Genomic DNA, 71,426 nt, shown 5'->3' on the forward strand with positions numbered 1-71,426 from the left:
AATGACATCATCCTGGTCCTCTGTAGACCCTCTCTGCTCTCCGCATGGGGCCTACAAAAGCAACGCTCAATGCCAGCGGCCATAAATTAAGGCCAGGCAAGCCTGCGAGGACAGATACCGTTTCCATTAGAGACCAATCACAGCTCCAATAAAGGAGGCCGAGCGCTAATAAAAGCACTCTGTCGGACAGTTAAGCAGCGGGAGATCAGAGCGAGTGGCACAAATGGTCAAATCTCACCTCTGAGGAGGCCAGGAAAGGGACCCGGGCCGATACGGTTTGCTGTTTTGCAGCTCCAGGGTTGAATGGGGTGGTTCGCTGGAGGTGTTCCGATTCTGGCGTGACCGTGCATCAGGAGTTCAGTTCGGGTGAAGTTCGACTGCAACAGGTTCCACTGTGGGTTCCTTGTAGGTCAGCGAGGTTCTGATCATTAAGAGAGGACCATAATGGCAATGCATTTGACCTGCATTGATGAAGGTTCCTGGAGGCTATGAGATATTACCCAGTCCAGTGCCACTCCTGACCTCCATCAAGGATCTACAGCTTCCACACTGTTTACTTTTCAAGCGGCCACTATTTTGGTAGTCAGAGGTACTGTACAGTTAGACTTGGAGCAGCCGTTCCAGTCCAGTCCATACAGACTTCAGGTACTTTCGATTCCTCCCACGGTAAGTCAACAGGCTACTTTAAGCTGCCCCTTGGTCTCAGGGTGAGTTAGTGCTTTCGAGTTGTGTCATGAAAAGAATTATGCCCCCATTACCCCACTTCCCCTCCAATTCAACCGTATCCAGTTACTTAAAAATGTACAGTCGGCTCCTGCATACATTTACTGACCACACTTGGAGGAGCCGACTACTCACCTTCTACTGCATTGAAGCTGGCGGATACCTGGCTGGTGTCTCACTGACCAACAGATGAGAGAGGAACACCCACGTTCCACACAGATATTAACCACAGATGTCTATGATATCGTCTTGAGGAAAGGGTGAATTTTTTGCCGTTGTGCCACTCTGAGTCTGAGTCTTATGTAGCTCCATCCACAACCAGGGTGGCCTTAAGTTGTGGCATGAAATAGCTTAAGACAGCTTTAATAACACCGCTTGTTTCAATGTAGGAAAATCAAGTTGTTTATTTCCGAAAGCTTCGACGGGAGCCTGAATCGCTCCCAACGGAAATTTTAAACCTCGAATTGGAATAAACAGTGGCGTACGATTAACGAACCAAAAAAAGGCATGAATACACCTTGCGCATTGGTTGCGCCATGGGCCGACGCCTTGGTGGGTGACGAATAAATGACTTCACGGCGGCCGGCAGTCGTTATATGAGCACACTTCTGCCAGCCAGGATTGATGAAGCATCACGGCAGGAAATTTCACTTTACAGACCAGTGACAGACAAACTGGGGCTGAAGCAGTAATTAGGAAAACCAATCAAACGGTCTGGAAAGGGTTTTGATTAAATGAAGTCACTGTAAAGAACAGGTTCCACCTAAGCTGAGAGTGTAAGCACGGAAAACAAGGGATGGATTCGAGGGTTTTTTCCACCGTAAAAAGGCATTAAAGGTAAATCGCTTCTGGCATCGTGTTCCAAAAATGATTGCTTGGCCCCATGAAAGGAGACTCCTGCAATGAACCTGAAATGCAGATGTTGCAGATGTTCATTATGGAAATCATCCCACAGTACATATCTCCTCCCTTGGACAAGTACACTTTGAGAACCTTAAAATTGGAAGCCCCAGGAGCAGCGAAATGAATTTTGCTCCCCATGACAGCTTCCACTTGGTCCTCTGCCTCGGTAAGCTGTCATTCTTCTGGATAGTTTTGGTCCTCTAGGCTCCCTTTAATCATCATCCCCATCATCTTCACCTTCCCAAGGGTCGCCACGCAAAATCTTGGGCTTCCCGGCAGGTGAACGAACTTGAATCAGTTGTGTGTCGGTCCAAAGTGCCATCTTGAGGAATCACTAAGCTGCTTGGACTTCCCTCTTACAAGTTAAGGGCATTGACCTGTCCAACTGTCCCATTATCTACTCAGGGCCCAAAGCCTTGATCATAAACTACCCCCAGCTTGGATTTATACATCAGAATCGTGGTCAGCATTTGAAGCCTGAGAAAACCCAGATGCGGTTCAGCGGTGGTGCTTTTAGACTTAAAAGAATTAATGCCTGATGTAATGGAAAGAAGTGTGGATTGAAATTTCGCCCCCCTCTGGTTTAAGCCGGGCTGCTTGGGGCCGAAACGCTCTCACCGTGGCTTTCTTGGATCCACTAGATCCTGCTGGGAAATTCCAGGGGTACAGAGAAGCATAACTTGGAGCGCAATCAGAGGAACGATGCAAATCCTGGCGCTTTATCCTCCTCGTCGTTTCCAAGTATGCATTCTCTCTCTCATGATTCGGCTGTTTTTCGCTCTGGTTCCCGAACTCTCGCTCTTCATTTTTCTAAAAGCTTGAGCTGACACTCAAAGCGGGGATCGAATCCCAGAGCTTTTTCCTCCTCCTTCTCTTTAAGCACTCGTGTCTGCCGCTTCAAGTCAGTCCGAATGGTTTTAATTTGGCCCGTACCTTGTTTCATTCTGAAGCCAGGGTGGTCTCCTGCGTCTGATTTTGTTCAAATCCGTCAGTGCATTCCGAAAGGATTTGTTTTGTTCTTTTCGCCATCTGCAAAATGCTGAAGCTTTGACCTTCACTTCCATGAGTTTATGGGTCTCACAGTTTAGTCAGCGCATCAGTTTCACCCCTGGTGAGCATAAAGCAATTAAGACGTTCTTACTTTACAAATTTATTTACGTGCGTATCGGACTCTGATTGTTTTGCCACCTGCTTCCCGAACCTCTGAGTCCATCCAGAAACAGCAAAGATCCTCCGGTTCTCCGGCCTCGCTTGGCTTGCTGAGCGCTAATTGTTCTGCGCCGAACACATTGGGGATAAAATCTGTTATGGCACTCTGGTTTTTACAGCTGATTTACCGAAGTCATGCAAATGCTGGCAGGCCTCAAGGACCGCAAGCCAAGAACATCGTGCAGGGAGAATTTGTGATTGAAATAAATCCATTCCTTACCTGTCAAAAAACTGGGAAGGATTTTAGGGTATTTGCTGCTTAACCTTAGATCATAAGAGCATGTGGCTACAGTCTGTGATTGAAATCTTGGATGAATGTTATTATTTGCTTGACAAAGAAATGGGCGATGGTCTATCCTAGGGTACATTTACACAGATGAGCCACAATATTAGGCTCACTAGACCAACATAGACATGGACTGGTACCAGGCCAATACCATCTTCTGTGGATGGTCATAAAACGCATCCTGGTGGCATCGTTTCTGAGGGTAAACGATGCATTATGTGCAAATCAGCCACTACTCCAAAGCCCGATTCCTATAATGGATGGGAGTTAGCATGGGTGGTTTTTCTATGCAGCCCCATAAACTGAAGGGTTTAATGCACCTCATCAGCGGGATGATGCCAAAGCAGCCCCTCTGTTGGTGATGCCATAGCCTTAATGTCCACTGGCATCAACGGGTCTTGGCCACATAACCTTTAGCGGTTGGGACTTTATATTTTCTTAAACCAGTTTAAGATGGTGTGCTGATCTTTTGAGCTGTGGGCACATTCCAGGTTTGCCTTACAGACAACTCGCCTCACTAAACTCCTCAACCCTACCTGACCTAACGTATTCTCTTCACTTTTAAACCCAGCACTGGTCCGGCAGAATGGCACCATATAAGCACTTCATCTTTAATAAATGGAGGAGGATTTATTTAAGGAGGATCTGCACAGTGTCCTCTTCACCACGGGCGTGTGCGGCGTTCCTACATCGTGAGCTTTCAGGCACACAAGCAGGCGTCTCCACCTCAGATCCTTGCCGTATTCATCATCGAACGATCTCAGATAAGCTTAAGTTATTAAACAACATAAAACATGCCTCGTATAAAGATGGGGAAGGTTTAGAGGTTTGGACGCCAAGGAGGTCTGGAAATTTTGAGCATGTGACGCACGTGGTCGCGGAACAAAGCTGAAATTGTTTCAGATTCGCTGTTGCTCAATCATAGTCAGCACTGAAGAACGGGCGACGAAAAGCAGAGCTTCAAATATAAACCACTAAATGTGTGCTCACGTAAATAAGTAAAGGCATGCAAGCGTTCATGCATGCTGAGCTGGTCACAGTATGGCCAAAACTATGTGGACGCTCTTTTTAAGGATTTATTCATGTCTAATGGGTTTAGGGAATTAATCATCTAGAATAAATATTTCCAGCTTTTTAAAAACGGTTTGTCTAAACAGGTACAAATCCCCACAGTCACCCCAGAATCCTACAGAAAGCCTTTCCAGGAGAGTAAATGCTGGCTGTCAGTTAGATCTGAGGTGTTATTTGGTTTTGCAGCAGAACAGTAATCTAACATACAAAAGCAATAAAAAATAATTACAGTTTTTGGGTGGCCGAGTCAAAGTCCAGAGAGAGCATCCAGCTCTTCATCTTTTATTTCTTTTAACCTGTTTCTGTTTTTATTAGTTTTGTTTCTTAACTTTTTTGTTTTACACCAAAATTCCTTCTTTGTTTACAGCAGTTTTCTTCCTTTTAGGGTTTTATGTTAATCTACCAACCCACCGCCAAATCCAACCAAATCTTTTATAAAAACCCAGGACTGTTTATTATTATTTTTATTATTTTTAATAATTAAATTATTATTCATGTGTAGCCACTGTAAGGACAAATCTAGCTAACTGTACACTTACTGTTGACCATGAATGAACGTTTGCTCAAATAAAAACGTAACCTAGAATCCTACCTGAACGTACATGATAGTTCCTGTAATTAAGACAATTATCTGGTAATTAAGCCGAGGATTTTAGTTCAGCTCTGCAGCGCTGTAGGGAAGACGGTGCTCGGGGGTTCCTGCTCGTTTTCCATTACATGCATGTACTGTATGTGGTTACTGAACCCCACCGAAATAAATTCCCTTCCATAAACACGCTGACACGTTTCCATGCAAAGCTACGTCAGGTCATTATTATAAACAACAATTATTATGTAGTTACTGAGAAACTACAACATTTAAATAAATAAACACATTCACCTTAGTAGTTACAGAAATGTCTTATGAATATTTAAATAATGGAGTTCTATTAAGAGTATCAGACCCCTTTTTGGTTGCCTGATAAGGTATTTTTCATTTCTTTTTATTTTCATCAACTGATTTATTCTGGTCAGGGTTGCAGCAGGTTCTGTGCCCAGTGTTTCCCAGGAAAACAAGGCAGAAATAGCCTGGACAGACACCCGGCTGGCCAATAGCACCGCTGAGATTAGGGTTAGTGTAATTGATCTGATAGAGCCTAATACCTGATATATTTGTCACATTTAATGACTTTAAATCCTTGAACACAAAATATTACATAAATCACAACACATTTGATTATTTATAGGCGCTCAGGCTGTGAAGTGGTAAATTACACTAGTCCACTACGATTGCGATTAAGGGTTCGAATCCCCAGTGTAGCTATCATACATACAGATAGGGGAAGGGGGGTGCCGAGGCCCCACTATGGATTGGTGTCCTGTCCATGATGTGTTCTGGCATTGCATTAAGTGATTCCACACAAGCCAGACCCACCACAGCCCCGACCAGGATAAAGCAGACACGAAAAAGCATTTTATTAAACTAATAAGCCGAAGTGGGGCTGGTTTGAGTTTGAGTTTCCATATGCAAAAGTGATAAAGTCATCAGTAGGTCAAATGCTTCTGTCATGGGTGTGGTACCTTCCACAATGACCTTCAATCCACAGGTAATGAAGAGTCACTAAATGGTTTGTTGAGGGTGAAAATCATGAATCTGCTGCTTCAACACTCACCAGATTTGATTCCAGGTGAACATCAGTGGAAGATTTTGAAGTACCATCTCTATCTGCTGCTATCTGCATTGGAAAGGTTCTGGTGGTTTGTAGTGGCTCAACCGTTCTAACACAATGTTGGTTCTTTTGAAACAAGATCGTCCCCTTGTGGCCATTGTGCGTTCCTAACCCTATATGAGCCCATTTCCCTTAGCTGAAACCACACTGCCACCTTCTGGTATGGTTGCCAACATACCCAGATTGACCTGGAGAAGAGCTGGTCGAAGCCCTTTGAGAGATTGGCGTCCTGACCAGGATGTTCCTCACTAGCGTCAACGTTAGCGGTTGATAAAATGACATAAAATAAATAAATAGATAAAATATACAAAAAGATTCTGAATGCTTACATTTATTGCTCGCTAAACAACATTACAAATGCAAATTCATTCAAGTAAGCATAACGTAAAATCAGTCACATGACCCTCTAAAAACCGAGGATAGATTATTGTTAGCACCACAGATCCGAATACAAACAAAACAAAACCACATTCTGCACCAAATATGAGGAATAAAGTACAGTTTTAATACTAATCCCTGACTTAAAATAAATAACTAATGCTAGCTAACATTGATATGATCTTAAATAAACCAGGATATGGACGTGACCTTCGATGAAAAAACAACAATACTAACTAATCCATGCTAATACTGTTGTTAGCGTGCATATTTTCAGACAGGGGAAGCTTTTAAATACGTTTTAAGAGTTATTTATAACAATTAAGACCATAAAATAATGAAAAATATTGAAATATTCAGGTATAAAGTAGTTGCAACAGAATCTCCACGTGGCTTCTCTTTAATGGGTTTTTCCGGAGTCAGTTTACTCTGCTCTTGTAAAACAACTACACAAGTCTTTACGTTGGGTTTCTGAGGAAAAAAACAGCTACATATTCCAGATGAAACAAGGTCCATGAAGTTTGCTCCACTTTGAATAGACTGGAGTTTGTTATGAAGACGTCCGGGCCATTATGGCTTTTTATCCATGCTTTAGTTTCTGGAAGCCAGTCTGGTCAGGGCGGCCTTCGTTGGCTAGGCATTTTGCCGATAATCATCTACGGCATCTACTGCACATATTTCTGTACGACATTAGAGATTCTGTTCTACGCTGCTCATGTATATTTATGTTCATTACTGTAACATCATAATGGAGTATCGGCACATGCCTAGCAGTCTTCAAATGTTTGGAGCATCTCAGTCCAACGAGGTGGCGATGGTATGTCTGGCACAGAGCATTCTGGAAGGACACGTAGTGGTTCGAGGCTCTCAGCATCTCCGCTGTTTCATCCAAACTCCGTCTTCTCTTATCTGTGGATCACCTGGTTGTTCAGAAGTCCAGGAAACATCTCCTCGGATTCACCGCTCACTGATCCACCTGAGATAAGCAAAACAGATGGACGAGAGTCAGTAATGCAGACGTAAATTAACTTTTAGCATCAATAATAAGTAGACTTCTGTCCTATAGATCTAGCCGCGAAGCCACGGGGGGCAAGTTTTAACTCCTTAAGAACTTGGTGTTCTTGATGGCAACATTTCCCACCTGAAATAGCAACAAACTTTACACATTTCAGGTTAAACAACATGCTAGGTGGAGCCAACTTTGCGAAGGAACGTTGGACAGAACTTCCTGATAATGCAGGAAAAAATATTTAGAGCTTGTGTTGTCGAGCCAAGCCCCTGACATCAATCCTGAAAAATTTCAGAATTCTGTTTTATTAAAAAGACCTTTACAACCTTGGGGAGAGTTTGTCAAAAGAAATAAGTCAAGTTTGAACCACAAAGCTGCCAAAAGCAAATTATTTCCTTCCAAATATGTATTAAAGCTGTGTTTGCCAGAGTACTAATGTTAAGTATTTCTGTTTATTAGATCCAGATTTGAATTTCAGCAGGTGCTATTGGCGAACTGGGCGCTCAAACCCGAGATGAACTGGTGCCTAGTCTTTGGTATTTCTGCCTTGCACCCAGTATTTACCAGTGAACTCACAAAGACCCTGACCAAATGACAAAATAAAAGGACAAATATAATCTCACCTATATGGCAGTTGTACATCCAGATGCGATGGCCGTCGTACCGAGTCTTGCATTTCACGATGTTGTTGGTGTGATCAGACTCGGCAATCTCGTAGTTGGGGTTGATAACAATCTGAAAAAGAAAAGGTGCATTGAACTTTAAAACCTAAAACATGTACACTGGAAGCAGCATCATGCTATGGGATGCATCTCAGCGGCCAGCACAGGGAGACTTAAGAACTTATGGACAGATGAATGCAGCCAAATATGGAACATCCTTGAAGAAAACGTCCTCCAGAGCGACACAAACTCAGACTGGGGCAGGAGTCTATGTTTTACCAGGACAATGACCTGAAGCATACAGCCAAAACAACACTGGAGAAGTCTCAGTGGAAAGTCTCTGAGCGTCTTTGAGTGGCCAAGCCAAAGCCCAGACTTTAAACCCTATCAAATATCTGTGGAGAGACCTGAAGATGGAAAACTCTAAAGATGGAAAACTTCGGCATTGTGGGTAATTAGATGTACATTAATGGGTGGCCTGAAGTCACAGAATGACCGCCCACCTGAAACAAATAATCTCCAGGCTTGACGTCAGTGATGTCCACCCACTGGCAATCGATGTCGTGTCTGTAAGTGTCCCAGCACCCCACCGTGATGCCCTGCTCGCCAAAGTTGGCGCACTCGTACCTCTTCTCAATGCCTGGATAAACAACAAGACGGTTACCAAGACGGTATTCCGGTTTCCATGTAAATGATAAACAAAGTATAATTACAAACCTTCATCACACTCTGAGTCCTCAAGACAGAAACTGGCTTTGTGACCTTCTGCGACTTTCGATCCGTTCAAGCTGAGCAGATCGTAATGGGTGAAGATCTCCATGCTGTGGTAATGTCTGGAAAATCAAAGACAAAATCTCTCAAACTTGATGCAAACCCACCATAACCTCTCACCCCACTGGTAGAAAGATTGCATTTCATGTACGGGACCCCATGTGTAGTCCCAAACCTAGTAACCACTCGAATAATATAAAGCTCGCTTGACTTTGGATGGTGATTTTGGTGGATCTTGGACAATATCTGGTCATTTGGACACTTTTTTCCCAGCATACGGTGGATATTCAGTTACAGAAAAGAACAGAAACCATTATAATTTCAGGACAGCCACAGTATACATGTCTTTTGTCTCCTATACTTTTTGAACTGCCAATCAAATACCCTGCTGTGTGGTGAACGCAACTGACCGGTGGCAGTCGTGCCACACCCAGTTCTCCCTGTTGGCTTTGGGTCTGAAGTCGGACTGGCCGTTGTTGTGGATCTGGGAGGAGAAGCGCAGCAGGCGTCGGTACGAGTTGGCCGGAGTGGAGCTGGACGTGGAGGCCAGGCAGTTCTCCTCATACGCACACTGCAGCATGAACATGGGCCGGTCCTCTATGTACGTGGTCTGCTCCACCACCTGAGGGTTCAGCACCAGGTCTGGTGCAGCTGGAGACAAAGAAACCATAAACAAACGTCCAGAGCGGCAAGACACGGCCATAAAGTCACAGCTGTGTTTGGATACGTGTGGCCTGGCGCAAGGCATTATGGGAGGTGATCTTACTCTCGGAGCAGGAGACGCCGGCGGCGTAGCGAGCTCCTCCTCTGGGGCAGGTCACGTGTTGTCCGTGGTGAAGGCAGTGAGAGAGGGACATTTCAGTACCAGCACAGCGAACTCCACTCATCACTACTCCATCAGCACTCACCACCCCGGGCCAGTACCACGTTTCCTACAAACACACACACACACACAATTACTAACAAGTTTGTCACTGCACCACAAGAGGGAGCCACGTGATTGGTTTATCCATTGATGTAAGAGAATAAATATCTTTAACCTACACTGAGACCAGCAGAACGTCTTTGGAATGAATTAGAATGCCTATCAAAAAAGGCTATTTTTTTTTAGCTGTAAAGGAAATTCATATTAATGTATCAATGCCCATGGTTTGGGAATGCCAGGTGTCCACATACTTTTGCCCATTCAGTGTTTGATAGATAGATAGATTACTTTATAAATCCTAGAGGGAAAGTCAAGAAAGAAGTGTAGAGTAGATATATACATCAGAAATGACAGACGGTGGACAAAATAATGGAAACCTACCACCAATACAAAGACCCTAACAAGAAGAAGAACCCCAATTACCCTTCAGAAAGCTACAAGTCCTAAATAGTTTGCGGTGGGATGTTGGAGTTACCAGAGAACTTTCAGTTTTTTGATAATAAATCTACTTCACAGTCTGCACTTAATTGTGTGAATATAGGAGTTATAGAATATGGGCACGACATCAGGAAGAAGAGTTTAGACCATTAGGTTGATGATATTTTTGGTTATTTGTGACCATCATTGGCAAAGCAATCAGTGGAACTAAGGATCTCCACCAGAAGCTGCAAGAACCAATGGGTCGATAGCATTCATAATGGGCTTCATCCAAAAATCCATACAGATGTAGGATATATGACTTTTTATTGCCCAGGGGTCCAGATTTTGTGGAAGCCCTTCCAATTATATGGTATTATACTTTGCTGGATCTCTGTCATGATGCTCTGAAATCTCATATATCTTCATATGTCTTCACAGTTCATAACAGCTTTGAATCCACCACAAGAGGAAGCCATACTGTATCTGTTCCAATGTTCCTTCAAAAGCAGAGAAGAGCCGAGAACCGTTTTTTTCCATTTGCAGTCCGAAGGAGGAAATTCTGCCATCAGCCCTCATTATGAAGCGCCGGTCGGTCAGCGGCCGGTCATAAATTCCATCCTTGCAGATTCTGTCAAGGCTTCTGGTACATTCCTGCAAGCGTGGAATGTTTTACTGTGGACGCGTAGTTCATTGGCAGCATGTTTCATTTTTTATGTGAGGAAACATCTAGAGCTCCAGAAAGCAGCAGAAGAATCTGAAGATGGAATCGCAAGACATTCCAAACAGATACTGAAGCTAATGTGGTGATTTAAGGATGATACTCGAGCTCCGGAGATCTCGGGTCTCAAAGTTGTTGATGAAAGGTGGACGTTACATGATTAGGACGGGGTGCGGTATGGATTAGTACTATAATGCGACTGTCTAGCTAGATGTTTCAATCACACCCATTGTTTTTTTGGGGATGCATCGGAATGCCATTTGCATGTCGGGCAATCTTGTTCAACTTAAGTGCCCAACCTTACAAAACCTTTGTCTTAATGGGCATAAATTCCCACAGACACTCCAAAACTCCAGAGGCTGCAATGTGGGCGTAACTCTGTATTAATGGACATGCTGGTGAATTGGGACGTCTACATACTTTTGGCCCTAAGGTATATTCGTACCTGGAAGGCGCTGCTGGCGAAGCCGAGGCCGAGCTGTCTGCACACCACCATGGCCTCCATGGTGCCCCAACCCTCTCCACACACCGTACCCCACACCATCGATCCGTTACGATCCATCAGTACCTCCACTCGTCCCTCGAACGGGCTCCTGCCTCCCCTCAGACGAAGCTAAAGTCAGACGAAACCAAAAATTGCATGAGACACACGAGCATGTTCACTCAACACGACAACGATTAAAGGTGAATTAAGCAGAATTTTAGCTCCAGTGGAAAGCAGGTCTGGATTTAGTCTCGACTTGTTTGGTTTAGTTTTGGGTTGTTTCTTTGCAACAAAGCAAATAAAGTTGGAAACTTGAGATCAGCTGGACCTTTAGTTGGAAGGTATATGTTGAAGAACAAGATCATGGGTCTAACACAACACACCTAACCCAGAAAACTAAGATCTAGGTGTGTTGGACAGGAGACCTGTAGGTTAGCAGAGCCTTGTGAGTTACTAAACGTTGTGTGTAGGATGTTCACCCGCTGCTGGAAGCCCATGGCAGGAACGTTACAGCGAACCCCGGCGTCCTCCTCATGGCTGCATCCTTCCGAATCTTTGTCCATGTTAAAGCTACATTCAGTGATGGACTTCTCAAACCCAGTGCACTGCACCTCGTTCATGTGGACCGGCCCCATTCCTGAAAGACACCAGAGTGTAAAGTTAATGGCAGTTTTAACTGGACGTAGATGTGTAAAGGAAATTCAGTGGCCTGTCTTCCCAAACTAACCCCTTTGGGATGAATTGGAATGTCGATTACAAGCCAGGCCTACTCGTCCAACGCTGTCAATGACTTGCACAAATAACTAGACACACTTCCAAGAAGTCTCTTCCAGAAGGCCACTGTATATTAAGGTCTATGGTTTTGGAATGTCCAAAGAGACCTAGTCAGGTGTCCAGATATTTTTGGCCACACAGCGTTTGTTTGTATTGCTGAATGTATTGCCATGACAGACCGGAGCTAAACTCTGAGCATAGAGGATGAACAGCCACCACAGCACGCTTTCTGTAGCACATAATGCGCTGGTGTTTTATTAAGAGTTGCATTCTGACACATTTTGGAGGGCTACGATGTGTGAAAGCATTGTCACTAAGAGGTGACACCGGTTACCACAGTATTAGCAGTGTAGAGCGGTGAGTGAGGGTTCGTATGAAATGTACAATGATCCAACCTTGACCCAGCTGACCGCCGGACAGCGCCTCCTTGGCGGTTCCGAAGCCGAGCTCTCGACACACCACGGTGGCTGCGAGCAGGTTCCACTGATCGTCACAGATGGTTCCCCACTCGCCCTGTTTCAGCACCTCCACCCGACCCTCGCCGACCACGGCGCCGCCTCTCAGACGCACCAGGGGCTGCTGCAAAGAGTCAACGACCGACAGTCAAAGAGGTTATAAACATCCTACATCCTAAAATCTCTTCTATTACTCAACACTTGTGGTTGGGGGAGAATCCACCTCTGTGTGAGGTCTATCACTACAGCTTGTTTATCATAAGTTTATCATAAGGCAGTTGCGGAAGGATCAGCCATATCCAAGGATTCTATTTTAAACCTGATTAGAATATGTGTCATAAATCTTCCAAGGCAGGAAATCAACCATCCCTACTGTAAAATGTGGTGGTGGTAGCATCGTGTTACAAGTAGGGATGTAACAATGCACCACAAGACAGTTAAAAATCGGTTCCCATGTATAATGAATCGATATTCACTTTGAACAGCAGAGGGTGCTGGCGCTATTCACCTCGCCTGGTTGACGTCACTACAGGGTTGCCAGGTTCGGAATTTTCCAGCCAAATGTATTTATGTGAGGATACTTTCTTTATGTGTATAATTCATTTATTTATTAAATGTGGGTTTTATTTCATTTAAGTTTTTTTTACACAAAAAGGGAAATGTGCAGCATTGTTTGGCATAGTTTGTAGCTACCTCAAAAATAAAATCAATTTTTTTTAATAATTCACTTCTGCTTAACAAATATTAAACTCTTCGCTCCGCCAACTGATACAAATTGCAGGTTGTGAAAATTATTCGTGGAAAAACGGTTGAGGAACGAATTCTTCTTCAAGCCTCCGTATCTATAATTTAGATGTTTCCACAGAACTCCAGGATGTGAGCGGCTGCTCTCGCCATCCCCAACGAGTCTAAATACACACTTGGGTCAGTGAGATCATCTTTTTGGGAAACCTCCTGAATCGACGAATTCCGTCTCCATCGCCCTGTCGCATTAACGTTCATGTGATCACAGAGCTGGAGCTGAAATTGCAGGTTCGGAAACGCAACCGTTCTATACGCGGGCCGTCCAAAAATACACCAGTAAATGATACGCTGAGGGAAAATGTCCCACAGGGCCTTTCATGAGGAGGTTAGAACGTATGTCATTATGACAATTTTAGGAAGTTGATGCGGGTAGCAAGACGGTCTTTGAGTGGATCTTCTTCAGATTTCAGTTCCTAGATCTTGATCATGGTCACGTAACTCACGTTCACAGCATTTCAATGGCAGGAGTTGAGAAAGCTAACGAGTCTAAACTACCCCTAAAGTCTAAAGTCACATGTTCACCTAGAGACAGGATGAAGCGGATGCAAAGGCGGATGGCGTCTACAGCATTAACAAACGAAGCGTAGCCTGGTCATGACTGCTAGCCTTAGCTCTTAGATCTAAGTTAAATGTCTATTAGTAAATTTTGTAACTAGTAGTAAGTAATAATTATATAGATGAAAAGCTCACCTCCTGTTTGAAGACCTTGCTGTATCCAGCTTGGGGGGTCGGTGCGAAGGCTCTACCCGGGAGGCAGCTCACCACCACGGGCATCCCCTGGGCACATGTGCTGTTGGCAGCGTCTGACGTTGAGTGACCCAGGTTACAGCTGGATAGGTGGGCCTCGGTTCCTGTGCAGTTCACTGAGAAGTTCCAGTATGAGGGTGGCCTCCTGCGAGCGAACATCCTGGACAGAAGAGGGACAAAAAACAACATTTATCACGTTTCCTACATCTGGATGGATTTAGGTTTGCCAAAGGATGCCTTCGAGCCACAGTGTCTGCTAACAGCTGTTTGGTACAGCCAGGGTTCCACAGTGGAAAGGGCAGCGTTTGGTGGAGATCCAAGTTCAGTGATTGCTTTGCATGGTTTGATGGAGACCAGGTACCAGTCAAGAACCCTTCACAGCCTCTCAATTCACCAACGGCTTATTGGAGACTGTGAGTCAGATCCAACCCTCCTGCCACAAAGATCTGAAGGATTTTCTTTTTCTGAACGTCCCACCGTCCAGCTGAACGTTCCTCCTAAAAAGAGCGCCTGTTTAAACTCTGAGGTGTTGCAGGAAGCGAGACCCGAGCCACATTTGGTTTTCATTTAGCCGACGAGCGATGGAATGCCTCGTCCAAGATGGCCTGTGACAGCAACACGGACGTGCAGACTGAGGAACCTCCTGAACTGTGATTCAAACCATCAGCTCAGAAAGCCTTACGAAGACCAACCAGGAGAAGCGACCTTCCATACATTACATTAACACTAAAAATCGCCTGCACATCTGGATTAGAACATCTGATCCTGAAGTCTCTACAGGAACTCCCAGTGTTCCCAGAAACATTCCAGAGTAAGTTATTCATATTGGACTGACCATCCAGAATTCACAGCTTTTCTTTAGATTGTACTGGTCAAACCAAAACAACCCAGTTGAGACTTCTTTCCCCAGTAGACTGCAAGTGGGAGTCGTTTTTGATCTGGACGTGTGGTTGAGACAAAGCAAGACCCGTGGAGGAGCTGCCAGAGTTTATTATTGTTACGTAACGCTCCAGAGTTCCGCCCCCGCTTTCCAAAATAAAATGACTGGACTGATTGTTTATCTCGATTGTGGCAGATCTGCGTTTTGGTGGTTCCTGGACTATATTCGCCCATCCAGTCAAGGTGGCCAGAAGTATGTGGACACTGGACCAGAGGCTTGTTGGACGTTCCATTCCAAAATCATGGGCATTAATATTCCCGGCTACACCATACTCCAGTCTTTTTACAAGAATTTTACTTGATATTGGAAATTTGGATCTATTAAGTACCAGTCAACGTTCCAATTCATCCCACAGGTGTTTTACTGCAGCAGTAAAGACGCAAAATGTTGCCACTAGACTTAAAATTAGGCCAAATCAAATCAAAGCAATACTAAGCACTCAAACCCCTTTTCACAACCATGCCAACATGTGCTGGGTTACACCAAATTAAATGTATGAATTTAATACGTGGGTGCCTCACCAGAGGCTTGCTGGACGTCTCATTCCAAAACCATGGGCATTAACCACAAGAATTTACAAGAATTTAGCTTGTTTGTTGGAATTCGTATCCATTTTGCACCCATCAGTGTTCCAGTTCATCCCAAATGTGTTCAGTTGTGTTAAAGACCCTTGCCCAATCAGCTGGCACAAGGGTAAATCATCTACATTTTAGAACTGATTTGATATACTTGTTAGCAAGTCAAATCAAAGCAAGCCTAAGCACTCAATACTAATAGCAACCGTGCCAACCGGTGCCAGGTTACACCAACGACCGACCTTATTTTTGCACCATGATCGCGAGTCTATAAAACCCTGAACCGTCCTTTTTATTGTGCGCCCTGCACGCTCACCTGTACACCCGTGCGTTGTACGTCCTCATGGCCGGGAAGCCGAACATGCCGCAGATCACCCGGCTGTTCATGGGACTCCAGTTTTTATCGCAGATCTGCATCCATCTGCCACCGTCCTTCACCTCCACGTAGCCCTCGGTCACCGGGATCCGCTTCCTGTAGGAGGCCAGAATCGGCTTGATGCGCACGTCCTCCACCTGGATGGTCAAGTGCTGGACGGAAGAGAAACAGGAATGAGTGTACACTATATGGCCAAAAGTATTTGGACACCTGGCTGGGAGCTTGTTGGACATCCAATTTTAAAATGTGATCTCATCTGAGAAGCTTCTCTAAAGACTTTGAAGTGTGTCTGTGTATGGGAATTTGTGCCCAGTCAGTCAGTCAAAAGATGGCCGGGCTGATGTTGGTGTTCCAGTTCATCCCAGAGCTGTTAGGTGGGCCTGAGGTCAGGGCTCTAAGCAGGACACTGGAGTTTCCTTTAAAGGGGCACAGTCATGCTGGAACAGGAAAAGGCCTTCCCTAAACTGTTGCTGCATTTAACCTCCTTTATATAACTGATTTATTACACCAGTTAGCAACTGCTGTGGCTGAAACACATGAATCAAAAGAACAGAAGGGTGTACGTGAGCTCAAAGAGTCTAAGAGACTCCATAACTTGATGAGCTCAGCAAAAAAGCCCTAAGACATACACACACACACACACACACACACACACACACACCACCTACATCTGGAAGGAGAACGATAACTTTACTGAGGCTCAGCTACGTTTTCCAAACCACACCAGATGAAAGAAACGTGGAGCTCACATCGGATCATGTAAGCAAGACTCCGCCGAGCACCATGTAGAATAAATAACAGAAAAATGAATATAAAAGTCTGCTGGGTGGGAAAAGCAGGTGTAAGGACCCTGGTTAGTAGCCCGAGGCGCCTATACAGAAGTGGAGGAACGTGGAGATCAGCGTGTGACTCTCACGCACCAATCCATCAAAGTACGGGCGAATAAGAAGGGGTCGGTGGACTGCGCATGCGTTGGAGGAAGCACGTGTTTGGGAAATATACCTTCCTCATATGCCATCGGGGTCCCCAGCAGCAGAAGACTCATTGGCTACGATTAAATTGGGAGAAAAGGCCAATTTATGCCAAAAAAGTACATTACAGAACTGAATCAAATGGTAAGTCTAGTTCTCACTAAAGTTGTGTGCTCATTCTACATGCATTTCTTTTTCGTTCATATTTGTGGCATTAATCCAAAGTGACTTACAATTATGACTGAATTTGACCAGTTGAGGGTTAAGGGCCTGGCTAAGGGGTCCAACAGTGGCAACTTGCTGGGGCTTAAACTGGCAACCTTCTGATTATTAGTCCAGTACATTGTCCGCTGAGCCACCACTGCCCTTTTCGGTGTTGGGTGGCTGTTCATAGCCAAATTTTTTCCACAACATTCCTCAAATGCCAAATCTTATTTGGAGAACGGCAGCCGGCCTCGCTAGGAGACCTTGTAAGTGTTTCCTGGTGCCAGCCGACCCTAGTGGTGCTGCCTGCATCTGGATCAACATCAGATCTTGTACGGGTGGCTGAGAGGTGAGTCTGATCCATCAGAAGTGCTTAGAAATGCGTAGAAATGATTAAATATGGCGTCACGTTTATTTTTCTGGGGTAAAACAGAATAACTGTGTAATCCTGACTAGATCAGGTTCGATTCCCCTCCAAACACCTCCAGTGTGAGAACTTATTTCCAGAGAGAAAGAAACGTTTTTTTTTATCCCCCGAACATACGTGGCTGGTTTGGGCTCACGGTGAAGTGAGGAGGGGGGTGTTCGGCAGCTGGTGGATCGATTTGTAAGGACATGCCTGGCCGTGTCTGGTGAAAAACAGAGAGGAACATGAAGCCCCACTCAGGCACGTCGAACTGGAGAAGGAGGCAGAGGCTCAAGCGGTGAACCTCTTTCCTCCCGCTGGCCAAAGAGACAGAAACAGAGCAGAAACGAGGAGCTGAAAAATACCAGAGTAAAAGCGATAAATGTAGAAGTTCAGCTTTGATCGTGTATAAACCATATTTCTGTTTATACACATTTTGGGACATTTTGTAAAACGCACTAAAATCTAGAATCTGTGTGAAAAAAGTACAAAATAGATAGATAGATAGATAGATAGATAGATAGATAGATAGATAGATAGATAGATAGATAGATAGATAGATAGATAGATAGATAGATAGATAGATAGATAGATAGATAGATAGATAGATAGATAGATAGATAGTTGGTTGGTTAGACAGATGGATAGATAGATAGATAGATAGATAGATAGATAGATAGATAGATAGATAGATAGATAGATAGATAGATAGATAGATAGATAGATAGATAGATAGATAGATAGATAGATAGTTGGTTAGACAGATGGATGGATAGATAGATAGATAGATAGATAGATAGATAGATAGATAGATAGATAGATAGATAGATAGATAGATAGATAGATAGATAGATAGATAGATAGACAGACAGACAGACAGACGGATAGATAGATAGATAGATAGATAGATAGATAGATAGATAGATAGATAGATAGATAGACAGATGGATAGATGGATAGATGGATAGATAGATAGATAGATAGATAGATAGATAGATAGATAGATAGATAGATAGATAGATAGATAGATAGATAGTTGGTTAGACAGATAGATAGATAGATAGATAGATAGATAGATAGATAGATAGATAGATAGATAGATAGATAGATAGTTGGTTAGACAGATGGATAGATAGATATACAGACAGACAGACAGACAGACAGACAGATAGTTGGTTAGACAGATGGATAGATGATAGATAGATAGATAGATAGATAGATAGATAGATAGATAGATAGATAGATAGATAGATAGATAGATAGATAGTTAAAATAATGACAAAAACAAAGACAACACCAATGTTATCAGAGTGGCAATGAAGCTAGATTGTTTCAGCCCCCCCATGACCCTAACTAGATAAGCGGTTAAGAAAGTGAGTGAGTGTGTTGCAGAAGAAGCGTAACACCCATGATCTGTTTACACAACAGATTGTACAATTTAAGCACTTTCTTCCTGTCCTCCAGTCACTGTTTACCTTCAGTATCAACAACCGACACCGATTCTCCAGCAGAACTGAATATGTTCAGTAAAACCATTAAAACACGTATTTATCTGCAGGAAAATATCAGATTCACATAAAACATCATTACAGACGAAGTTTATGTAAAACTAATCCTGCTTTTATCTGCAGCTGAGAGTCCCGACAGGAGAATCATTACAGATGAATCCTGCTGTTCTGTTCCAACCCGTGACTCATATGTTCCCGTCCTCCCCCCTGTTCCCCGAGGGCTCCGGAAAGACTCCGACGGTCTCGCACCTTTATAATCCGTCCAGTCTGAGTTTGTGAACTGATAGCAGATCGACGGTGCAAATCGGAGACGCTTGGTTTAGGATTTCAACCCTGGAGCAGATCAGGAACTCACAACTTCATTTAATACGGTTCTTATGGATCGAATTAAAGGTGCGCTGATCAATTTTCAGTTCACTATTGCAAGTTAAAATACCTGAAGTGCAAAGCAAAACAGAAAAGCTGAAGCAATTTCATCCAAGCCAGTTCATCATGTGACTGTAAAAGCAACATATGACGCCAAACAAGAGCTTGATGGACCTCCCATGTCCAAACTCCATATTTATATGGTGTTACCCACATTTTTGCAACTAAAACAGTCTCCACTCATCTAGGACTGAGTTCTGGAGTGTCTGGAGAGCATTTGTAAGGTTGAATGAGAAGGCCTGGCTCACAGTCTGCCTTCCAATTCATCCAGAACATGTTCAACAGAGTTAAGTTTATTCATTACGGCTCTTTTGGATCGAATTAAAGGCGCTGTGATCAATTTTCAGTTAATTCTATTGCAAATCAAGTTAAAATACCTGAAGAGCATGATGGAACAGGAATGTTGAAGCTATTTGATCAAAGTCACATCTAAAAAACACCAAACATGCTGTATAAAGACGCCAAACAAGAGCTTGATAGACCTCCTTGGCCAAACTCCATATTAATATAGTGTTACCCTAATTTTTGTGACTAAAACAGTCTCCACACATCTAGGACTGAGTTCTGGAGTGTCTGAAGAGCTTTTGTAAGGTTGGACGAGGAGGCCTGGCTCACAGTCTGCGTTCCAGTTCATCCAGAAGCTGTTCTACAGGGTTGAGGTGCAATCCACTTGAGTTCCTCCAAACCAAACTCACTCAACTGTTAGCAAAAACATGGAGGAATTTCCTTTATACTGATTTTAGCAATGAGTGTGTCTTCTGCTATTTGACTTCTGCTCATATAGTGACTACAGTTAACATTCATTTGCAGCCCATGAAAGCCGTTTACTGTCCAACATTTTAGCAGTCAGCAAGCAAGGAGTCACACTTTGCCAAAAGCCCTGACCCCCGTCTCCACACATGCCGACCACCTTGTTTATCACCGTTCCACAAACAGCTAAATAAATATTCGCAAATACGTGAGAAATTTTACAAGAACCCTCCACACACGCGGCCAGAGTTAGCGCTGTACGTTATGAAATACGTTCCCGGGTCTGGAGATCAGCCGAAAGAATGAACCGCATTAAAAACGTGTCTCAGAGTCTCTTGGCTGCCATCGAGATGATGTTCATGAGATGGAATCAGACCAGAACATAATGTCCTCCCTGTTCTCCTGCAGGCTGGGAAGACTGATAGCTGGACGCACAAATCGTACACTCAGCGTTCAGCTAAATGTAAAAATACTGCCTGCCTACATAAGCTAGCACGGTTAGCAGTATGTTTTTCAGATCTTCTTGAGGTTCTTTACTAGAAGGTCCAAATACTGACCTCTCAGCCAGAGGAACTGGGCGTGTATTTAAACTGTAATTAAATCCATGTGTCTGCCTCTGAGCGAAGCAGCCCCCGTCCATGTTTCAATCGATTTCTTTACATAAATAAATAGAATCAGTTTTGGTTTCATGTCAGAAGGATGGTTTCCATTTGTTGTGGTCGGGTTCAGGATAACAAGGTGGCTGATCTCTCCTACGCGCTTGATGGGCAGCTGAACTACAGACCGTTCTTCAAATATTCCTTAGACATAGAAACATTCAGCTACATGAACCACAAGCTTTTCAACCAATAGCTAATCGTGTAGCTAGATAATCAACCGTGTTCTCTACAAACTAGCTACATCAACCACGTTTCTCCATAACATTTAGCCTGATAAACCACAATCAGTCCTACAACAATCTATTTTAAGCATATGTAGTAGCTAGCAAAACTCTAAGCTTCTCTAAAATATTCTAGCTTCTTTACTAAATGCTTTAAACATTCAGCTTTCTTTATACATTATACTAATTTTTACGTTTACGTTATAATTCTGCTGTACTGGTGCTGACCGCTGCCCAGATTGAGGAGAGCGTGCGCAGTACCCGACTGCATCTTTTCACCTGCACGAGTCGAGTTCATATGCGGATCAGACCTGTGCAGGGAGAGCCACACCCTGATCAGCATTATTCCTCGACTCAACTCATCTTAATTAATCAAAGAATGACTAACTGTAGAGTTGATCTCCCTTGTTTATAAAACACTGCATTCCTTACGAATCCTTCCTCACTGTTATTAACGACAACATGCTAACGTTGCAGTCACTAATCCCACCAGATGCCAACATGATCCTCCGCACTCGCTCAATTCTTCCACTCTTACGGCTTAGATTTTTCAGTGACTGCCTTCGAGGCCGAGATGGCTCGCGTTTCTCTCTTCCACCACAGCTGGAGGTTCCGAGAGCTAAGCTGATTAGGAGTCTGAAGGCCAGATGTTTGGAGGTCTGTAGCCTGCATGCTCGACTCGTGATTCCAACCCGTCTGCTCTGAAACAAGACGTCGGGAGTTCAGTCTGGGCTGAATACGTTTATGCGACTGTTTTCATTTCGAATACGGCGTTATGCCAGATGAAACTTTTCTGCACTGCTAGCATTTTTAGTAAACATTCGACTTGAACAACAACAGTCTTTTTTGTTGCATTGTTTCTGCTAACAATCTCCAAATCTGACGTTTCAGCTCAAAAAAAGTCATTTGGGGAAAATGGTAGTCATTAGTCTCAGCTTCTGTAAGTAATCACAGAGGTCAGAGTCAATTACAGGTTGCACTACAGGCCTGGCACAGCATCACCCGCTGAGATCCACAGCCTCTGGTGCTGCCCAAGCATCGCAGACCTTAATCTATAAATACAGTGCTATAAAAAAGGGAAATGACCATATTGCATATGTGATGATATGTGAAAAAGCATATCCTTGACCCCTGTGGGGAGCCCAGGTGGTGCGGTGGTAAGGTATGGTAGCCAACTAGCACTAAGAGCCAGGAAACCAAGGTTCCAACCTTATGACAGACTAATGTCTGAGAGTAGGGTGGCTAGAACAACTTCTCAGTGCGCTGTCAGTGCCAGTCACAAGCCTCTGGAAGCAGCAGACAGCAACCACCCTTTTTAACCACCAAATTTTAATAGTTACCTACCATTTCTAAGGTCCCAAGACTCCACCAAACCACAACGAGACCCATTTTTCCCAAATGGAGAAACAACTAACCAAGGTAAATCTACAGTTGAGTCGCAGACCTGCTGAAATCTCTCCAAACGCTCAACAACAACTCATCCAGGGAGTTACAAACATCTACAGAATTGCAGATGTCTCCAGCCTAAGATAAGGTCTTTATGACTCCACAATACAGAAGAGACTAGGCAATATTCTATAAACAGGCCAATCCAAATTGGGACAAAACCTCAAGGGTACAAAAGTTGAAAGAGAACACTGCACAGTTGACTCAAGAGCTCCTAGTGAACCACGGATGAAGTAGGAGTTATAGACTTCCTGACAGATTAATCCACCCACCCCAACATCACACAGCCTTTGTTCCAGAGAACCCCTCAGGGTCCCCTGAAAATCTCAACAGTAAATTATCCAGCATAAACCAGATGTAGAGCGCAATGCTCTTATTTAGTGGTGGTGACCTAAAGGTCAGCAACCTCAGCAATGACCGAGAGGTAACTGGTCTCTATCTCACAACGTTCTACTCATTATAAGCCCAGAAGTTTGGAAAAACAACCTTAAAACACATCTTTCATCACGAGTCATCAGCCACGACCCAGTGGTTGCACTTACATCAATGTTGTTGGTGACCGGGTTGAGGAACCTGAATCCTGGAATCCTCTTGTCACTACAGACGACTCCGACGTCCTCCGAGTGCTTGCAGTCGGACACTCCGATGCCGTTGGACTCGCACTGAGCCAGCGTGTTCTCCTTCCCCGTGCAGTGGACGTTATCGAACCAGATGCGACCTGAGAAACAAAGCGGGAGTCGGTCCTAACTCGATTTACCGTGCAGAACATAACACACGTGCTAAAGATTATGCTAATGTTGCGTTTAACTAAGAGCATTTATTTTGGAGACTTAGTCTTGTGAGGCCAGCCTTGATCTCTAATGAGACTGCATCTGGAAAACGTCTATGCAACCATTGGCTACCATTGGCATAGCTACATCCACAGCTTTTCTTTAATTCAGTAAAACGAATGTTTAAGAAATAGGCCTACCATTTGCTTTAGTTCTCTTGGAGGTGTTGCAGAGCACTAGTGTTTGCCTCCTTTCTCATTGGTGACCGCATAGCACATAGCTGTATGCCTGGACTGCCCATAGTCAGCCCACAACTGGCCCAATTCCCTAACACTGGTGTGGACCCAAGTGGACTAACCCATGAAAAGCCCCTGGACGTTTTGTCTGGGATTTGCAGGGCAACAAATACACGTTTACAAATGCTACTTCCTTCCTATTAGCTTCCAAAATCTTTCCACTGATTTGGCACTATTTGTGAGCTTTGACAACATACCCTCTCCTTTTCCGTATTTGGCCGAAGGGGCCCAGGACACGGCCTCCGAGTACCCGAGCTCTCTGCACACCACCTGAGCAGCGTGGATGTTGAAGTCGTCGTCACAGACCGTCCCCCACTGTCCCTCGTAATAAACCTCCAAGCGTCCCTCGTTGTGCTTCCTCTTCTCGCCTGCCAACCGTAACTGGATCTTGGGTACGTCTTTGGGAATCTCTGGAGGCGCGTAGTGGTCCTGAATCGGTTCGGGATAACCATGAGGGTAGCCTAGATACTCGTATTGAGCCCGGCACAGGCTCCATATACATGCCAATGCCGTCAGGTGGAGTAAAAGAGGTGAGGATAACAGCATTGTTGGGTATCCTCGTTATTCTACGCAACCTGTAAACAAACAGAGAGGAAAAACTTATTGTTGTGACTGCAACTGAATTAAATAAATCCAAATCCTTTCAGAGGAAAAAAACCTCCAGTCTATTTCTCTTTGTTCTTCTATGGTGCATGCTAGACTCAAAAGATCTTAAACGATTCTTCTTTTAGGTTTTCACACCAACATAAAAGCAAAAAGAAGCAAAAAGAACTCACGTAATGTAAAAGCTACTCTGTGTATCTAAAACACAACTACACACGACCCCTCAGATCAGAATATTTTATGTATCCAAACACTAAAAATCCAGACAGTCCACAAACACAAATGTGGCAGCCAAACCTCCAGAACCCCCATGGAATTAGTCACAGTTTCCGTTCCTGACTATACGGTAAAGCTTCTCTCAGGCGAAAAGCAGCGTGGCAGGCATTACACAAGCCCGAAAAAATGTACATATTACACGACGGTTGGAAAAAAAAAACACAGACTAACCGGACGGCTGTTTGAAACGCCTTGTGCAAACAGTTTACATTATTCTGATCGAATAAAGACTATAAAAAGTTGTAATTATAAGTATATAACGTTACACTCGATGCAAAGTATGTTTCTGATTCACTAGCAAAGGAAACAGATGAAAGCACTTTGGAAAACAACACTGCACAATAAAACGAACATTCACTAATGCTCATTTGTCTTGGAGACGGGAGAGTATTAAAGTCTGTTCAGGATCAGGCTCCTACAGCTGAGGTCAGAAGTTTAAATACACCCGTGAGGCACTGAACTGTATGTCGTTTTACTCTTTGAATTTTTTAGCATCGATGCAGCTGCTCCTTTTCTCTGACTGAATAATTAGCAAACATAATTACACCCCAATCGTCTGCTGTTGACAGTCATTAAACAAGCTTTTGGCCAAGCTCTGGTTAGGTGTCTGAACAATCTGTTTTGTTTGGCAGATTTGGTGGAATCCAATCAAATCTGTTAGTATCCTTATGAAGCTTAACTTTTCAGATCAGGGCTCTAATAAAAGGCAATTTTAGCCTGATTAAGCCATTTTAGAACAGTTCCAGAACCAGTATTGACTTGTTTTTGCTCACTGTCCCGTTGGAACACTTACGTTCTTCCTCTATTTCATCCATTTTCTGCAGCAGCCCAAAGAGCATAAAACAAAGGTCATCATGCTGGACAATAGATACAGTGTTGTTGGGTTTAAATGCCTGCTACTTTGTGGTCCTTGGTTTAGATCTGACCATTAAGACTAGGGATCAAAATCTTGCCAATTTGCCAACCAATAACCAGCTGTCTTAATTCCTTTCATCTTCATGATTTATCACAGCTTTACTCTGCTTAGGCTCTGGTTATGCCAGAATCATTGGTGCAATGCAATGACACACCCCGGACAGGATGCCAATCAATCGCAGGACCTCTGCTATCCACCCTAAGATGCGGCCAATCGTCTGTATGCAGCTTTCTAAATTTTATTGAAAGATTTTTTATGGTTGGTAGTTAATAGTTAATAACAAGGGCTAATTATACATGCTTATCAAATAATAGAGATGCCGTCAGTAGCATAAAGGTTTTTTTTTACATTTTGTAGTTTTTGCATGACGAGTTCTATCTTTCTCTTCTATACTTTAGCAAAATGCAAAATATCCACATAATTTTAGTAAAAATGTTACTCACAAATCAATGTCTATACTTTAACATGTTAACCTTCTGTGTGATGTTTTTAATTTAGTGAAGACTTTAGTAAGTGTAAAAGTCTCCCAGAAGTCTTTCTAGACTTATTCTCATTTTAATTTTGCCATTTAACCACAAATCCAAATTAACAGTTAGAAAATGAATTTGTCCCAACACCAAAGTTTCACATTTCACACTGTGTTTATGTTCTGGTCTCTAAAGAACGGTTCATTGTGTAGAAATCTGAGCAGTGCATGTTTGCCTGGGGTCACAATGGAAAGAGATTCCAGGACCTCCACAGAGGTCAAAAGTCAGGGATTGGCCACCAGTCAGAGTATCTCAACTGTTACTTTTGGTAAACGCTTGTTATTATTAAATTCGATAAACAATAAATAATACCGTAAGCATCACTGCAATATTATTAACCTTGGTATAGCTTTACTTATATTCAAGTATTGTTTAATATAAGCAAAATATATGAGTTTGAATAATGAAACTAGTTGGGGAAGAAATACTCAGACACCACGAATTGATACCACCCATGCTTTTTAAACAGCTTTTATACGACTACAGTAAAAAAATATTCATTTCTTCACAACATTGTGGTTAGTTTCGAGGTTTTGGGAAAATTTTTCTCACATTTCTTACATTTCTATATCGCCCTTACCAGCTGCATTCTGTTATAATCGAGGTCAAGTTACAGTAAAATGGTATTCCAGAACCTTCCACACAAGCAGATTTTAACATAACACATAAATATGTTCCTGAGTGCACATGTTTAACCCAGCAGATTATCAGACAATAAACATCTGGATGTTCTTGGACAAATAAGAATGTATGTATTCAGTCAGAGAAACTAAAATTACACAACTAACATGACAACATAACAAGTGCATGTAAACGTGTATTCAACTTTTGCATCTCGAAGTGTGACGTCATACTTTCCACACAGGGTTACAGCTTTTTAGTTCTAAATAAATCATCATTACTGTTCTAATGTTCTCCATTGTATTACACTGTTGTGTTAAACATTAATGCAGGTACAATGAGACACAGTCACGTGACTTCTTTAAAAAACCCATTATAAAAAATATGAACGAAAGATGAACTTACTCTGCTGCTGATCGTCTCGTCCTCAGTTCGTTCAGCCTCCACTAATCTGCTCCTCCAAACTCCCTAAACTTTCTCCTCCATCCAGACCTGGCTTCAGGTTGCCAGATTGGATTATTACATCCTGTTTCTGAAGCCTAGCCTTACTGCAAAAGGGGAAGTCTGATTTAGGGGAAGTCGTTGCAAACGTTTGTTAAAACCAAAATCAAAACAAAGGCAACATCCAGACTTTATAAAACTTGCTATTGTTTAACAGTCTAGGAGTTTTTCCATAAAGAGCATAACAGCATCTCTATCTTTAGCAAACAACCTAAATGTTTAGAATGAATACTTCAGAAATAGGCTTTCTGTTTGATTCAGTTCTTTGCATTGTTGCTCACAGGTAACAGTTCACGACTGAACTCCTAGTACAAATGTTCATATTTTCATGAGTGTGGTGGATTGTTCTTGGCCTTAATATACTTTGGCTAAATCCTCTTATTCTTAATCAGCAAAAGCTCACATCACAGTAGAGTTGTGCAACACACGATTTACATATTACCTGTTGATTTTAATCCTTATTGCCTGAACTCCATGATTATGACAAAGCAAACATTGTTTACAAAGCACATGCAATTAAAACCCAGGCTGCATCCTGTGAGCTACATTGTGTGTAACTATAACATTGGTCGTGAACTAATTATAAATAATATTTAGCAAGCTAGGGTTGACAATGACGTAACAATATCCCTGAGATTTAGATAAATAGATTGTACAGATGATGCCTCTTCACACTTCACACACATATTTTATATTTGTAAAATCTGGCAACTCTGTAGAACCACGCCTTCCGTCCTAAAACTGTGTGTGTGTGTGTGTGTGTGTGTGTTAGATTTCATAAGGAAGAGCGACTACGTGCCGAACGAACAGTCAGCACTACAGATGTTTACAGATGCAGGGATTAGTTGTGTTTACATGATCCAGTGGTGATCTGAGGGTGAATTAGACAGAAACAAGATTGACGATGCTGAATTATTTTATTGCGTTGCATTCATGGGTTCATTAATAACCCAGTATGTGCTGCCACCCTGTGGATGATCCTTGTGCGGAACAATACACGATTTTTATGGGTTCTAATAACATACTGTGTCTATATTGTTGAAATTAAAATGGGTGGAATATATGTACAGTTCTGACCATGAGTTTGTTGGACATCCCATTCCAAATCCATAAGCTTTAATACAGATTTTATATACCTGTTAGTAATGGGTATGACTGCAACACCAACACCTTAGTTCATCCATTTGGGCATTTAGTGCATTCTGTCCAACTGGAAGATCCAAGCCTGAATCAGATCTTAACTTCTGCCAGAGGTAGTGAGATTTTCTTTATGTACTTCATGGATGAATGATGATATATGCTCTAACAAGATTGACTTAAACGATGGGCAACGGTGGAGATCAAATTCGGGTCTTCTTTTTACACAAAATCCACCTTCCAAAAGTTCTATTCTGACCTTAGAATTCAGTTAAAATCCAAGTTCCAGAAGGGTTATCTTCTTTTGGGCTTTCTTAAGACTTGGTGACTCCAAAATGCGACCATCTATGAATCTCTAATTGTGATTTTTGGGAAAACTTATAATCATCCACCTCACTGTGTGTGTGTGTGTGTGTGTGTGTGTGTGTGTGTGTTCAAAATTCCGGAGCTTTGCTTCCCTCTTAAGGTAAAATCTTAGATGGTAAAGTTCTTAGATGGTACTGGACCCTCCACAACTCGAACCAGATTGAGGCCGTTAGTGGACATGAATAAATGCAATTCTGCACTAATTATTTATTAAAAATGATCTGATCTGTATTCAAGTTCTAATAGACAATGAAACTGTAATTGGAAGGTCACTGGTTAAAGCGTCGCCGCTGCTAAATGGTGTAAATATAATTTGTGTGGGAAATGTTGTACCTGCAGTAGCATTTATTCACCACAGAGGTCTCCACATTCCTTAATTTAAAAACCACGAACTGCAGCTTTAACTAAAAAAGCAAACAAACACAACAACACTGGAAATTTACATTTGTTTTATTTTTTTTTAACTAAAATGTTTAGTGAACAATTTTAACATCTGAATGAAGAACAGACAATGACTAAATGTTAAAACTCAAGAAAAAAGTTATTACAAGACTAATAAATAAATAAACACGTTTGTTCTGTTTAGTTGGCTATTTACAGGAACTCTCCAGAGTACATATTTACATAAACTGGTCAGACACACTTCAGGATAAAAAAGTGGAAAATAAAAACCACATCTTGGATGTTTCTGCACACTCGTAGATTTAGTGTCGGACTTCGTGTCTGGATTGGAAAGGGATTGGAAAGATACGCAAAGCCTAATTGGATTTGTGAGTCATTTTTACAGAGGTAGACACGGCGTGTGTTGTGTTCTCAGACTGCACTCCATCAATAGTCATGTTTCCAAAAATATGTCTAGAATAGAGTTGAATAATGAAAAACATTTGTGGAATTCGAATGTAGTCGCACTTACACGGTTCATTAAACCAAGTTGAGTTTTCAGAAAGAAGAACAAAATATTTGGTCGAGTGGATTCCTTTTCCTCAAAGCGAACAATCTATGTTGTCACAAAACTCTTGTTTTTTGTTGCGCCAATCCCAATACTTTTCTATTTTTTGGGCCAAGTATTTACCTCAATATAACTTTTACATGGAAAACATTGTAATTTACTTCCAAATAACTACATTGCATTACTTAAGGTCCAAAATTCTATACATTCTATGCATTTCAGCAACTTATCAAAAAAAAAAAAAACATAAACTAGGTCGCACTATAACTTCTCAACAATGTAATGGAAATATAGCTAATGAATGAGGATGATCGGAATGATATTGTAATTACTTGACATATAATCAGTGCATTACTATAATATGCAAATGTTTCAATAGCAATAAAAATCAACCTTCAACATATTTCGTTATAATAAAACAACAATTCAACAAGTTAGATGACGATCAAATTGACCACAGTTGGTTTGTGATGTATTGCATCGTTAACAAGTAAAGGTAATGCATGTATGTAATGCACCCCACCCCAAAAAAAGTGGTATTTTAGTAAAACATGGCTGGTGATCCGGTGTAGAAACAGTCCGAGCACCTCCTCAGGAGTCCGCTGTATCTGTAGTATTGTCCTCTGCGCATGCCCAGTGTAGTAGTAGTAAAAGCCGTTTAAAAGTTCAGGAATATAAACAGAAACAAACTGACAGGTTGAGTTTATTTCTTCTTGGCAGCTTTCTTCGCCTTGGCCGCTTTGGGTTTGGCTGCTTTAGGCTTGACTGCTTTGACCTTCTTGGGACTCTTTGTCACTTTCTTCACGGCAGGCTTCTTGGCTTTCTTCGGACTCTTGGTGGCTTTCTTGGCCACGGGTTTCTTCACTTTCTTGGCCGCTTTCTTGGCCACAGGCTTCTTGGCTGGTGTCGCTGCTTTCTTGGGCTTGGCTGCTTTAGCTGGAGCTTTTTTCGGAGATGCTTTCTTGACTGCTTTCACAACAGGCTTCTTGACGGGTTTCTTGGCAGTGGTGTCCTTGCTGACTTTAAACGAGCCGGACGCCCCGGTCCCTTTGGTCTGGACCAGTGAGCCCTTCTTGACGAGGGACTTGAGCGCCAGTTTGACTCGGGAGTTGTTCTTCTCCACATCGTATCCGTGTCCGGCGAGCGCCTTCTTCAGCGCGGCTAGAGAAACGCCTTTCCGCTCGTTGGACGCTGCGACCGCCTCCAGGATCAGGTCGGACACGCTCGGTCCGGACTTCTTCGCCTTTGCGGACTTCTTTCTCGCCGCTTTGGCCGGAGCGGCCGCTGGAGCTGGTGCCGTTTCTGCCATCGTGTCTGTCCGAGTCAAAGTTGTGACACAGAAGCGCAATGTTTACGCTGAACAGATGAGGGCGGTATTTCAAGCACACATGAGAACCTTATAGACTCAACGCGCCGAGCGGCTGCTCAGAGCAGTGCAGACTTGACTTCAGATGTGTTTTCTTACCTTGGGAAATGTCATATTTTCTTCATAAATGTTGCTCACAGTGGTGTGTAAAAATACATTCCAGTTCCTGACAACCTCGTTTATAAATGTGACCCGCAGTTTATCCGGATTCTTTCTGTTTTGAGCAATAAATCACCAAAACGCGGCCAAATCTGCAGGCGAACCGAGTCTCGGACGCCGCACTTGCTCTATTCTTTTAAACTTTATACATCGAATTTCTGGATCAAATGCGCATTTTTCATTTCTTACGCACAGAAAAGACTCTAATCTGTGTAGGTGTGCTCGTTTTAGTGGCTTGCTCACGAATCGGAGTCTATTTTAGCCGGTTTTTGTCGGCTCAGGTAGCACAGATCCAGCCAGTCGCCATTTCAACCTGCCCGAATCTGAAACACTCTTTCTTTATTCCGTTAAACGTTCATTAAACACAATTTATCACAAGATTCACATCAGGAAAGCTGAAATAAAAAGTCAGTTTGTTCACTTTGACAGGAAATCCGTTTGCTTTGTGTTTAGATGGAAAATGAAGGTACATTGGAAGCAGCGTCAGCATTGTCTGGGTTTGCTTTACTTCCCATTGTCGCTCTGTGGAATCCGAAATAGCTGTTTAGTATTAAAACTATATTGTGTTTTATCATTCAAATATATTATAGATATCCTAAATCGACTTGTTTTTAATATCTAGTTGTGATCAAATGTATTGAAATATATATAACAGCTTAAGAATAACGCTTACTTTGTTAAATAGACATACACACAATACAATGACCTGAACTGACGCACACATCCGTTATCTAAGCAGCTTTTCTGACTATTAAACATTAAATATGTAGTTAATTTGTACTAAACGTGTTTAATAGTGATTTAATAGCTTATTGTAGATTATTTGTGGTTATATTTATGTTTAAGCTTTTTGTCTTTTTAAATGGGTGGAGTCAATTTGCAGGATGTTGTTGTTCATAGCAACATGAATGCAGCACATTTAATTACGTTTAATTTTATTTAAATAATAATAATAACAATGATGATAAAAAAAATAGAATTGAAATAGTTTATAAATAATAACAAAATAACCTGATAGCAGTGGCTCAGCAATAAGATGGTTGCTGGTTCAAGCCCCACCAATGCCAAGTTACCAATGTTGGGCCCTTGAGCAAGGCCCTTAACTCTCGATTGCTTGCATTATATACGGTCTGTAGTTGTAAACATAATATTGTCTTGCTATGAAGCCAATACGAGCACTGGTTGTTTATAAAGAGCAAATAAATTATATATTTAGTAACAGTGGATTGGCATCTATTACACAGTTTAACACAGCCAATCCACCTTCTGCATGTTTGGAGAAGTGTGTGACAAATGACTATTTATCCAAGAAAACATAGCAAACTCCTCACATATTGAAGCTGAGTCTTGGACACATGTTTTCTGCTGTGCAGCACCCATTCTGCCAGCTTGGCCACTGTGGTGTCCTGCTGTATTACAATATTTTTTTGTGCTATTATAGGCTGCTTAAAACAGTCAATAACAATAAACCAGTAACTAATAAGTCATTTAACATGCATTGACAAAAAAATAGCATAGCCATGCTATAGCACTTAAGTTTAAATAGTAACTATCATACATCAAATATAGTTCAAATAAACATCTTAATGACACATTTATAGAATACATTATTTTTTTTACATTTTACATTTGGTTAATTAAAACACATACTAATAAGTTAAACTAATTACAGTTATCAATATTTATGGTATAATGTATTTTAAACAGTAAGCATTGTTTTATTTTTTTATTTAATTAAGTACAATTATTTATACTTTCTTTTTATTGTTTTAATTAGTAAGAATAATATTTGATGTATATCTTATGTAAGAAATAAACATTATAAAGTATGTGTTATTAGTATTAGAGTTTATAATGTAAAGCAATTATTACAATATTTTATATGTTAATGTTTTTAAATTAATTAATGATTTCAAAAACAAAAGAATATTATTTAATACATCAGTTAATATTAAATATTTAGAATTAAAACGTTTCTTAATATTATTAAATATTGTTTTATTGGTGCATTATCTTTTAAATATTTACACATTTTGAAAGATTAGTTTATCAGTGTGTGTTTTTTATTTTATATTTGCACATATTTACATCAGTTTGCATAATTTATACAAATATATTATCCGTAAACAAAATAAACCCCATTAATATTTCTAAAAACTCAAATACACAATCTTTTAAAATAATTATAATAATAAAGTAAGAATTAATGCAATCAGGCAAATAAATGGAGGCTCATATATCAAAAACACACATTTGTTCAGAACTGTTAATATATTTATTGTACAGAAAGACAGAAACAAGAACAGAACTGAATAAAAACAGAAGATTTTACTAAAATCAGAGAGTTTGATTAAATCAGAGGGTTTGATAAGAACAGAAGGTTTGATTAAATCAGAAGGTTTTGGATCTTTGCTCTTCTACAGGATGGTGGGCGGCTCTTAAAAGAGCCTTTGGGGTTTTAGAGTTTTTAAGGAAGTCCGGGCGCGTTTATCCACCGAAGCCGTACAGGGTTCGTCCCTGGCGCTTGAGTGCGTACACCACATCCATGGCGGTCACGGTCTTCCTCTTGGCGTGCTCGGTGTAGGTGACCGCGTCCCGGATCACGTTCTCCAGGAAGACCTTCAGCACCCCGCGGGTCTCCTCGTAGATCAGGCCGGAGATTCGCTTCACGCCGCCGCGGCGCGCCAGACGCCGGATCGCGGGCTTGGTGATGCCCTGGATGTTATCGCGCAGGACTTTACGGTGCCGCTTGGCGCCTCCTTTCCCCAAACCTTTCCCACCTTTACTTTTTTTATTTAATATTTTATTTAAACTTCATCAGAGTACATGGAAATTACATTACATTATCAAGACAATCATTTACAATTTTAAAATCTTCCACAATTCAGAGTCCTTAAATAAAACATTCATTGTTCTTATTCTTTTCAGTTCAGTTCTTATATTTTTATAAACATTCTCTGCTGAAACAAACTGTTGGTCAATAGTCATTCTACATCTTGTTTTCCATAATTTAGACTTCACAATACACAGTACTAACCACAAGAAGTCATGTTTATCTTTAGGCATGATTTCATCAAAAATACCGAAACAAACGGACTTCATATGAATTTTAATCTCAACACCTAAATTTTCCATTTTGCTCCATACTTCTTGGGAACGATAACACTCTAGAATAAAATGTTCTAAAGTTTCCTCTGTCTGGCATTTTGGCATAGGGCACATGTTTGTCTTCACAAAACAACTCCACTTCACTACAGATCTCACTGGAAGTCTCCTCACTGCTACCAACCATGTAATATCCCTTAACTTCTCAGATATTTTTTTACATAAGATATTATTTACACATTCTTTCTTTTCTTCCTCTCTAAGGCCTCTAAAATCCACTAAATTACAATATTTCAAATCTACTATTAGCTTGTAAATCTTTTTATTAGAATCCTTAATCCAATCTATATTCAAAACATTAAATTTATTTATAAAATCACCATAAATTAATTTATAATAAGGAACTAAAGCTCTAGAGCGGCCTTTTTTCTGTTTCCAATTTGTGATGTTTCCAATCCAATCAGCTTGTCTGTAAATGCCATTTGCAATAATTTTACATACAAAAATTTTTGTTTTAATGGAAAGAGAGAGGTGTTAAACAAGGTTGTCCCCTCAGTGCTGCCCTTTATGTTCTTGGCTTAAGTCCATTAATTACTAAAATTCGAAATGATAAACGACTACAAGGAGTTAGATTAGGTGACAACCAATTTATAATTTCTGCATATGCTGATGATATTACTGTGTTCATTAAAACAAGAAAAGATTTAGACATTATTTATGAACATTTCTCCTTATATGAGAAAGTGTCAGGAGCCACCCTGAATGTTTTAAAATCAGAATGTGTGTGAATTGGAGACATTAATAAAAAATTTCCAATTGATGTACCTGAGACTGAACATCTTAAAGTCCTAGGTATATATTTTGATAACAATGGCTGTGTAGATTATAACTGGAAAGAAAAAGAACAAATTATTAAAGAAGAATTTAGTAAATGGAAAAATTGTAATTTAAGTTATAAAACAAGAATAAATATGGTTAAGACCTTTATCTTATCAAAAATAATATTTTTATCCTGTATTTTCCCTCCCACAGATAAATGGCTTAAAAATATGAATAAATTATGTTGTAATTTTATTTGGAATTCAACACGTGAAGTAACTAAGCGTGAACTTTTATATAAACAGAAAAAAATGGGTGGTCTAGGAGCAATTGATCCTTCCCACCTTTACCTCGACCGGACATGATGGATCGTTCTTCTACAGATCAACGAGAGAAATAAAGAGGGAGGAACGACGGCTAGAGCTTATATCAGCACAACGCGGACCTAGTTGAAACCAGGCTGTGTTTGTCTGGCACTGTGCCAAAACTGCACTATATATAGACATGTCGTTTATTTGAAATGTTTTGTGCTTAATATCTTATAACTGTTTGATTATTTAAAAGAATAATACTTGTTTTAGACAGAAATTAGATCGGAACGACACGATCCAGTTTATATAAAGCTTATAGAAAACAATAACCTACTTAATATGAAACACAAATGCCTGCTTTATGGCAAAACAAACATAACAGTGCAGCCTTTTAATGACTGGTCAGGGTCACAGTGTGGTCTGGGTCACCCAGAGATGCTGGGCTCAGAAGTGGAACACACCCTGCACTGGGCTCCAATGCATACACACACACACACACACACACACACACACACACACACACTTGGATGAAGCTCTTGAGGATCAAACCCAGTTCCTTCTGGACCCATGTTGCTGTGTGGCACCCACACTACAACGGTCCCACAGTGCTGCAGTGATAAAATACCATATTATAGAAATAAAACCCCATTGAAAGAGTGAGTGTGTGACATGAGTGTGATTCAGCAGGACCCACTGTTCCCAGGTCAGTCCATTCTAGGTCTTTGTTATTTAAGCTCAAACAAATACAGTCATACACAAAAGCTCAGACACCCTTGATATAATTTCATATTTTGTTGATATGTAGAAATACATAGTGACTTCCAAAAGAGACACAACACTTCTGCACATTTGATTTTTGCATAACTTATCTAAAAAGTGCATAGAATATGAATAAATAACTTCAATTGTGCACCAACAGTTGCAGAAAATTGCATATTTAACCTCTAGCCTTTCATCAGCAAACAGCTGTTGATCAGAAGACATTGTTGGATGGTTTTGTCATATTCTTCCTTCCTTGAGGCTGCACCTAATTGTATAGCAGGGCTAAAATAAAAATGGTCCACCATCTAAAGAACATCAAGTTTGGTCCAGGGGTTTTGTTTTCTTACAACTCAGCAAATGAATTGCACACCATGCACAACATTTAGTGTAAGACATTGTACTTTGTTCTTGGTTTTCACTATGGTCGACATGCATGCATGGCATCAGCCCCAAGTGAGATGACGATAAGTATTCTAGTAGTACTTATTTTAATCGCTTTGTTTAGTAAATTTGGCTTCCCCAGCTCTCTATGATTAACACAAACTCGTTCCGTCGTCGTTTGTTTAGATTGCAGAGTTGGAACATGAACTACAATGCTGAGAGCATGATGGTCCATTTGGCACAAACCTTGTTATTAACACTACTCTACATAATTCCATTTAAAGTAAAGAAATGCACGCATGCATGAAAACCAGCTCTTTTTATAGCAGTGTGGATGGCTCTTAAAAGAGCCTTTGGGGTTTGTCTCCAGGCTGAAGCTTTTATTTGGAGCTGGTGTACTTGGTGACGGCTTTGGTTCCCTCGGACACGGCGTGCTTGGCGAGTTCTCCCGGCAGCAGCAGGCGCACCGCGGTCTGGATCTCTCTGGACGTGATGGTGCTGCGCTTGTTATAATGAGCCAGGCGGGAGCCAAGTCGCCAAACATGTTCTGATTGGTCAGAGATTTAACTCTCGCTTTTGATTGGCTGATTTCTTCAGCTTTTCTCATCCAATAGTAGAAGCTGCTACACTCAGGCGAGTGCGTTTTTTTCTCTTTATTAAACCGGTTCAAACCGGACTGAGAAACAAAGTAAGATTAAAATATGTCATAAAAAATGGATCCAAAATTCGTTTTAATGCTTTTATTGTTACACGCTGAACAGTGATTTTATTCATTCACCAGATACACGTTCATTCTCAACTAAAATAAATCCATTATACATACATAGCCAAAAGTATGTGGACGGGTATGTATTTTAGCCAGTGCGAATTATACAGTTACAATACGGGGTGTCAACTTCATATATCAGCTAACTAACGACCCCCTCTTTTCCAAACTGTTGTTTTTACCTCATTTTGGTGAGGGTGTCCAAGGATTAATTAGGAGATTCAGATTCCCAACCCACTTGTAATTCGAGCCATGGTTTTAGCCACAATTATTGCTAACAAGTGTATAAAAACAACCCAACAATATTATAGACAGTTCAGTTATTGTACTGCTTATTTTGTAGTGATTTCTGGATGGAAGGAATGATCCTGATTCCTGACCCTTTTTAACTGTACTGAATAATTAGCGATTATGAGACTGTTAGTGTAGGCAGAGGGAACTCAAAACGTTGGGCTGGAGTTCAGGGTGGCTCCCTCTATGTGTTGGGCAGCTGAACTCCCACTTTATGTATGTATTTATTTAGAAAAAATAAAGAGCTGTGCAGGAAATGGGAGAAGGTGAGTGTGAGGATTCATCAAGGAGGAAAGAAGAGAATGACGAGTAATGACGAGTTCCAGCCTTGTCCACAATTTAAGATTGTTAAAGCATTTTATTGCTCATTTATTGTTTGTTGCACATTTCACAAAAGATCTGACACATTATATTTGTTTACAATCACAATGAAATGCCCGTTCCCTCCCAACCTTAGTGCATTGACATAAATAAATGTCAGTAAATAAAAATGATTTTTGGATTGTAGTTTTACACAAGCAGGGTATTTCTGCACAAATCTGTTTGAAGAAGTTGCAACACACACACACACACACACCCTGATTTATGCAGACGGACCATGTTTTTCTGCCTCCCTGCATATAATAATGCACTGCAAACCCAGAAGCAAAAAAAAACAAAAAAACACCAGCATGTAAATCATCGTTCTAATATGTGCGTATCAAAAACCCGGATCTCACTCCGACACGGACAGCAGAAAGTCCTCAGCTTTCCTCCACTGGTAATTGCTGCGAATGAGAAAATGCATCAGTGTGACTGCATGAAATATAAAAATATAAATAATCAGAATCTTTTTGGACCTGTGGTTGTACAGTGGATGTAAACAATCTTTTGTCTGCACACACACACACACACACACACACACACACACACTCACCCTGTAATCCGCCTCCTCGTTTCCTGGCTCAGGACGCCGCCACGTCTGATTGGACAGGATTTTCAGGACGATCAATACCAAGATGACGATCACGACCCCGAGCAAATTAGCAACCACCGCCTCGGGTGGCAGCTCAGAGTACGGCAGCATCCCATTGGCTCCTGCTTTTCTGCAGAAGAGACCAATAGCAGATCAGATTCAGCTGCTTTCATGTCACACATCATTGCTAACACATGTAAAGAATCAATTCTTCAAAGTAAGTTATTTATGTCTTTAACTTTGTGGCAGCAGTTTGGGGAAGGCCCTTTCCTCCTCCAGCATGACAGCACTTTATGCACAAAGCAAGGTCCATGAAGACCAGCTTACTTAGGCATAACTGGTTCATGGTTCACTATAAAGCTTGTAGAAAGGCTTCCCAGATGAGAGGAGGCTGTTATAGCCTCATAACTTTTGTCAGTAAAGCAACCAGTTGTAGGCGGGTACTTACAGAACGAAAAACAGCTTCTCATTGATGCCCGAGATGCAGGAGACGACGCTCAGCACCAGAATGGTGGATCCCATCCACACATGAGTAGGTTTGATCAGTGAGCGTACAGTCAGAGGAGAACAGGGCAGGAGGAAAACGCCGAATCCCACCAGCCACTAGACACAACAGCAGAGACACAGCAACATAGTATAGACTGATTATTGCTATTGAACTATAGATCTCCCATCCATCCATCCATCCATCCACCCATCCATCCATCCATCCATCCATCCATCCACCCATCCATCCATCCATCCCGAGCGTACCTGAGCAGTGAACAGGGCGGTGGTGACGATTCCCACCCAGCTGTGTAGAGAATAGAGATTTGGAGTGTGATTGGTGTTGTGGAAGTCAAACACGGCACACAGACCCAAAATAGAGAAGAGGAGTGCGAGGAGGAGGAGGACGGCATGGAGGATCTTCCACGGCTGTTTGTTCTGAGTCCAGGTCAGAGGGACGCGGTACACCACGGCAGCTGGGACACAGACAGACATGTGACTAAACGACTGATTAACAGGCAATAAAAAGCTAAATGTCCTCAAGATTTTTAGCCCAACCTCAAACTATGAGCCAGGGGGTTTAATCCTGGACTCAACTGGGTGTTCAGGCAGAAGAGTAACTAATGGTGATAAACTGGCACAATGTAGAAACATGCAGAGTTCAAATTCTTTTTGGAAATAATAAACCTCAAGTTCTCTGGACCTTCTAACCCAGCATCTGTATGCTTGTTGGGTCTTGACACCCACCATCCCACCCCCACACCCTTTTCCTTGTGTCTCACCGTTCCCGTACAGCACCACCAGGCCGATGACCATGAGCACAGGGTGCCAGTTAAACTGCCTGGCTTGGCCGTCCCAGGCGAAGCCACCCCGGTAGCTGGCGTTCCAGTGGACGACCAGCACCACGCATACCAGGCTGAGCACCAAACACAGGAGATAAGCTACATAGAAGTTCAGCTTCATCACTGAAACAGACAAGAAACAACAAAACGTTAAAAACCATGAAGAGCAACAAAAACATTAAACGTTTCTTCTTCTTCTACCTCCTGATGCTGACCATTTGGCACAGGAGTCTTCCATGTTTGCTTTTGAGAACTGCAAAGTCCACAAAGTCCCTTGAAAGTCCACACTGTCCACAGTCAAGCAAGCTTTGCATCATTATGAGCTCAGAGGCAGCTCGTTTCTATGTGATCAGTCAGACTCAGAGCAAGAGCTTCCTTTCTGCACAGCAGTTATATAAAGCTTGCTCGACTGCGGACAGTGTCACCCATGTTTTCACTTCCAGACCTGTTTCTGGGTAGTTGTACTATTACATTTGAGGTAATTAAGACCGGCCCTGAGCAGACTGAAGCTGGTAGAGAAAAGTTTGCTAGACTTTCACCACTTTTTTCAGGCCACTTGATATTTCTGCACTAAAAAAGGTTATTGTAACAGTCACTGCTGTTCCTGCTACTGTTAGGCCATCCCGCCAATGACTCCAGCAAAACTATGGTTAAAAAAGACTAAAACCACTTCTTAACAAGGTATGGACTCAGACATACAAAGTTTTCACAGTCAATAACTGGAGAAAAGTCCAACATACTGATAAAGTTTAGTATTTATTAAACACAGGAATAAATAAAGGACCTGAAACTCCTCAACACTTTGAAACAATTACTTAAAGACCAAATAAAATCTAGAGACGCTGACTGTTCCTCCACTGTCACCTGATCTAAACCTCATCCAGCATTTATGGGAGCAGTTAAAGACAAACATTCATCACAAGATGCTCTTTGTACTCTTGTAAAATCAGTAAAACACTGGAGTATTGTTTTAATAAAAGTGTTTCTATAATGACTGATTTCTCACCTTAAACTGGTTTCTTTAAGATCACCGGTACTGCTGCCTGTGCTGAGCTGGTTAAAGTAAAAACACTGCAGTGCTGCTGTTGCTGTGTGTTCTCCACCTTAATGTTTCCTCTTCTGAGCCCCCGTCCCAACCACACACAGCCCTCGTGATCCGTTTCGGTTGTGATTCTCACTGGTTTCGGTTCTTCTTTTCTCGTCTGAGCATCTTCACAACGTCGCAGGTGTGGAATCAAACAGAACACTGAGCTTTTACTCAACGTTCATCTGATGCTGGGTGGTGAGAGACTGTCAGAGGTATGTGAGCACTAAACCAAGTGGATCCTGCTATTTCAGCCACGCTCGTTCATCATGAGATGTCATCATTCTAACAGTCTGAATATCCTCCTCTGTATTATTATTAACAAGCAGGAAGACAATTAAGCTTGTCAGACATCTCGTTCCAAGACCTGTGAGCTTTATATGATGTTGGCGCCCCAAATTCCCACAGACACACTCTAAAATCTGAGTGGAGGCTGTTATAGCAGGAAAAAGAAGTGGACTCCTTATAAACACCCATGGTTCTGACATGAGACGTCCAACAAGCCCACAGACTTTTGGTTATACAATGTCTATCATTGTGTCCATCACCACCTCACCAAACTAAGTGTGTGGAACACCATGACTGTACGGATTACCGTGACATCACGTGACCTGTGATTCCTTGTTTTCGTCTATTATACCAAAACAATATTTTTTTTAATCTTAGAATCTACCAACTGGTTTGGATATTAAGATCTAAAATATCAGTTAATACATTTAATAAACCTCAACGAACTATAAATAATTGTACTAAATAATAATAAATTACGTAAAATAAATACTGAGTGTGTTTATGCTGTATTACAGAATATAATCACGTGACGAGTGTTTTATAAATTGTACACAATAAAGAAAAGTAAATATAAAGCACAATAACAAATAAACAGTGTCTGTAGTCTGTTACTTACCCTCAGACTTCCTGACATACTGCTGTTACGCCATATTCCTGTCAGCGCCGTGCATCATGGGAAATGTAGTTTTTGATGCGCACATGCGCAATGTACTTGCGGCTGGTTTAAGCTTATTGGATCTGTGTGAAATTTCATACTACTTACTGCCCCAGTATATAGTGCATACTGCAGTCTTTCCCAGAATAAAACGCATACTGCCTACTACTTATTGCCCCAGTATATACTACATACTGTATTTAACATACTACACAATACTTACTGCATACTACATACTACTTATTGCCCCAGTATATACTACATACTGTATTTAACATACTACACAATACTTATTGCATAATACATACTACTTATTGCCCCAGTATATACTGCATACTGTATTTAACATACTACACAATACTTATTGCATAATACATACTACTTATTGCCCCAGTATATACTACATACTGTATTTAACATACTACACAATACTTACCGCATACTACATACTACATACTGTATTTAACATACTACACAATACTTACTGCATACTACATACTACTTATTGCCCCAGTATATACTACATACTGTATTTAACATACTACACAATACTTACTGCATACTACATACTACTTATTGCCCCAGTATATACTACATACTGTATTTAACATACTACACAATACTTACTGCATACTACATACTACTTATTGCCCCAGTATATACTACATAATGTATTTAACATACTACACAATACTTACTGCATACTACATACTACTTATTGCCCCAGTATATACTGCATACTGTATTTAACATACTACACAATACTTACTGCATACTACATACTACTTATTGCCCCAGTATACACTACATACTGTATTTAACATACTACACAATACTTATTGCATACTACTTACTGCCCAAGTATATACTGCATACTGTATTCCTACCTACTACTTACTGCCCCAGTATATACTAGTGTATCCTACATATTACATAGTAATTACAGCATACTATATACCGCTTACTGCATACTACCAACTTCTTACTGCTTACTGTCCCAGTATAAACTACATACTGTACCCTACATACTAATTACAGCATACTACCAACTACTACCTGCATACTATATACTACTTAGTGCATACTACATACTAATTACAAGAAAACTACCTACTGCCCGAGTATATACTACATACTGTTTCCTACATACTACCAACTATCTACTGCATACTACATATTGCCTTAGTATAAATGAGTGTATACTACATATTGTATCCTACATACTACTTACTGCTCCAGTATATACTAAACTCCATACTATATTCTACATGCTGAATAGTACTTACCTATTGTACTAATATACAATACATGTAGGCGGTAGGTGGATTGGCTGCTCTGAATTATACCCAGATATCAGTGGGTGAGCTGGTGAATGTGGAAGCCCTATAATATATGTAATAGGGTTGAGGTTATGGACACGAACATGCTGGACAAGGAAACGATCTTCCCTAAACTGTTGGCATTTATACTTGGGCTAGTTATGCTCACTCAGGCCCAACACAGCCGAACCCGGTGCAGTGAGGATCATCAGTTCTATACAACAGCGCCATCATGCGGTTCAGAACCCAAACAACACGCACATCACTACAGGCCACTTAGTTGATGTACCGGAATGTGGTGGTGTATGGAACACTGTATACACACATGATCCAACCTAAAACCTTCCTTATTAAATACACAACTGTGCAAAAGTTTTTACCCCTCAGCCCCACCCGATGCTTTTAGAAGAAACAAAGACACAAGAAAATAATATTTATTTTAATTTAAATATAAATATAATAAATATATATTTATATAAAATAAAATATACAAAAATGATCTATTAAAAACATTCATCCATCATAAATATGTACAAAAGGTTCACAGAGCTCGAATAAAAACTATTATTTACTAAAACATAAATAAAGAACAAATACTGAGGTGGCATCATTTCATTTATCCTCATACTAAAAGTGACCTAAGGCCTTCGTTCTTTATTCATAATTGTACTAAAAAATTGTTCTTTATTCATCCTCCTACCGAAAGTAACCCCAGCTCACAGCTCTAGCCCTGATGTTCTCTGCAGAGAGTCTCTGGTGCAGTTCCTGAATCAGGACATCGATGAGGTGATTAAAATCTGCGTCCATTCCCTCCTTCTCCATCCAGACCATCAGCAGCTCATACACTCGATCCTCGGGCAGCATGTGGTCGGTGCTGTGGATCCTGTTATCACTCAGGCCGAGTTTCCTGAAGAAACGCTTGTGGTAGTTCACGTCGATCTCACCGAACAGGTCGAAGCTTCTCTTCAGAGACTCGTCTGAGGAATAAAACATTAAATGTTAAAAATCGGTTCAGATCCACAGCACAGGGGAGCAAAAATCTAGAGAGGGTGTAAAGGAGGAGAGGACGTACCGTTTACAGGAACCAGCCGTCGCAGTGTTTCATTTTCCTGGTTGGAGAGAATAAAAACACGTAGCTTTATTACAGCAAGGTAAAAAGGACCGAGACTAAGACAGCAAAAACATGAAGCTGTTCTGTTCCTAACAATACATGATGTGCATTTTACATTGCTCATGTCATGTTGTGGTATTAAATAAGTGGACGGTGTCCCTCACTTCCAGGAATTACCAGCGTACGTTTTCACCGTGTGTTTGTGTACATGTACCCTCGGTGTAAATCCCCATCATGCACCACGTCTATCAGTGGAGGCCCTACAGACGTGTGGCTTCAACTGATAAACTAACAGTCGGAGTAGCTGCAGCGACCACATGGGTGATAATCATGATGCAGTTGGCATTATCATGTCACCCCCTCATCCCCCACCCCTCCAACCTTCCTCATGCTGATAGCAGTTGTGAACCCGGAGCTGTGGTGGACACAGTCTACAGGGTTACAAACATAAAGTGCAAACATGGACAGACTGGCAAAAGCTGGCACATAAAGCTGGCTCGATGCTTAAAAGACAATATAACAGCACACACGAGAGTATTAGCAAGCAGGGATGATCAAGCTCGGGTTAAAAACAAAGCTGAGATTTTTTTAGACACGTCCACTTCCCGTCAGGGAGGACTGCAGGCTAGAGGCAGACTTATAAATAGAGCCGAAGCGCATACGGTGGAACGCGCTGTACTGAAGTATTCTTCTACCACCCGCGCTGGCGCCTAAAGCAGTCAGTAGGAGCCACAACTTTTCACCTGCCAGTGATGGAATCTAGCGAGGGGCTGTACCACACGGGGGAGCCAAACGTAAGCCTCCGCAGATCGTCCAGCACTAGTGTAGGTGCCCGACCAAACAGCAGAGGGCGCAATTTCACAACTGTGCCTGCGTGGATGTCTGGTCAGGTATAGCACCGCCTGGGATTCAAACCCGAGAGTTTGAAATCTTTGGTGGTGCTGATGGGCATTAGTGAATGAAATTTTGCAGCACAAGAGCGCCCTTCATGCACAAGTTCTCACAGACACTCAAAAATCTGTGGAAAGCCTTTCCAGAAGAGTTGGCTACTGCCAATGATTTATGAATGGGTCAAGTGTCCACATACTTTTGGCACTTTAGTGTATCACCCTCTCCCGTCCACCCACCCATTTTTATATTCATCCATTCCTCACACTGAACCAGCTCCTCTATACTCAAATCAGCGCTCAGACTGAGCAGCGTCTGCTAACTGACCGGACCGGAGCCGTTTCTCACCCGAGCGTTACGCAGCTGAGGCGGCGAGTCCTGATTTGTGGCGAGGCCGGCGTCGCTAGCTTGAGCACAAACAGGCAAGCTGGTTTGGGACGAGGCCGTGGTCGTGGGGAGGCTCGGGCCGAGCCCTCCGTCCTCCTCCTCGTCACTCACCGGCTGAGGCACGCTGAGGAAGGGCTGATCGTCCTCTCGTTCCTCCAGCGCACTGTTTATTCTGTTCTGTGTCGCCTCCACAGAGCCGCCGCCGCCGCTCTCCTACAGGGTGAGACATCACACGCTCACGTCATGCGTGTCAAAAGTATACACACAGCTTTAGTTTTACACTCATATCTGTAATCAGGAGTCAGGAAAGCAAGTATGGAAACAATCCAGCAACCATTCTGTCAAAACTGATTATAATGATCATATTGCAGTTAGATAAATTCCAAAAGTATGTAGACACCCCTTTTTATTACTGAGTCCAGGCTTTTTAGCCATAAACTCGAGACCGTTCCTGCCCCTGTGCACAAAGCACGGTCCATAAAGACGTGGTTTCATCAGTCTAGTGTGGAGGAACTTTATTAATGCCAATGGGCGTCCAAGGAGGGTGTAAATTCGCCTGGCACACACCCCTCTGACGTGTGCACAGTCCACCAATCCCCTCTTATTCTTCCATATTTTAGTGGATTTGCGTGTTTGCATAAAGAGAGCCACGCCCTGATCTCTGCGCTTCTCCACTTTCTGTACAGGCGCTCTGGGCAACCAAGGTCCAGTGTTAATAACCACACCCCTTACTCTGGTCTTTCCAAGCCAGCAGACTGGAGGCCATTGTGCCAGCTAGAGGGCGCCCTCGGACTGAGCAGGGCCGAGATTCGAGGCCGGGTGCCCGGAATCTAGCGGATTATTCTGCTGCACCACCTAGGCACCCTTAGAAGAACTTCTGTGGACCTCGACCCTGACCTAAAGTTACGTGAGATGAATTGGAACGTTGATTGTGAGCCAGGCCAACATTAGCGCCTAAAAGGAAAGAGAAGAGGAGAGGGGTGTCTAGATTAATGGCCATGATTTTAAAATGAGACGTCTGATGATGTCAAGATGACGAGAAGCCCTGGCTCACAGCTGACATTCCGATTCATCCCAAGGTTGAAATCTATCGAAGACGCTCTGTGCACAGGAACAGGAAGCCACGACTAAACTGGGTTTATAGGAGACACAATGTGACTGACTTACCTTACACACCTTCACGGTTCCTGTGGGCCAGCAGGACGCCACTGAAATCACAGGAGAACAACACAGGTGAGAAGATTCTGTCACTCTGAGGGGGTTGAGGAACATCTGAGGGGGGTTCAGGACTCACCTGCTCGCTTCCATTTCGCTAAAGTCTTCGGGTACAAGACGCCGACGACGCCGACGACAATGACTCCGACGACCAGCACTATGACCACGAGGATCCCGAGCGAGATGAGCACTTCTAAATGTCCAGATACAAGAACGATCAGGAACGTAAACAAACGGTACAAACACTGTAACTGTACAGCCAAAAGTATCAGGACGCCCCTTCTGATGACTGAATTCATGTGTTTCAGCCAACATTTCTTTATTATTTATTAGGATTTTAACGTCATGTTTTACACTTTGGTTCCATTCATGACAGGACAGGTAACTGATTACCCATGATTCACCACTTCAAGTTTTAATAACGAACACGGTCATGGACAATTTTGTATCTCTAATTCACCTCACTTGCATGTTTTTGGACTGTGGGAGGAAACCGGAGCTCCCGGAGGAAACCCACACAGACCCAGAGAGAACGAGGACTTGGACCGCTCCACCTAGGAATCGAACCCAGGACCTTCTTGTTGGGAGGCGATAGTGCTACCCACCGAGCCGCCCCTGTTGCTAACAGGTGTAATAAATCAATCATATGCTTCCAACTTTGCAGTAACAGACTGTAGCTTTATAAAGACATGAAGAAAAGCTCGGACACCCTAAATAGCTCTGACCAACATCAGTGCCTGGTCATACACATGCTGTTTGGACGGAACGGGCACAAATTCCCACACACAGACACACTTCAAAGATTTACATTGACAGCACTTAGCAGCATTTAGTGACTTACAGAACTGTGACAGTATATTGTCTAAGTAATTGATGGTTAAGGGCCCAACAGTGGCACCCTGGCAGTGGTGGGGCTTGAACCAGCAACCTTTGGATTACAAGTTCAATACCTTGTGAGCAGGTCACATAGAAGTCGCTCTGTTTTAATACTGTTATTACGGTCAGGTGTCCGAATACTTTTGGCCGTGTGGTGTATCAGCGTGTGAACAGTTACCTGATAACACACTGGAGGACACAGAGTCTTTTTTCTGGCAGACGGTGTCCGAGTGGGCTGTGCAGTTCTCTATCTGCTCTTCATCATCTTTACATCTAGAGGAAAATTAGCATGTTAGCGTTAGAGTTAGCTTGGTTAGCCAGCTAGCAGCCTGAATGATGTGGCTTTGGCACAAGTTCCCACAGGCATAGTCAAAAACGCTTAAAAAAAAATGCTAAAAGCCTAGAATGCTATTGATTCTCAAGGAGGACGGGCGACAACCTTTCACACGATGTGTGAGCGTGAGTTTTCTGAACCTTGTACGTAATGCACGCAAATGCCAACCTACCTGCTGCACAGCCTGCAGACCTCACATGCATGATCGGGCAGACAGAAGGAACCTGGTCTGCACTGGCACTCAGTGTTCCTGGTAGTGGTGCACTTCTCCACCACCTCCTGATCTACAGGTTCAGAGAGGAAGGAGATTAGCAGCAGCAAAGTACACCAAGAGAACGGTACAGGCTTGAATGCTTGACACCCCCCCCCCCCCCCCCCCTCCTTCTTCAGAAACTATTCTGGTGACTTAACCATGGTTTGTGTCTTAGAAAAAAAAAAATCAGATAAATTATTATCAGATAAAAGTATTCAGCAAAGTACACCAAGAGAACGGTCCAGGCTTGAATGCTTGACCGCCCCCACACCCTTCATGAGATACTCTGGTGACTTTGGTGTGCTTCTAGAATTTGGGTACCATAATTTGTGTCCAGAAAAAATGATCAGGTAAATTATCCTTCATTGCTAGCAACGTACACCAAGAGAACGGTACAGGCTTGAATGCTTGACCCTCTACTCCTTTATGAGATACCCTGGTGTCTCTGGTATGCTGCCAGAATTTGGGAACCATGGTTTTTAAAAAATTATCAGGTAAATAATCCTTGATTGTTAGCAAAGTACACCAAGAGAACGGTCCAGGCTTGAATGCTTGACCCCCCACACCCTTCATTAGATACTCTGGTGACATTGGTATGCTTCTAGAAGTTGGGTACCATAATTTGTGTCTTAGAAAATGATCAGGTAAATAATCCTTCATTGTTAGAAAAGCACACCAAGAGAACGGTACAGGCTTGAATGCTAGACCCTCCACCTTCATGAGATACTTGTAAATTTGGGTACCACAGTTTGCGCCCAAATTCCAGCCCTTCATAATCACCAGATCTGCATTTAGTCGCTGATCTGTATACAAATCCACCGTGTGCGGTTGGAACCTGGTTACCTGAGTGACACTTGGTGCACTGGAGGCACTTCAGGAGTCCGTTGTCGTGTTCGGTGTAGGAGTCGTAATCACAGCGCTCACACGTCCCCCTCGTAAACGCCGCGCTGCAGGCCTGTTTCACTAAAGTACCTGGAGATAAACACACACACACACACACCACTGATCAATGAGAGCCGGTCAGAGATTCATTCAACCAAAAAACAATCCAAGAATCACTCAGATATCACTCGGCGTTCATGCACTATAGGCCCAGAAGTATGTGGACATGCCAGTTTAAATCCACTCAGCGTGTGACTCATCTGTCACAGGCGTTCAAGCTAACTGAAAGATAAATTCCACAAATATCGGCAACAATCGAATTTTACGTCAGTCAGATCAAGAACCGGTTCAGTTCAGAGGCGTCGCCCTGGCGTGAGTCATGATTTTGTATTCTCAATCTCACCCGCTGGGCAGTTTAGGCAGCAGATGCCACCGTGCTGGTACTGGGTGACGTCCACACACGTCACGTCTCTTTCTGTACGGTTCACGCTGAAGCCAAGAGTCAAAGCCCAAGTATAAACGAAAATCTGTAAACACAGATGCAGAAGATTTTAGTAATATTGCGTTAGGTGTGTTAGTTATCGTTATCATTAGAGCTCTGCTAAATTCATGGACCTGGTTGTTCAAAGGTTTTTAATGTCAGTCGTTACATTACACTCATAAACTGAATGATAGAATAAATAGAAGCTACGATACACAGCACTGCTACATTAATAGCTGAATGTAAATCTAGAACATCTGGTGAGGTTCTCAAAAACAAAAATATTTATCCCTGTTTTGACACACCCCCACCCTCCCCCATCCACAAACTCAGTTACCCGAGTCATGTTTTTAGCTGATCACCATCACGGACATTTTGACTAAGCGATTGCTAACTGAATTGCCGTAGGATCGCTAGTACGCCTCATCGAACAGATTAACCAGTAAACGTGAGGCATTTGAACTCGTTAACGTTAACTCGCTGAACACAAACGTAACATTTTGAATTTCACAGCACAGCAAACTCCATATTACACGGGACAAGGCTGGTTTCACGGTCCGTGATGCGAATTTCACTGCCGTGAATTAGGTAGGGCCTTAATTAGCAGCAGAAACCAGATAATTACAGGAACCAGCTGATGCTGGGCGGGATTGTTTTATAAGAAAAGCAGTCAAGCTGTTATTTCATCTACGTGACACAATTTAAAAGTTTAAAAATGATCCTGTTCTTATTAAAAACTACAAACAGTGACGGGTGAAGAAGCAACATGAAGATAGAGAAAAAGACACAAAAAACCACATCAAGTGTTAGATGATTCATCACCTCTTCAAACCAGACATGCTAACAGCTGTAACACTTCCTAACCACAGTTGTTCTCTTGGGTAAATGTTGGTTAAATGCTGGTTAACAGTCCGTGTCCTGTCGGGTCTGTTGAATATGTTCTATGTTACATGTCATACACGTGTAATTATCTGTACTATTATGTGTATTGTGTGTACTGCTATGTTGTACTATTTTATGTATCACCAAAGCAAATTGGTAATGTGTAACGTACGAAATAAAGTGATTCTGATTCTTTACTAAACACTTAGGCTGAGTAATAACACACTTACTAACCTTCTATAATTAAAAAGAGACTTAAACTAAAACTGTTGTACTTAAACTAGAGTAATAACATGTTATAACATAGAAGCTCTTCTGTAAGTCGCTCTGATTAAAAGCGTCTGATTATTATGGCTTAGAACAACATAAAACAGAACTTAACATGTTCTCTAAGCGATCCTATAAATCAGACTAAATGTCTGACAAACCCTAATGTAAGCAACGTATTCACAACTTAAAAACAAGGTGGTGTGAAGGTTGTAGGTTCGCTCATTATTTTATCACAGTGTCGATGTTTGATCAGATCTCATTGATTAAGAAGGTCCGAGCCGGGACACCTTTACTCCCACCACACAGTCATAACCACAGTTAATACCACAGAGTCACTACAGTTAATACATGAATGAAACGAGCTGTGATCTTACCTGAGCGACGAATCCTCTCATGGTTTAGGACTTAAGATTTTGAAAACAAATTATTATTTAATGATTCCACATCCAACTACAGCCACTTCGTTTAGTCCTGAACGGTGTGTGTGTGTGTGTGTGTTGAGTTCTCACTTCACACACACTCTCTTGACGCTTCATGATGAACCAGCCTGCTCATGTGGTTCCACCAGTTCCTCCTCCCATCACACCTCAAGAAAAGAACTAATCACCTCCTCCCAGATTTCTTCTGTTGTAGATTATCAAACTACTTTTAATAACATTTAACTGATGTAGAAATGCTGTTCAGCTCTGATTGGTCTAGATTGATTCTAAATACTGAATCAACCAGGTAACCAAATTCAATCCATCTTTGAGTTTATACTGTTGATATGCACCAGTTCTGAAAAGCATTACAAATCCATTGCTAAGGCTCCGGGACTCCAGTGAACCACAGTGAGGTTATTTTCTATTAATAGAGAAAAGATGAAACAGCGGTGAACCTTCTCAGGACAGCAGGTCGACCAAAATTTCACCATGGACTCTTCCGGGGGGTCACAGAAGAACACAGACACACGTCTAAAGAACTGCAGGATTCTACAATAATAAAGACGATATGCAAAACGGCATCGGTGGGAGGGTTGCAGGGCAGAAATCACTGCTGACCAAAAGGAACACGACATATTTTGTGTCTAGTATTCGCCAAATAACATCTAGATGTATTTTGTGGACCGATGGGTCAATGTGGGGCTTTTGGGAGACGTGTGTCCTGTTATATCCAGTGAAAAAAGAAAACACAGCATAAGAACATCACACACCAACAGTGAAACATGGTGGTGGTAGTGTGATGATCCGATGATCATGAATTCTGCCCAGTCACCCAGTTCCTGACCTACAGCTCAAGAGCGGTGGGGTTATGCAGCGGGACGGTAATGTGAAGTCCACATCATTTGGATTTATTTATCCAAGTGCTTTGCCGGACGCACCTCGGGTCATTCGGCAGCTCAGTGACAAAAACCCCATAAGAATGATTGTAAAGCAGGAGGAGGTTGGAAATTCCCCTAGAAACCCACTGAAGACTGTCGGTGGCCACACTTTACCCTCTCACGTCGGTGCGATGTTTGCTTTTATCAGACTCGCGCTCGCCTGTGCCGCTCTGATAAACCCGACCCTGCGTGTACAGTCATGCTGGGCGCTGAGGTTCCACCCCTGCTCCTCAACCGGAAATCTTCAGAGAGGGAGCGGCCGGACGCTTTTGTTTTGTAATTATTTAACCTTTGTGCAGTTTGGATCTTCTAGTATTGCGACATGCCTTATAATGAATGAATTAATGCATCTCAGCCACAAAAGGTGTCAAAATCTGTTATATAAAGGAAATCTGCTTCAAATCTTGCAGAAACAGTTTAGTTCCCGTTCCAGCATGACCGAGCTCTGCCATACAAATGATGTCATATTTTGACCGAATGGGTCCAAATTCCCCAAAGTCTTGTGAGAAGCTTATTAGAAGCTTTTAGAGCTGAAAACATATCAGGTCAATCCATTCTCACAGTCCGGTGTTCAAATACTTTTATCCATGTAGTGTAAATTATTAATTGAGGGACTTTCTACCCTCTGCACAGATTTGGGATCGGGTGCAGGAGTGTATCTGCAGGCACGTGTCAGTATAACAGAAGGGTGCCGAACACGCTCGGTGAGTTATTAACCACGACGAGGGGAAATTTCACACCCACGTGATATAATTCACATTCAGAGAGAGCCGTGATTGCTTAATCGTACAGTAAAAGAAAAGCAAGTTGAAGAGAAAGCACTTCAACCAGGAAATAATGACCATATATGGCAAACAGGAAGTTTACCATATATGGCATATGCGTCAATCAGGAACTTTACCATATATGGCAAACAGAAAGTGCACATAATGTTAAAGACCAGGCTCAGGTGTTTTAGCATGACAGAGAGAGATCCATAAAAAATTTGGTGTGGAGGAAGTTCGGCTCCTTCTGCATTCGACCCCATACAACAAGTTTGGGAGGAATTGGAACCTTGATGAGTTTAAACAGAAAATGTCCTTCCTCAAACTGTTGGTGACAGGGGTGTCCACATACTTTTGGTAATGCAGTACAGTCTGCACAGAACGGGCCATGAATCTGACCATCGGCTTGTTTTAAAAACGTGTGCTAATAAGATGTTCCCCCACCCTCTTGCAGCTATAACAGCCTCCACTCGTTCCACTTTTTCAGGTCTGAGTAGGCTTGGCTCACAATCAGCGTTCCGAATTCATCACTAATAGAGTCGAGGTCGAGGCTCTGTGCAGACCGCTGGAGCTCCTCCATCTCTGAGCTGCCACCACAAACTGGAAGCAGAAGATTTGTTATACACGATTAGTTAGTACGAGGGGTGTCCAGATACTTTTGGTAGTAGAGTGGTTATCTGTTATACAGCAGTGCTACAGTGCTGTTAGAGGAGCGGCTGCATTAACACTTCCTGATGTCATGTTGCTGATATTACCTGCTCTCACAACTGATCAGAACGAGGAACAGTGAAGAACCATCGTGGTCCTCAAAGCTCTCCGTCTCTAAAGTCTCTCCAGGAGATGAAAGCACCTGGATCACACGGATTCATCCATTTCTGTCACCTCACAGTGATGCTGATCGTTTCCTGTGTGTTAGCTCTGTACTTCCTGTGTCTGTACTTCCTGTGCCTGTGATGTTTGCCGCAATCATTCAGTCACATGATGCACTGAGAGTTTACATGAGAATACTGGAACCTGAAGATTTAGTACTGGAACCTGAAGATTTAGTTCTGGAACCTGAAGATTTAGTTCTGGAACCTGAAGATTTAGTACTGGAACCTGAAGATTTAGTACTGGAACCTGAAGATTTAGTTCTGGAACCTGAAGATTTAGTACTGGAACCTGAACCTGAAGATTTAGTACTGGAACCTGAAGATTTAGTTCTGGAACCTGAAGATTTAGTTCTGGAACCTGAAGATTTAGTTCTGGAACCTGAACCTGAAGATTTAGTACTGGAACCTGAAGATTTAGTTCTGGAACCTGAAGATTTAGTTCTGGAACCTGAAGATTTAGTTCTGGAACCTGAACCTGAAGATTTAGTTCTGGAACCTGAAGATTTAGTTCTGGAACCTGAAGATTTAGTTCTGGAACCTGAAGATTTAGTACTGGAACCTGAAGATTTAGTACTGGAACCTGAACCTGAAGATTTAGTTCTGGAACCTGAAGATTTAGTACTGGAACCTGAAGATTTAGTACTGGAACCTGAACCTGAAGATTTAGTACTGGAACCTGAAGATTTAGTTCTGGAACCTGAAGATTTAGTTCTGGAACCTGAAGATTTAGTACTGGAACCTGAAGATTTAGTTCTGGAACCTGAAGATTTAGTTCTGGAACCTGAACCTGAAGATTTAGTACTGGAACCTGAAGATTTAGTTCTGGAACCTGAAGATTTAGTTCTGGAACCTGAAGATTTAGTTCTGGAACCTGAACCTGAAGATTTAGTTCTGGAACCTGAAGATTTAGTACTGGAACCTGAAGATTTAGTACTGGAACCTGAAGATTTAGTTCTGGAACCTGAAGATTTAGTACTGGAACCTGAAGATTTAGTACTGGAACCTGAAGATTTAGTTCTGGAACCTGAAGATTTAGTTCTGGAACCTGAACCTGAAGATTTAGTACTGGAACCTGAAGATTTAGTTCTGGAACCTGAAGATTTAGTTCTGGAACCTGAAGATTTAGTTCTGGAACCGGAACCTGAAGATTTAGTTCTGGAACCTGAAGATTTAGTTCTGGAACCTGAAGATTTAGTTCTGGAACCTGAACCTGAAGATTTAGTACTGGAACCTGAAGATTTAGTTCTGGAACCTGAACCTGAAGATTTAGTACTGGAACCTGAAGATTTAGTTCTGGAACCTGAAGATTTAGTTCTGGAACCTGAACCTGAAGATTTAGTTCTGGAACCTGAAGATTTAGTTCTGGAACCTGAAGATTTAGTACTGAAACTTGAAGATTTAGTTCTGGAACCTGAAGATTTAGTACTGGAACCTGAAGATTTAGTTCTGGAACCTGAAGATTTAGTTCTGGAACCTGAAGATTTAGTACTAAAACCTGAAGATTTAGTACTGGAACCTGAAGATTTAGTTCTGGAACCTGAAGATTTAGTACTGAAACCTGAAGATTTAGTTCTGGAACCTGAAGATTTAGTTCTGAAACCTGAATATTTAGTACTGGAACCTGAAGATTTAGTTCTGAAACCTGAAGATTTAGTTCTGGAACCTGAAGATTTAGTTCTGGAACCTGAAGATTTAGTTCTGGAACCTGAAGATTTAGTTCTGGAACCTGAAGATTTAGTTCTGGAACCTGAAGATTTAGTTCTGGAACCTGAAGATTTAGTACTGAAACCTGAAGATTTAGTTCTGGAACCTGAAGATTTAGTACTGGAACCTGAAGATTTAGTTCTGAAACCTGAAGATTTAGTACTGGAACCTGAAGATTTAGTTCTGGAACCTGAAGATTTAGTTCTGAAACCTGAAGATTTAGTTCTGGAACCTGAAGATTTAGTTCTGAAACCTGAAGATTTAGTTCTGGAACCTGAAGATTTAGTTCTGGAACCTCAGGCTTCAGAAAAACAGAAGAACAGGAGAAGAGAAGTACAGGAGATCTGAAGAACAGGAGAACAGAAGAACATGAGAACAGAAGAACTGATGAACAGGAGAACAGAAGAACACAAGAACAGAAGATCTGAAGAACAGGAGATCACAAGAACAGAAGAACAAAAGTACAGGAGATCTGAGGAACAGAAGTACAGGAGATCTGAAGAACAGGAGAACAGAGGAACAGAAGAAGTGAGGAACAGAAGAACAGAAGTACAGGAGATCTGAGGAACAGAAGTACAGAACATCAGTGGAACAGGAGAACAGAGGAACAGGAGATCTGAAGAACAGAGGAACCAGAAGAACAGGAGAACATGGATCAGGAGATCATAAGAACAGAAGAACATGAGAACCCAGGAACGTTCAGCTGTACATTTATTCTCCAAAAGGCTGCAGATACATCAGCAGATCTACTGTACAGAAAATGTCCAAAATGTCCAGAGGTTTAATACAGTACATGACGAAGCCCCGCCACACTCAACCCCGGACGTTCTCTCACCCCTCGACCCGAACGGTTCGGTCCGACGCTCGCGGTCTACAGTGTTTATACAAGGCACGAGAATCCTAGCGTGGAGAAGACGGTGCAGGAAGATCTCCAGAAGATCTCCAGCGAGAGGATTACGGGTGGATCAGTGATCCTGTATCACCGCTCCCAAAAAACAACAGAAACAATAATCTACACAACGTAACGAAAGTGTTTGGCGGGTGAACGTCTGCACTGCAGCAACGCTAACGTCGCTAACAATCAGTACAAGCCTTCACCAGGCTGTTGATTTATAGGTACAGAACGATGTTTGGTTAATACCAGTCTCTCAGTTTCCTCTAACGGCTGTGCAGCGGTCAGAGGAAGCGCCGCGTCTCTCCGACTGAGACAAATTTGTTGAACATCTGACCGCGACAGACGTGACGGACCGACGTCCCCCCGCCCGCCGTTCTTATCTGACTGAAACACGTGTGCGCCGCGGCTAAGCCGGCTCTTCCTCCATCCTGCGCCGCGCGCTAAGCCCTCGCCGAGCCGAATCCCGGAGAAAATAACTAAAATAAACCGCTAATATTTTATTCATCCTCGCCCGCCTGGGCTAGATAACCGAGAGAGCGTCGACACAGTGTGCGGGAAAAAAAAGACCCTCGCTCGCCGGGGAACCGGGTGGCAACCAGAGCGCGTAGCGGTTACGCAGGAGCTCACGGGGGCGCTAAAGGTCCGAGCCCCCCCACACCCGCGCGGCCCTGCTGAAGGAAAGGAAACGGTAACGTGATGAGAACGCCGGCCGACCCTCGTCGTGACAGAGATATACGCGGTACAGCCTGGGTTCTCCTCTTCACTCCCTCAGGTGTTCCTCTGTCATTTCACTGTTGCTGCACCCATCCCGGACCGGGACCCGATCGTCCGCCTCGCCCCGAGTTCGGGGTCCGTGTCCCTCGGTCACTGATTGTACTCGGGCTCGGGGTGGTCCGGGCTCGGCGGCGCGCTCTTGGTGTGGATCTTGCTGATCTCCTCCAGGGCGCTGGCCAGCGAGTCCAGGTCCCCGGAGGCCTGGTGCCGCGCCTCCCACAGGCTGAGGATCACGCCCGACGGGCTGCGCTGCTCGCCGAAATACGACAGGTTTCTGAGGAGAGAGAGAGAGAGAGGAAGTGAACTATTCCCAAATGTATGTGGACACGCCCTGATTTTTAAGGTCAGGTGTTTAAGCCACACCCACTGATCAAATTATGCTCACATTTATCCAAAGTGACTTATCTAAGTGTTTTATCTAAGCTGTTAGGGGTTAAGGGCCTTGCTCAGGGGCCCAACGGTGATTGGCAGTGGTCAGGCTAGAACCGACAACCTTCTGATTACTAGACTTTAATCTTAACTCACTCACCAATCTCAATTCACCTCACTTGCACGTCTTTGTACTGTAGGAGGAAGCCGGAGCTCCCGGAGGAAACCCACACAGACACAGGGAGAACATGCAAACGCCTGGGAATCGAACCTACACCGCCCTGGTGAGTGAAAATAAACGTGTGAAGGACGCGTGTGTAGTTTGGAATCATCAGGTGTTGCAGTACCTAAGTCTGACCAGCAGGTGGAGACAAAACACCAGTGTAAATTATTTACTCCTGCATACACTATATGGCCAAAAGTATTTGGACGCTTGACCACGAGCTTGCTGGACAGGCTTCTCACAATACTTTGAAGTATGTCTGTGGGGATTTGTGCTCATTCTGTTAACACATGACGATTGTATGGCTGGGTGAGAGTCAAGGGGAGTTAGGGTACGAGACTAGTAATCAAAAGGTCGCTGGTTTAAGCCCCACAACTGCCAGGTTGTCTCTGTTGGGCCCTTGAGCGAGGCCCTTAACCCTCAACAGCTCAGACTGTAGTCTGCCACAGTACTGTAAGTCGTCTCCTAATGCTGAAAATGTAAACGTACATGTCCTCTTAAATTCTATCATGGTGCAGTCAGTCGGGGGCGGCACACACACACACACACACACACACACACACCATCTACCCAGCTCTGTTTACCCAGTGTGTTTTTGTTGCTGTTGTTGCTTCAGCTAGTAAATAACGCGGGACGCCGTCAGCGTTCATGTAATAATAACTTTCCTTAATAAAGCAGGAGGAGAAGAACAGAGCGAGCGCCGAGCTAAACGTGAAACGTCGCGGCTCGCTTAGCATGCATGTGAGATTCAATATCGCGCAGGACATGCATTATGTATGGCGCATGTGTCATAACTGCATGATTATTTAAGCAGGTTCTCATCGGATCGTCCTGCAGGAGCGTCTAAAGCCGAGCGCTGGCGTTAAAGATGGATACATGTGTGGGTGAAGTGTGTATTTATAGAGCTGATTTCTTTATAAAGAACTGAAGTGTGTGAGAGGTAGAGCCCCGTAATCACGGTTCCTCCCCTGATGCCGTCTATAAACCTGCTGGTGTCTGGATCTGGAGCGGCTCTACAGACTGTCAGCAGAACTCTGAATCTGTGTTTTCACTATAAATAAATAAATAAAAAGACGAGTCCGTTTGTCTGTGGCGGCTCTCCTGCAGGTCTTCACCTCTGTATGTGGAGCTTCTGGGCGAGGAGCTGCCAGTCCTTGCCCTTGGTGTTGGCAGTGTCGAAGGTGGCGCAGATGCGCTGTCGGATGGACGGCGGGATTTTAAAGGCTTTGGCGCCCGTCTGGGAGGTGACCGTGCAGTCGGCCTGCATAAAAAACGGCAGCGTCTCCTTCTCCCTCTGAGGAAAGAGACCGGGAGAGAGGAGAGAGTGACACACACACTCAAGCACAAACACACACACACACACGTATACACACACAACTACACACATATACACAACACACACCCACACACAAAAACACATACACACACATATACACACACAGAAACACATACACACAAACACACACACAAACACACACATATACAAACATACATACACACACACAAACACACTAACACACACACTCAGACACACAAACACACACACACACAAACACACTAACACACACACACGCACACATACACACACACAAACACACACATATACAAACATACATACACACACACAAACACACTAACACACACACACACACTCAGACACACAAACACACACACACACACAAACACACTAACACACGCACACATACACTTGCACACAAAAACACACACTCAGACACACAAACACACACAAACACACATGCAAACACACATACATATACAAACATACACACAAACACACATATACACACACAGAAACACACATACACACAAACACATTAACACAAACACACACATACAGTTGCACACAAAAACACACTCACACACACAAACGCACGCACACAAACACACATGCAAACACACAAACATATACAAACATACACACACATACACTTGCACACAAAAACACACACTCAGACACACAAACACACACACAAACACACATGCAAACACACATACATATACAAACACACACAAACACACATATACACACACAGAAACACACATACATATACAAACACACACAAACACACATATACACACACAGAAACACACATACATATACAAACATACACACAAACACACGTATACACACACACATATACACACACACACACACATACACACAAACACATTAACACAAACACACACATACAGTTGCACACAAAAACACACTCAGACACACTCAGACACACACACACACACACGCACACAAACACACATGCAAACACACAAACATATACAAACATACACACACACACACAAACACAAAAACACATACACACACACACACACACACACACAGAAACACACACACATACACACACACACACACACAGAAACACACATATACACACACATGCACACAAATACACACAAAAACATACATATACAAACATACATACACACAAACACATTAACACAAACACACACATACACTTGCACACAAAAACACACTCAGACACACTCAGACACACACAAACACACACGCACACAAACACACATACAAACACACATACACACACAAACATGCACACACACACACGTTCAGATTGTTACTGGGTTCTGACCTCTTGGACGGAGGTGTAGACCTGCAGGATCTGCTCGTGACCCTTGACCTGGCGCACGCTGATCTTGCAGGAGAGCTGTGTGGTGGCGACGCTGAAGCGCTCGAGAGAGAAGGCACAGTGCAGGGGCCGCTGGTTACTGCTCCACACCTGAGAGAAGCTGAACTCCTGCAGCACCGAGGGAGAGAGAAACGTGAGCCACACTGACCGAGAGGAGAGAGAGGTCAGTTCATCAGTACCACAGTGGACACAGAGGTGAGAAACGAGCAACAGGAGACAAACAAGGAAGAAAGGAAGGGATGGATGGATGGATAACAGGATGGTAGGAGGGAGAAAAAGAAAGGTCAAATAAGGTAAACAAGGTATTTTTATGGGTGTTTATACAATAAACCAGTTTAATCCAGTTCACATGCTGGACGCCCTTTCTGAAGCAGCCGTCCTTATTGTATCTGGGCTTGGGACCTGCACTAAGAGCGCACTGACAAGCTGTTCAGTCATCTCTTCCCTTCTTTAGACATAGCCGTTTAAGTCTGTGTAGACGCCCGACCGGCTGATAACACAGCTGAGATTCAGTGGTGTAGAGTATTCTTCCTCTGCACAGTCTTGAGCACCAAAAGTACAAATACATTCAAATAAAAAAAATGTAGACAAGCCAAGTTGCTTTTGGGCCCCTGAGCGAGGCCCTTTACTCACACTTGCTTACACTGAATACTGTAAAGTGTCTTTGAATAATGAAGAGTCTGTAAATGTGAATGTAAACGTAAAAAGAAAGAAATAATGAAGGGAAATGTGAATGTGAATGTAAACGTAAAAAGAAAGAAATAATGAAGGGAAATGTGAATGTGAATGTAAACGTAAAAAGAAAGAAATAATGAAGGGAAATGAAAGTATGTGAGGAATACAGTTAGAAATGAAAAGAACATGTTAAAGGGAATAAAAGCAGAGTAAGCAGGAGAGGCAGCAGGAGACGAGGCAGGAGACTCAGCGTTCAGTGACCTGATTAAAGTTCCCATCGATGCTCGTCCTGAGTCAGCACCGCTGAAGCCGCAAAAGAGACGTCCGGGCCGAGCCGGGCTCCGTCCCAAATCCCTCTTAATTCCAGCGCTCTCAGGTGAGAAAGCGTCCCGCCCGCTGCGTGACCGCTGGAGAGCACGATCCGCTCTGATGTATAATTCATTTCAGCACAGGAGCACAGCGGCGGCGAGCGTCCTTGACCCCCCGGTGGACGCGAGTGACCCGAGATGTCCTGTTTGCCGTGGAGGGCCGTGATTCAAATGCAGAGATCACAGAGATCTCCGGCCCGCGCGGACCTGATTCGACCCCGGCGCTGATGAACACGCCTCAGGATCTTAACGAGGGGTGTTAGATCGGATCTCTGTAGCTGCTACATCAAAGCTGATGACCGGAAACGAGCCAGAACTTTCTCCTGCAGATGCTCTCTGTTTGATGATCGTCCAAATATTTATAGTGAGATGTTCGTTGTTCACTCATTTAAATACGTCAAAGTGCAGAGAGCAAAGTGCAGGTTGGAATCCCAAGTGTCCTAAGAGGTGGTGCTTGATCCCTCGTACCATTCCCTCAAACAGATTTGGTTCTTCGGCGGTCGTCTTGGTTCCCATGGACCTGGAGTCTGAGCAGGTCCCAGTAGAAGCAGGAGAACACTCACGGTCACGCTCAGACGCTTACTGACGCTACACCATGCTACACCGTGCTACAGCTACCCAACAACCGAACAACAGAGTTCCAGTTTCTCAGATTAACAGCAGAACGTGAGGAGGAAGGTCTCACCTGACAGGTACTAAAGGGTTTGATGCTCCATGGGAACTGGGGCAGGTCCTGGATGGAGATCTGGAGACTGTAGGTGTTGTCTTTAAACAGCAGAGTCTTGGGTTCCTCCAGGAGCAAACCTTGTCTGCTGCTCTCCGCCGCCACAACTCCCTACAGGTACAGATACAGGTACAGGTACAGATACAGGTACAGGTACAGGTACAGATACAGGTACAGATACAGGTACAGGTACAGGTACAGATACAGGTACAGGTACAGGTACAGGTACAGATACAGGTACAGCACACAGTAAACATTCAGATTCACTCAAGGGTCTCAGGTTGTATATATATACACCGATCAGCCATAACATTAAAAACCACCTCCTTGTTTCTACACTCACTGTCCATGTTATCAGCTCCACTTACCACATAGAAGCACTTTGTAGTTCTACAATTACTGACTGTAGTCCATCTGTTTCTCTGCATGCTTTGTTACCCCCTTTCACCCTGTTCTTCAATGATCAGGACCCCCACAGGACCCCCACAGAGCAGGTATTATTTAGGTGGTGGATGATTCTCAGCACTGCAGTGACACTGACATGGTGGTGGTGTGTTAGTGTGTGTTGTGCTGGTATGAGTGGATCAGACACAGCAGCGCTGCTGGAGTTTTTAAACACCTCAGTGTCTCTGCTGGACTGAGAATAGTCCACCAACCAAACATATCCAGCCAATAGCGCCCCGTGTGCAGCGTCCTGTGACCACTGATGAAGGTCTAGAAGATGACCGACTCAAACAGCAGCAATAGATGAGCGATCGTCTCTGACTTTACATCTACAAGGTGGACCGACTAGGTAGGTGTGTCTAATAGAGTGGACAGTGAGTGGACACGGTGTTTAAAAACTCCAGCAGCGCTGCTGTGTCTGATCCACTCATACCAGCACAACACACACTAACACACCACCACCATGTCAGTGTCACTGCAGTGCTGAGAATCATCCACCACCTAAATAATACCTGCTCTGTGGGGGTCCTGACCATTGAAGAACAGCATGAAAGGGGGTAACAAAGCATGCAGAGAAACAGATGGACTACAGTCAGTAATTGTAGAACTACAAAGCTTCTTATATTCTATAAGTGGAGCTAATAAAATGGACAGTGAGTGTAGAAACAAGGAGGTGGTTGTAATGTTATGGCTGATCAGTATATATATATATAATAAAACCAGGATTTGCTGTTTTATTGCTGGTATGCATCATTTAATTGTTTGGTTGCATAGCAACAATGCAGATGTGGTGAAACCTCTGGACGCTTCTTTAAAAGTGTGGGATCTAATACCAGTATAAAACCCGAGGTGCGAGGCTGTGGGGGATTAGCACCACCACTGCGCTGATGAACGACTCCTGGACTCTGACTCGCTCCTGTGATGAGTCTCAGCTGTACAGAATGTTTTCATGTCCAGATAATCGAGTCCTGGCGCTCACATGCACGTCCACAGCACACAGGAAATATAACCACGAACCGAACTCAACACCGAGCTGTTTATTATCCGCCTCGTTACAGCGGCTCGGACGCCGCCAGCGCTAAACCGGGTGGCAGGGGGTCAAACACAAACGCTATAATGGCCGCCGTGTGCGAGCGAGCTCATTTGCCCGCGGTTCTGCTAGCTGGTGCCAGACACGCAGGTCCTTCAGTGCGCCGCCGTCTCCGGGGTTCATCCGGAGCGCCGGCCGCGCGGGCGAGAACGCCGCGCTAATGAGAGAGGGCAGAGACGGGCGCACTCGTTCAGGCTAACAGACACGACGTAAACACGCGGCTAGCGGCAGAAGCTCCGAGACGGGTTCATAAAAGCCAACGAGTGTTTAGTTCTTCTGCTCTCAGATGTTTGTTTGCTCTCTGCAGGAATACATTAACATCTACACGATGTGGTCAGAAGTATGTGGACGCCCCTCCTAACGTATGAGTCCCAGTGCAAACTACAACACACCAGATCAACTGGTAAATCACTGAGCCTGGATCATAACACTACCGCCACCATGCTTTACAGCAGGTACAGGGTTGTTGGGTTTGTTTGCAGCAGGAGGAGGGTGGCTGTCAGCGCTAATAATATGTATGTGGTTCAGACCTGAAAGGCGTAAGGCGTGTCGTCCATGCAGTAAACCCTCAGGCTGTAGTTCATGGACGAGTGGGAGCTGCCGAACACCGCCACCTTCAGCCTCTTGGCGGCGCCGTCGCTGAGCGCCTCTCCCACCAGGGCGTACGAGCCCGGCTCGCTGAGCAGCAGGTGGCACCGCCCAGAGTCCAGGAGGCAGTAACAGGAAGTCGACTCGTCCTCCGCCGACATTACTTCCTGTGGAGCAGGATGAGGGGGACTGTTAGTGCCGCCGTGGTAAGTTGATCGGAGAAAAAAAAAAGAATAAGCAAAGTTCATTTAACAGTAATACATTTATAATAATAAAATATTAATAGTAAATAATTATTAATTACAAAATAATAATAAAAAACAAAAATATTAATATTTTAAGAAATAAATCAATAATATCAATAATAAAAATAGTAATTGAAAATTAATAAAATTTAAATAATACATGTATAACTATAATTATATATAAAAAGAATAAAATATAATGTACAATAATAATAAACTATATAATAATATTAATATTAATAATAACAATAATTAATAATAAATAATTAACTGAAACAAAAAATATATTTTTATACTTAAATATATTTATGTTTTATTTTTCTGATAATTCAGAAAATTTATCTAAAATATTAAAATGATCTTTAGGTAACAAGTTTAAATAAAAACATTAAAAATATGTGGTAAAATGTGTTAAAATATAAAAATATTTGTGAAAACAATTCTAAAATTGTATGAAAATAAATTAATTATATAAATGACAAAATATGATTTAATTCTAATAAATAAAATACAATAAAATAACATAATAATATAATAATTAAACATAATTACAGAATTATAAATGTTTTAAAAATGTTTCAAATAATTTAATTCCTTGTATTATTCTAATTACAAACTAAAATACATAAAATATTAATTCCCCCACCCTACCCCCTATTTCATTTTCATTAACTACTTTATCCTGGTCAGGGTCGAGGCGGGTCTGGTTCCACCTTAGAACAAAGGTCGATAGCAGCACTGATACCAGGGTGGGGGGTAACAGACTAAAGGAAGCGAGCAGGTCGTACAGCAGTGCGTCTCTGTTTCCTCTTTATTCTGGTTTATAAAATACACGGCGATTATTCACCCATCTCCCCTCCAGCAGAGAAACAAAAATCAGCCTGTGTGAGGAGAAGAAGAAGATTTTATCCTCCGGAGCTCATCGATTTGTTCTGGCGGCGCTGACGCTGACTGATCCGCTGCAGGCCGGTCAATTCAGGGCAGCGGAACGTCCATTTCATTCTAAAACAGGAAGCGTTTCTGACTAATCGCCGTAGGTGGTGGGCGAGGTGGGTGTGTGTGTGTGGGGGGGGGGGGATTAACTCAGTGTGCTGAAAGGATTTTACACCTGACTAAAACTAGCACTGTTAGCATCCTGCTCGCCTGATCAATCAGCTCGTTCTGCAGAGAGATCAAAACGAGAACGCTAACGGAGCTAACACGAATCAATTTAGCCTGGAGATCTTCCTGTCTGATGGGAGAACAGAAGCTGAAGGTGTGAGCAGGGGCGTCCAGATACTTTTGACCGTACACTGCATGATTTGATGTGCAGAATCCTGCGGCTCTGATCTGAATGCAGCCGGAGTGTGAAGCTGGTTAAATATGAAGCTGGTTGAATATGAAGCTGGTTGAATGTGAAGCTGGTTAAATGTGAAGCTGGTTGAATATGAAGCTGGTTGAATGTGAGATTTAGTGTTGAGCGGATGACCGGGTCAGGACCGACGCCCTCGGATGGCTTCTCGCCGGCCGGGTCGGATCGATGGCGCTCGTGTTTGGCGGCCCCGGGGCTCAGAGGTGTCTTCTGTCTGACACGTCTCGTGGCTTCTGTGTTATTACACACCATAACTGCCGGGGTTTGTTGTTTCCTGTCGTGTTTTCTCACTTGTCACCACCTCGTTTTCTTCTCACTGCGGTCAGACTCTTGGATACATCCCAAACCAAACACCACTGTTTATTCTGATTGGTCTGTAGAACCTCACGGACTCTATGACGTACCAGGAGATTCTAATATCAATCCTGCTGCCTCTGGGCTGTGATTTAACCCTCCAGCAGGACACTGAGACAAAACACTGCATGGACATTAGATAAACAGGAGAGTCCAGAACAGGAGGTCCGTGATACTGGATCAAGGAGTCCAGAAGTATGTGGACACCCCTTCAGGCTACTGAATTCAGGCGCTTCCGTCCCATTATTCCCAGTGCATTCACTGACAATTTGTTTAGATAATTGATTAAAATTGATTAAAATCCTCCTGACTCAGACCAGCGCTTGGACCTAACGACGTGTGCTGACCGCTTGTGGATTCTAACAGAGAGCTGTAAGGCGTAATTCTTCGCCCAACGTGTTTTGGGGACTACAGGAGACAGCAGAGGTCGCTACTGCAGAAAAAAATCCAGAGAACCCCTATCCGACCCCCCCTCCCTCAGACACACTCAGTTCTGCCTGCTAGGGTGAGGTCCACTGAATCTTTTAGCCTTCATTTGACCACGCCCACTTTGCACGTGAAATAGAACGCTTTGTCCTCGAGTACTGAACCCACCGGCCCCTGAGTCGGACCCCCGGATCTCCCGATCCATTTTTAAAGCTCGAGCTCCATTCCGCTTCGTCTGTGTGACAGGAGACGAGCCCGCTGCCCCGTGAGCCGAGAGCGCTTCTCGCCGGTTTGAGAGATAACCCGAAGCCCGCGCCGGGGCGAGAGGCGGGACCGTAAATCAAAGCCCCGAGGATCTGAATTTCAGATGAGGCGAGCGAGCGAGCGCAGCGGCGCGTACCTCCCACTCGTCCTCCTTCGTCTTCCTCTTCAGGCGGACGCTCCAGCTCTCGCCGACCACCTCGGCGCAGTGGGCTATCGTCATGGCGACAGGAGAGTTCAGGCTCAGGCCCGGGGGGCCGTACGTGACCTCCGGCCCCAGCAGGATCTCGCCCCTCTCTAGCGACGGAGCGCTGGAGGGAAGAAAGAAGAGAGAGAAGAGTCAAGGAGAAAAAGTTTGAGCTGAACTATTATGAGCCTCGTTTGTATGGGCACAGAGAAGCGGCTCAAGCAACACTTACATCGTGCGTTCAGTGGCAGAAATACACGTCACTTACAGACGTGTGTGAACGTTTGGACTCAAGTGCTGGGTGGTTTTTCAGCTTTCGATAAGTATGTGGACACCGGACCACGAGCTTGTCTGGGATCCCCTCTTTAGATTTTGTAGTATGCATGTAGGGATTTGTACCTCGGTATTCTAATTCATCCCAAATGTGTTCAGTGGGGTTGAAATCGGGCTCTGAGCTGCACCAGGAACACATAAGGCATAGCGGGTTCCTCTCACAGCTGTCCATGTGAACACGTATGAAGAAACACATTCTGCTCTTTGTATTCCTCCACTGCTCGAGCCTCGACCAGACAGTAGGTGTCGCTGTTCCTCCAACATTAAGGTGACCTTACAGCAGGCGGTAGCAGCGTTCAGACTCGACCCTGGGTGCGTTAGCGCACTATGGCGGCTGTTCCACCCTGGCGACCGTCGGTCGTTAACGTGAGCCAACATCTGGAACGCTAGCGTCTCCACGTCGTGGTCCGGGGTCGGTATCCGGCTGCAGCCAGCGGCGTAACGAGCTGCATTATTCAAAAAGACGGATGATTCATCCCGGCGAGACCTAACGAGGGACGACGGGGAGCCATTAGCATCCGCGCCGTCCCCGACAGACTCTGGGATTTAATGGATATCTGACAGAGTGGAGGTGTAGGACCTCTCGCATACCGATACATACGTTTAATACTCCAGCTAATGGCTCGACAAGCAGGTAAACAAATAAAGGAGATATGAGCTCTGCGGTCCAGGTTCTGACGGGCTTCGATACACTAGAGGGCCAAAAGTATCTGGACGTCTGACCTGTCAGTTGGAAGAACAGCCGCTCTTTTGAGAAGCTTCTCACAAGACTTTGAAGTATGTCTAGGTATGGGAATTTGTGCCCGTTCTGTCTAAAAATGACAGCTGATGTTGATGTTCCAGTGGCGGCTCAGGTCAAGACTCATTTCATCGTGTCTTCACGGACTTCCCTAAACTGTTGCTGCAAAGCTGTAAGCATGTAATATCCCTTATATAACTGATTTATTACATCTATTACCGACTGTTGTGGCTGAAACACATACATTTAATAATTAAAAGTGGTGTCCCGATACTTTTGGCGGTATAGAGTGCATCTTTGGGGGTGTGAGGGGGACGTGGGGTGTCAGTTTTGGGATGGCAGGCGTGATCGATCGTGTTCGGAGGGGTTTTAATGGATTTCTGTTACGCCGTGGATAGAAGCCGGTTCTGCTGCGCCGTCTGACTGAGCGAGAGGGAAAAAAAATTCAATTCTCCGCCGATCCCTCGCGGCCAAACCGGGCCTTGAGTGACGGATACGCGGCCGACGCCGCCGAGGTGGGAAGGGAGACGCCGGCGCTCGCGACAGGTGAGAAGAGAATCCATTTAAAAGTGAGAGCGCTGATGGATCGGCCGTGGCGGTTCCCGGCGCTCCGGCACAATGCCCGGCGTCTGCACCAAACTTCGGGGTCGGGGTGAAACGTTATGGGTGGAGCGGGAACTCCGCAGCTTCGGTTATATTAAATCGATGGTGCAGCTGATCTGGAGGAGTTTTGCATGTTCTCCCAATGTCCGCAGGAGTTTCCCAGGGTACTTGGGATCCTTATTCCGTTATTAGCATCTATTAAAAGCATCTTAATGAATCCAGGCTCAGTCTGCGTCCATAATAAAGCCTTTTAAATGTATTTGTTTATTTACTGTATCTTGCCAAAAGTATGTGGACACTGAGGCTTTAATTTTGTTTGTCCAGGCACAAATGCTGGAACAGACTCGCGTACGACATCCCAATTCATCCCAAAAGTGTTAAGTAGGGTTTAATTAAGTAAGCTTAGGCCACTAGAGTCTTGTTGAATGTAATGGATATTAGTATTTAATTTTAAAGTTACACTACAAGGTCAAAAGTAACTGGACGCCTGACCGCGAGCTTGTCGGAAACGGTATTCAACAACAGCCGTTTTTTTTTAAGTGTGTCTAGGTGTGGGAATTTGTGCCCATTCTGTCAAAGGATGACAGGTTTTGTACGGCTGTTCCAGTGAGGGCTCAGGTCGTCGTGTATTTATAGAATTGCTTGGTGCACAGGGACTATACAGGGACCCTCCCTAAACTGTTGCTGCACAGTTAGAACTGTCGTTTCCTTTATACGACTGATTTATTACACCTGTTAGTGACTGTGACTGAAACACATAAATTCAATGATTGTCCTTCTGGCCCAGCTCATGTCTGAGTGTCCCGGGTTGCCAGATCCTCCAGTCTTCACCTCTCTCGGTTCCTCGGGCTAATAAAAAAGCTCCGTCTACGTCCCCGTGCACGACGACTCGGAACGCTCCCATTTCGCGTACGCTCGGCGTAATTGCTTCCGCTCGTCGGCTGGTTTCATTTAAAGGCCGCGTACGTAAAGTGAGCGGTGACAGGCGAGATGAGACGGGGTCGTCGCGGGGTCGACGCTTCACGTAATGCAGGAAGGAAAGAGCTTCGGGTTCGAGACAGACGTTCAGGTTTGAACCGCACGTCTGGAAAACGTCTCAGCGTACGACGTTTAAACGGATTTTTAAATACATACGACATTTAAACGCACGCATTTAATGTTTAATGTTAAGATGTTGGCATCCCACTTTTTGAAAAGCTGTTGAGGACGACAGGAGGACATGGGTGCATTTCCAAATTGCATATAAAGTACATGTACACTAAATGGCCAAAAGTATATGGACACTCCAATTTTGCGATTCATCCCTTGGACCTCAACCCTGTGAGGATTCACACCTTTGGGATGAATTGGAACCTGGACTGAGAGCCAAGCCTACTTGTCAAACGTCAGCCCCTGATGTGTGGGCACAAATTCCCACAGACACACTCAGAAATCTGAATTCCTGTGGAAAGCCTGCACAGTTAAGTAAGGGGGCTGGAACACTTTAATGCCCACAAGTTAAAGGTCAAATGTCCACATACTTTTGGAAACCCACTCGGACACACCGTGAACATGTAGAGGTCAGAACAGACAGTGACCAGAAGTGGGAATCAAACCTAGAACCTCAGGAATCGTGTTGCTGTGCCACCGTTGCATTATGGGTGGTGAGAGATGCGTGTGATTTGATTACGGCGCCCCGCGTGAGGAGCCGCGAGGACGAAATGCAGCGCTGATAATTTTTGGATTCTCACTCTGAAGTCATTTAAGGCAATTAAAGACGGGCACGTGCTGCGCCTCTCGCCTCTCCAGAAGGTACTCGCGAGTGAACTGGCGACGCCGGGAGGGAAAAAAAGATCTTCTCACCGGGCTCCCGCTGAGAGACGGCGATTTGGAGAGTAGCACGTTCACACCATCTGCTGTGTGTGTGTGTGAGAGAGCTGTTGATCACTCAGGTACAGAGAGAGAATCTCACACTCAAACACAGCCTGGATTTTTAACCCCTTTGTGCTTTGTCTTGATTTGGATATACTCAATTCTAAGACTGAAAATGTAAATAGAATGAGAATGTGAATGCAAAGGAGAAATGTGAATGAGAAAGTGAATGAGAATGTGAAAAGAGAATGTGAATGTAAATAGAAATGTGAATAAGAGTGAGAATGTAAATGTAAATAGAAATGAGAATGCAAATGTGATTGAGAATGTACATTGAAATGACAATGCAAATGTGAATAAGTGTGAATAGAAATGTGAATGTGAGAAAGTGAATGTAAATACAAATGAGAATGCAAATGTGAATAGAATGAGAATGTAAATGAGAATGTAAATATGAATGAATGTAAATGTGAATGAGTGAGAATGTGAATGTAAACAGAAATAAGAATGCAAATGTGAATGTAAATATAAATGAGAATGCAAATGTTAATGAGAATAGAATGAGAACGGAAATGAGAATGTAAATATGAATGAGAATGCAAATGTGAATGAGAATAGAATGAGAATGGAAATATGAATGAGAATGCAAATGTGAATGAGAGTGTGAATAGAAATGTGAATGTAAATAGAAATAAGAATGCAAATGTGAATGTAAATATAAATGAGAATGCAAATGTGAATAGAATGAGAATAGAAATGTGAATGTGAGAATGTGAATGTAAATAGAAATAAGAATGCAAATGTGAATGTAAATATAAATGAGAATGCAAATGTGAATAGAATGAGAACGGAAATGAGAATGTAAATATGAATGAGAAT

General features: G+C 43.1%; 6 protein-coding genes across 14 annotated transcripts in view; all 6 read right to left on the reverse strand.

The window, feature by feature from the left end:
• Positions 1-6,216: 6,216 nt before the first annotated feature.
• On the reverse strand, positions 6,217-26,994 carry loxl2b (lysyl oxidase-like 2b). Its single transcript, XM_063018162.1, has 14 exons — positions 26,945-26,994; positions 23,794-24,171; positions 23,073-23,248; positions 15,880-16,091; positions 13,992-14,208; positions 12,438-12,621; positions 11,748-11,905; positions 11,230-11,397; positions 9,488-9,653; positions 9,132-9,372; positions 8,668-8,783; positions 8,454-8,590; positions 7,912-8,023; positions 6,217-7,255 (listed from the first exon to the last, which is right to left on the reverse strand). The coding sequence occupies exons 2-14, from the start codon at positions 24,140-24,142 to the stop codon at positions 7,185-7,187; spliced, it is 2,307 nt and encodes a 768-aa protein (XP_062874232.1). The 5' UTR covers positions 24,143-24,171; positions 26,945-26,994; the 3' UTR covers positions 6,217-7,184.
• Positions 26,995-28,977: 1,983 nt separating this feature from the next.
• On the reverse strand, positions 28,978-30,829 carry LOC134335604 (histone H1). The gene has a single exon (XM_063018163.1). The coding sequence runs from the start codon at positions 30,799-30,801 to the stop codon at positions 30,196-30,198; it is 606 nt and encodes a 201-aa protein (XP_062874233.1). The 5' UTR covers positions 30,802-30,829; the 3' UTR covers positions 28,978-30,195.
• A 2,497-nt stretch (positions 30,830-33,326) lies between these two features.
• zgc:153409 (uncharacterized protein LOC767650 homolog) lies at positions 33,327-33,825 on the reverse strand (the record flags this gene model as incomplete). Its single annotated transcript, XM_063018094.1, has 1 exon — positions 33,327-33,825. A coding segment is annotated over one exon (321 nt), but the record flags the coding sequence as incomplete, so codon positions are not given.
• Positions 33,826-37,790: 3,965 nt separating this feature from the next.
• On the reverse strand, positions 37,791-41,780 carry LOC134335225 (lysosomal membrane ascorbate-dependent ferrireductase CYB561A3). 3 transcript variants are annotated; one of them, XM_063017719.1, is made up of 7 exons: positions 41,727-41,780; positions 40,742-41,126; positions 39,676-39,858; positions 39,161-39,369; positions 38,856-39,010; positions 38,369-38,537; positions 37,791-38,219 (listed from the first exon to the last, which is right to left on the reverse strand). In XM_063017719.1, the coding sequence occupies exons 3-7, from the start codon at positions 39,854-39,856 to the stop codon at positions 38,196-38,198; spliced, it is 738 nt and encodes a 245-aa protein (XP_062873789.1). In that variant the 5' UTR covers positions 39,857-39,858; positions 40,742-41,126; positions 41,727-41,780; the 3' UTR covers positions 37,791-38,195. The 3 variants fall into 3 exon arrangements, with proteins under 3 accessions (XP_062873789.1, XP_062873790.1, XP_062873791.1); XM_063017720.1 differs by having other exon boundaries at positions 40,742-41,025; positions 41,727-41,741; XM_063017721.1 differs by lacking the exons at positions 40,742-41,126; positions 41,727-41,780 and having other exon boundaries at positions 39,676-40,326.
• Positions 41,781-43,586: 1,806 nt separating this feature from the next.
• On the reverse strand, positions 43,587-51,073 carry hdr (hematopoietic death receptor). The gene is made up of 10 exons (XM_063017891.1): positions 51,038-51,073; positions 49,434-49,557; positions 48,992-49,120; positions 48,068-48,179; positions 47,740-47,834; positions 46,765-46,878; positions 46,638-46,678; positions 45,432-45,683; positions 44,157-44,193; positions 43,587-44,061 (listed from the first exon to the last, which is right to left on the reverse strand). The coding sequence occupies exons 1-10, from the start codon at positions 51,056-51,058 to the stop codon at positions 43,781-43,783; spliced, it is 1,206 nt and encodes a 401-aa protein (XP_062873961.1). The 5' UTR covers positions 51,059-51,073; the 3' UTR covers positions 43,587-43,780.
• Positions 51,074-56,057: 4,984 nt separating this feature from the next.
• unc5db (unc-5 netrin receptor Db) overlaps positions 56,058-71,426 on the reverse strand; it is a 110,066-nt gene continuing 94,697 nt past the window's right edge. For all 7 annotated transcript variants that reach the window (XM_063017423.1, XM_063017424.1, XM_063017428.1 and 4 more), the window contains 6 exons: positions 66,974-67,145; positions 64,140-64,364; positions 62,037-62,186; positions 60,252-60,416; positions 58,740-58,918; positions 56,058-57,306 (listed from right to left, as the gene is read on the reverse strand). In XM_063017423.1, the coding sequence (XP_062873493.1) occupies positions 57,123-57,306; positions 58,740-58,918; positions 60,252-60,416; positions 62,037-62,186; positions 64,140-64,364; positions 66,974-67,145 (1,075 nt within the window). In that variant the 3' untranslated portion in view covers positions 56,058-57,122. The remainder of the gene's footprint in view (positions 57,307-58,739; positions 58,919-60,251; positions 60,417-62,036; positions 62,187-64,139; positions 64,365-66,973; positions 67,146-71,426) is intronic.

Source organism: Trichomycterus rosablanca, chromosome 21 (genome assembly GCF_030014385.1).
Source record: "Trichomycterus rosablanca isolate fTriRos1 chromosome 21, fTriRos1.hap1, whole genome shotgun sequence".
In the NCBI taxonomy this organism is placed as follows: domain Eukaryota; kingdom Metazoa; phylum Chordata; class Actinopteri; order Siluriformes; family Trichomycteridae; genus Trichomycterus; species Trichomycterus rosablanca.

Bases quoted from the DNA above. Each gene is read 5' to 3' on its own strand.
- LOC134335604 (XM_063018163.1), bottom strand. From the start codon at position 30,801: ATGGCAGAAACGGCACCAGCTCCAGCGGCCGCTCCGGCCAAAGCGGCG.
- LOC134335225 (XM_063017719.1), bottom strand. From the start codon at position 39,856: ATGAAGCTGAACTTCTATGTAGCTTATCTCCTGTGTTTGGTGCTCAGC. The intron at 39,011-39,160 runs GTACGCTCGGGA...TGTTGTGTCTAG, and splicing joins CCGCCCTGTTCACTGCTCAG to TGGCTGGTGGGATTCGGCGT. The intron at 38,538-38,855 runs GTAAGTACCCGC...TCTCTTCTGCAG, and splicing joins GAGAAGCTGTTTTTCGTTCT to AAAAGCAGGAGCCAATGGGA.
- loxl2b (XM_063018162.1), bottom strand. From the start codon at position 24,142: ATGCTGTTATCCTCACCTCTTTTACTCCACCTGACGGCATTGGCATGT. The intron at 16,092-23,072 runs GTAAGTGCAACC...TCTTCCGTCCAG, and splicing joins CGGTCACCAACAACATTGAT to CACTTGACCATCCAGGTGGA. The intron at 12,622-13,991 runs GTGAGCTTTTCA...GACTCTTTGCAG, and splicing joins GCAAGGTCTTCAAACAGGAG to CAGCCCCTGGTGCGTCTGAG.
- hdr (XM_063017891.1), bottom strand. From the start codon at position 51,058: ATGAGAGGATTCGTCGCTCAG. The intron at 46,879-47,739 runs GTAACTGTTCAC...CTGGACATTTAG, and splicing joins GTCCTCCAGTGTGTTATCAG to AAGTGCTCATCTCGCTCGGG. The intron at 44,194-45,431 runs GTGAGAAACGGC...CTCTCCAACCAG, and splicing joins CTCAGCTGCGTAACGCTCGG to GAAAATGAAACACTGCGACG.